Raw genomic sequence first — 72,089 nt, 5'->3', positions numbered from 1 at the left:
TACAGATCAGAAAATGCATTTTTAGCAAACAAATCTCATGATAAAAAAATTCCTTCAGTAGCACCTTAAAGACCAACTAAGTTTATATTTTGGTATGAGCTTTCGTGTGCATGCACACGAAAGCTCATACCAAAATATAAACTTAGTTGGTCTTTAAGGTGCTACTGAAGGAATTTTTTTATTTTGCTTCGACTCAGACCAACACGGCTACCTACCTGTAACTAAATCTCATGATATTTTAGCTCCTGCAGTTGTGAAATAAAAAGATACCTACTGTTGTTTGTTCAGTCTAGTGTTAAGCACTCCAACTTGTAATGAAGGTCCCTAGATTTTTCATTCAACACCTTTGTTTTTCAAAACCTGCTGGGCAAAAATCAGAAAGTCAAGTTAACACTTCACCACCCCCTAGGAAGAAAAGAGCCCGTGTAACAACAAGTAACAACTCATTAGCTGGCCAATACTAGCTGTGTGTGTTTTCCCTTAAAAAAATCTTCCTGGCAAAAAAGAAAAAAGCTTCCAGCAGCGAAAGCGTATCAACTGCACCCTTCTGTCCCACTGGCTGCGAGCACAGTGATAGGCAAACGAAAGGCAGGTAAGTCTATTTACCTGTCACCAGCTGCAGGGCTGTTTATAAACAGTTGCTCAAGGCGTACACGGGCGCGCACTCTTTTACGTCAGAAGCAGATTTTCAGCTCAGGGTGCATTAGGGAGCTTTATGATTTAGGGAGGCTACGGCTTTGCTTCTTCCACGTGCCCCCCTCCCCAGCCACCAAAAGGCGCTTCTTTCTCCCTCCCTCGAGTGTTGCCACCGACTTCCTCACAGGCTTCGTGGCGTTTGCCAGGGGAAGGAAGGCGCAAGGGAGCCCAACGGACGCCCCACCCGCGCACTTCTGGCGGACACCCCACTGCCGCTTTCCGCGCCAACGGGACTCGCGGCGGCTGCTCCTCCCCCGCACCCTAGCTCAGCCGTGCTTCAAACGCTCCCCTCGCAGCAGCCCCGACGCCTCCCAGGCCCTGAAAGTGCGCGCAGCAGTTTCTCCGCCGGGGCCCACCCCCGAAACGGGCCTTGTTGTTGCGTCTGTGGCGCAGGAGCTAATGCCGCGCGCCCCACCCAAGGCGGCCGCCCTGCTCTCCCCTCACCTCAGGATTCCGAAGGCTCGTGCCAGGACGCGAGGAGCGGGCAGGCAGAGGAGGAGGGAGGCAGGGAAAAACAAGTCGGCGGCGCCACCTCGACCCCACAACAAGCCCAGTCACTTCCGCGGCAGCGGACTGGAGGAGCAGGAGGATGAGGAGCTGCCTGGACACCTGACGCGCACCCGCCGTCGCCTTTTTTCCTTCCCCTTTACGCATGCGCCAGCGTGCCCAGGCCAGTTGACCTAGATTCCGGCGCGTGCGCATCTCGATCTCCTTGTCTCTCACTTCCGCACTCTGCCGCTTCGCCGCGTTCTTTTTACGACAGGCAAGCCTTTTCCTACCTTGGAGCCGAAAAGCGGGTTGGGTAGGGTAGGATTGGGTCGGGTGCGGGGTAGTAGTAGCGCGCGCATACGGGGGTGGGCGGGGCTGCGTGCCTCCCGCCACCATTTTGTGCTTGTCAGAGGTTGCCATGGCGACGTTTAAAATGGTAGAAAAGGCCTATGCACTAGCTTTAGGGAACTCCTCTTACACTAAGGAGGGTAGCATAATAAATAACAAGATGAAAAATGAAAAAAATCTTTTTAAATAATTCTAGTGGCACCTTAAAGATTAACTAAATATAAGCTTTCAAGGTATGAGCTTTCATGTGTAATACACACTTCGTCAGATATTCTGAAGCAGAGGTAGTGTAGCAGGCACAGTTATTAATAGGGTTAGAGAATTATTGCCTCTCAGTAGGAGCAGCTGTGACGAAGATGCCATTTGGCCATGCTGATGGGAGGCTAAAAACAGGAGGAAAAGGAAGCTGAGTGAAAAAATCCCAGTAGAGCATCTGCTGCTTTCACTGCAAGAGAATTATTTTGTAGGCTGGGTGCATGTGTTTTAACACTTCATAGGGCTGGAGCCGAAGCACTTTTGCTTGGGTAGATGCTTTGGATGCCTAACTTCTACCAGTCTCAAATGGCATAGCCAATGGCAGGGGCGTTTATTGTGTATATGTTAAATATATGGCCTGCCTTTTGGCCAAGGTGACAAACACGCAAATGATGGAGCATCTGAACACAGTTTCAATACAGAGTAGACTGGGGTTGGGTGGGGACAGTGTGTGGTCCAGCAACATTTGAACCATATCCCTCCCTAGGGAATGAAATCAGTTGAATTAAGTAGTCGCTTCATGTACTGGAAGGATATTAAAATGGGGAGCGTTCCCCAGTTTGGCTGACTGGCTAAAGGAGGCTGTTGGAAATGTAAACGTCAGAAGGCTGCAGGGTGGAGCCAATGTGGTTGGTTGAGTGCAGCTGTAAAGAATAGGTTGATTTGAATGCAGAGAGTCATAATCCATAATTCTGGACTATCACAAACCCCGAATAGTCCGTAGGGACTTTGGAATTTCACCCAAAACATCAGGCTTGCCTTAACAGCCCCCTCCCTTTCCCCTGTCTCGTTTCCTGAGAAATGCATTGCCTTTTCTAGGGGTTAGATAACTTCTGCTTCTTTGGCTGAATTAGGCTCAGCACAGTCCCCCATTTTGACCTGCGAGTCCATTTCCCCCAAACCATACCTACCACCTTCTTTGCTGACATCTGGCATCAGATGTAGGGGAGATAGTGACACAGCTGCAAATAGACGAGCAGGAGGCCTATAGTGCAGTGAAACCCTGACCAAAGTGGACTTCTTGCCAAAACCAATTAGCTCATTGGTGCTTGCAGCAAGCCACAAGTTGCTGTATGCACAAGCATTTATTTATTTAATTTGTATACCACTCTTCCTCCAAAGATCACAGGGCAGTTCATGACATAAAAATACAAAATGAAAACACAAAAGAAAAGACATAACCAAAACCAACAATAACTTGAACAGTGCCCACAAATAATTTTTATTATTATTATGATTTTGAGCCCTTCTGCTGCCATTGTGGAGAGGAGCTCCACCCATTTGTCAAGCCTCGCGAGGAAAGGGTGGGGGAGTTCAGGATTGGGCCTGCTGGCTGGATTTAGTTCTTCACCCAATGCCTTTTTAAATGACTCTGGAAATGTGTTGAAATCCTGCACTGTTGCCTTTAGAAAATATCAGGAGCTTACTACACATCACCAGAGGAAAAATAATCAACAACCCACCCCAGTGCATTCAGTAGCTGTAAAAGGGCAGCACATTTATATGGCACCTAGGGGTAAAGGCAAAGGGACCCCTAACCATTAGGTCCATTCGTGACCGACTCTGGGGTTGCAGCGCTCATCTCATGTTATTGGCCGAGGGCAAACCAGAGCAGCACACAGAAACGTCGTTTACCTTCCCGCTGTAGCAGTACCTATTTATCTACTTGCACTTTGACGTGCTTTTGAACTGCTAGGTTGGCAGGAGCTGGGACCGAGCAACGGGAGTTCAAACCCCCGACCTTCTGATAGGCAAGCCCTAGGCTCTGTGGTTTAACCCACAGCGCCACCCTAGATAGCTGCAAATAGTCATTTCTAGTGGTCTTAGAGGTATGGCTTACTGTGCTTCCAATTTTCCTATAGACCAATGCATTTGCATGGTTTTACACCAAGGCGAGTGAATAGACATAATGTAGCACAAAGCATTTCAGGATTAATTTGGATGTATAGCATATTTAAATTTTGACCTTTCATCACATCCCAATACACTCATCACCAAGCTATTGGATTGGGGTGGGTGACTTCTATTAGCATTTCTCCTATTGTTCTATGTACCAAAGCAAGCAATGATTCATCTTTGTTAAATTATTTATCAAGGAGATGCAATCCATGAATTCCTTTAGTCATTTGGGTATAGACTTGAAATTGCCTCTTTAATTGCTTACTTTTACCCCAATTGAACTAAGTATGTGCACAGAGAAGGAGACCACAAAGGATGAGAATTTGCACTGCAGTTTATTTTGCAGTGTCATGCACTGTGTCTGGTGCAAATATAAATAGTTCAGGGTTAGAAAGGCAATAAAAGCTGCATAAGATTGTTATCACATAAATATACCTATTCAGATGAACTAGTTAACAGGAATAAATTTTAGAACACCATTTTCATTCTTTAAAATTGAAATAATGGTCTTATCATAATTAGATACTGTACTGCAGTTCTAATGAGCTGAAATTGCCAAGAAGACAGAAGTGGTAGCAGCATTTAATACTTTCAAAGTAGGTTAGTATGTCAACATTCATGAAGGCTGGCTAGTAGTTCTGTTAGTCACCAGCAGTGTTCAGGGCTGTGTGCCATGCACTGTTCTTTAGTGGGTCTTGGCAATTTATTTACTTCTTTATTTTTTGAAAAGAGGAATTATATCTCTGGGTTTTTTTAAATATTAAAAAACTGCATCATAAGGAGCGTCACGACATATGCAGTTTGTCTTCAAGGAAATTTGTGTTGCTTTAAAAAATATAGGCAGTTTTAAAGAAAAGGGTCAGCATGATGTGTCAACATGATGTAACATCAGTTCTATAAATAAAATGCTAGTTCATCCATGCCATGGCTTCTTTCACTTGTTTAAAAATAGGTTAGACTGATAAGACAAACAGCATGTACTGTTGTGCATGAAATAAGCCTTTTGAACTTAAAATAGTATAGAAATCTATTGTCACATAATTTAAACAGTGACAGAAATTAGGCTTGCCAAATATTTTCCTGAAATTATTAAAGACACATCCCCATTATTTAGCACAACCCTACTCAATGGTATACCTAGCTTCAGTAAAAAATAAATACTTGTGTCAACTTAGCTGTGAGACAAAACAAGTTTGCCCAAGGAAAACGGATTACAGAAAATTCCAGTACACCAAAAGAACCTACTGAATGGGTTGATTACAAGACAAGAGGTTGAAACAGCAATCCAAGAGTTGAAAAACGACAAGGCCCCAGGACCTGATGGACTTACTTCCAAGTATTACAAAACATTAAAAAACTGGTTGATACAACCATTAATGGAGGTAGCAAATGAGATTCTAGGGGGGGGGGGCAAGGCACCAGAGACTTGGAAAGACGCTTTTATCTCTCTGATACCAAAACCGGATGTGGATAAGACTCAGGTTAAGAATTATAGACCAATCTCCTTATTAAATGTGGATTATAAGATATACGCTAGCATTTTGGCATCAAGATTGAAAAGGGTGTTGAAGGACTTAATACATAAAGACCAGACAGGATTTCTGCCTGGTAGGCATATGAAGGACAATGTAAGAATTATAATAGACATTTTGGAGAGATTGGAAGTGAAAATAAATACCAAAGCAATGTTAATTTTTGTGGATGCCGAAAAAGCTTTTGATAATATTTCTTGGACTTTTATGAAACGAAATTTCGCAAAAATGGAGGTTGGCCAAAATTTTGTTAATGGAATTAACGGTATCTATTCTGAGCAAAGAGCCAAAATCATTGTAAATAATGTGGTCTCAGAAGAGAATAATGTGGTCTCAGAATAATGTGGTCTCAGAATTGAGAAAGGAACAAGACAAGGGTGCCCACTCTCCCCCCTGCTATTCATTTCCGTCCTGGAGGTTTTGCTGAATATGATAAGGAGCGACGAAGGTGTTAAAGGAATTACAGTGGGTACAAAACAATACAAGCTAAAAGCCTTTGCAGATGATTTAGTACTGACTTTGCAGAACCCGGAACAAAGTGCTGTAAGAGTATTGCAGATAATTCAAGAGTTTGGTAGAGTGGCAGGTTTTAAGTTAAATAAAGGGAAAACTAAAGTACTAGAAAAGAATTTGACAATGCAAGAGAGACAAAGAATAGAGGAGTGCACAGGACTGAAGTGTGTGAAAAAGGTGAAATACCTAGGAGTCAATATGACGTCAAAAAATCTGAATCTGTATAAGGATAATTATGAGAAGCTATGGAAGGAAATTAAAAGAGATTTGGAAATGTGGACAAGGTTGAAATTGTCCTTAATGGGTAGAATAGCAACTTAAAATGAATGTATTGCCGAGAATGTTGTTTTTATTTCAGGCCCTTCCGATAGTAGATAAGATGAAATGCTTTCAAGAGTGGCAGAAGACATTGTCTAAATTTGTCTGGCAAGGGAAGAAACCCAGGATTAAATATAAACTTTTGACAGATGTAAAAGAAAGAGGAGGATTCTCTTTGCCAGACTTAAAGATTTACTTTGAAGCCGCAGCTTTTTGTTGGCTGAAGGAATGGTTTTTGTTAGACAATGACGACTTGTTGGATTTGGAGGGCCATGATAATGCATTTGGGTGGCATGCATATTTATGGTATGATAAAGTAAAGTTGCACAAAGGCTTTAAAAATCATATAATTAGGAAATCATTGTTTAATGTTTGGATTAGATATAAAGATTTGATGGAAAGAAAAACTCCTAGGTGGATTTCACCACTCGAGGCAAAGAAACCTAAAAGGACAAATATGGATGAGAATAGGCTGAAATATAAAGATATTTTGATGGAGGTGAGAAACCATTTTAAGTTAAGGCCATATGAACAATTGAAGGATAGGTTGAGCGACTGGTTTCAGTATGTGCAGATAAATGAAGCATTCAAATTAGATAAAAAATAGGATTCCAATCAGAAAAGTCGAAATTAGAAATCGAATTGTTAGAGACAGATAGTAAGAATCTGGCCAGAATGTATAATTTGTTGCTAGAATGGCATTTGAAAGATGAGCAAACAAAATCGGTTATGATTGAATGGGCCAAGGATTTGGGTCATAATGTGATGATGTCGGATTGGGAAAAATTGTGGAAGAAGGGTATGAAGTTTACGACATGTACTGTGTTGAAGGAAAATTTGATGAAAATGATGTATAGATGGTATTTGACGCCGGTTAAGTTAGCTAAAATGTACCACAAAAGTGACAACAAATGTTGGAAATGTAAGGAGGATGTTGGCTCATTCTACCATATGTGGTGGACATGCCCTAAGATAAAAGGCTTCTGGGAAATGATTTATAATGAAATGAAAAAGATTTATAAAAACACATTTTTGAAGAAACCGGAAGCCTTTTTACTTGGAATAGTAGGGGAAGAAATCCCCAAAGACGAGGTTAATTTGTTCATGTATGCCACCACAGCTGCTAGGATTTTAATAGCAAAATATTGGAAAAAAGAGGAATTGCCTTCGTTGCAGGAATGGCAAATGAAAATGTTGGATTATATGGAATTGGCAGAATTGACAGGAAGACTCCGGGACCAAACAAGTGACAAAGTTCTAAAAGATTGGAAGAAGTTTAAAATATATATAGGGAAAGCATTTGACAATTAGATTTTGAATATCCAGGAAAATAAAGAAGTTAAGGCAATAGGGAGACAATATAAGATTAAAAGTAACAAATTTTGGTAGATGGTATAAAGATGAAATTAAGAAGAGTTAAAGGGATTACATGATGGGTAAGAAAGATGATTTAGAAACTGCTATAGAAGTTTATAAAAATGGAAAATCAGATAGTGGGGAACTGGGGAAGCCAGAGGACAATGAATACCAAAATGGATTGGAGATGATATGTTTTTGTTTTATGTTGTTCGATGTTGATGTATGTTTGTATTTTGATATTTTTGTATTTTTATGTTTTTGTATTTTTATTTGTGTTGGATAAAACGATTAATAAAAAATATATTAAAAAAAAACAAGTTTGCCCATTATTTGCTCTAATTATAGAACCACTGGCAATGAGAGTATGTCAAATTCTAGCAGGATATGGTGTAAATATGAATGGAACGGAATGCATCCTGGGACTTTATGCCAACGGCATAGCTGCCAAGTTTTCCCTTTTCTCACGAGGAAGCCTATTCAGCATAAGGGAAAATCCCTTTAAAAAAGGGATAACTTGGCAGCTATGGCCAACGGTCTTGTTTTATCTGCATCAGACTCGCTTAACACTGGAAGGTTATTGAGTATAGAATTGGAAAAGCTTTTTTTTAATATCTCTGGACTTAAGGTCAATTTTCAACAATTGGAAATAATGTTCTTTCATGCTCCCCCACAACTTCAGGAAGCTTCCAAAATATTACAAATCCCAATAGTGAGAAAAAGCTTCAGATACTTAGGCATTCAAGTTACTTATAATTGAATGAATTTATTATTTGGGTCACAGACCAATTCCAGCTCACATACAATATCAGGGAAGTTATAAAACACGATAGGGATACATTTGTGTTACTTATAATGTAAACGAATTATATTAGAAAAAATATATCAAGGGGTGGGAAATGACAAATATGGACATATGATGTTGGAAACAGAACTCAAAACACATCTATTAACCCTTGCAGGAACAACTATTGCCAGGACATGGAAATCATTACAATTATCAACTATGGACCAATGGCATAATGCAATCTGGCAAACAGCATTATTGGGAAAAACTGACACAATGATTTAAAAGTAGCAAAAGAGGCCAGAAGAAACACAAATTTTATGCAGTGATATTGATTTATTGATTACAGATATTTCTGCATAGTACCCATAGTTTACAGAGATACACAACTACCTGACATTTAGAAAACATCTGAAGGCAGCCCTGTTTAGGGAAGTTTTTAATGTGTGACATTTTAATGTATTTTAATATTTATTGGAAGCCGCCCAGAGTGGCTGGGGAAACCCAGCCGGATGGGCGGGGTACAAATAATAAATTATTATTATTATTACAGCAAAGTCTGGCATGCATGAAGTACATCTTTCATTTTATTTCCCCTCCCTCTCCTCTTCCTATAAATTCTAATTGCTATTGATACAAAATGCCTTTTATTTACGACCACCAATCTAAGCAATACACATTACTATACATTGTTTCATATCAGTAATAATTGTAATAAGTTTGATATTTACATTTCGCTACAACTTGTCTAATATATTCAGAAACGTTTGTCTGAGTGTTTCTTGTTCAATTTTTATTTTTATGTAATTGTTGCATCTCAATGCAACCATGTTAAATATTTTAAAGAAGAAAATGGATAGAAACTATGTTACCAAAAAGTAAACACTCATATTTCCCATTTTTTCTAACCTCCTTTATCATTGTATCCACAGTAGCTGTAATAGCAATTGTTTTCCTTCTCCAAAATAATTAATGGCAAAGATAAAATAATTACCTCTCTGAGATCTGTGGATGAAAGGTAGTATACAAATTTAATAAATAAATTCATAAATAAAAAAATTCTGTTGGTATTTTGTTTTGCAGTATAAGGCACAGGAACCATGATCGTGAAAGAACTTCACTGGGTTCTGGTTAATTTCTAGTCACATTTCCCCCCTGACCTTAGGCCTGAGGGCCAGGGCTTTTATATATATATATATATTGTCTTCCATATTGTGGAACTCCATCCTAGAGACATTCATCAGGCCTTCTTGTAGAAAATGTGTGAAGACCATCTCACTCCCACAGCCAAATAAAACTTAATTGCATTCCGGAACTGTTTTTAAACAAATGTTATTGTGAGTTTTTGAATATTTTAGATTGTTGATAATTCAATACAGTTCTGCCAATTTCATTATGTTGAATTGTTTTAATATATTGAATTTTTACAGATTTGCTGTTATTGGCTTTATGTTTTGTTAACAACCTGGAGTATTTTTATTGCCATGTGGCAAAATACAGATTTTAAAAACAAACCACTTGCCCAGGCTATCGCTAAAAGTCATGATAAATAGTGTCAAACTACATGGTTACCTCATTCATGTCTTTAAGTAAGTGTGCTCAATCTGACTGCTTTTACAGTATTTTGAAGAAAGATGTTCCAGACCTGGACTGGGCCCCTGTGCCAGTATTCTGCTGAAATTGACCCCATGAGGGGTATCCAGATGTTTTTCTAGAAATCTGTGAAAAGGTTGCTTTCCATGTGTAATTTTTAATGAGCATTCCTTTATACTAGTGGATACTAATTTATATGGTTTAGATAGTATAAATTGTCCTACTAACTTTCAGTAAAAGCTGCTTTTTCTGTAAGTTTTCAGGAATACCTGCTTTTTCTCTCATTTTAATCCCAGTAAAAGTCTACTAGGCACTTCCAATCTGTACAAAGAGCAGATCCCATCCTTCTATTTTTATTACTCTGGACTAATAAACATCCTTTCAAATCCTACAAGTGGCTTTGACTAGCCAATACATGCTGGAATTGATAAATCCTCAAGCCAGCTAAGATTCTGTGTCCCTATATTTTTGTAATGTAATTGGATTACCATTTACATACAAGTCACATAATCTGAATCCTTTCTCTTCCCATAACTATCAGGCCACCTCAGTGGGAGAGATGGGTAGGAGACTTCATTGCAACTTTCTTGCCTCTGGATTACTCATAAATCGATCAGTCAGAATCCAAACAAATTGGAATGAAATGCTATAGAGTTTCTCTCACAATACGTATTACAGTATATTGCTTCTAGGATACACCATTGCATTCCCACTCCCCTCAGGTTTCTTCCAGATTTTTGCCCTCAACACTCAACGTTCCCTTGCATCTGAGCAAGCAAGCAGGCTCAGTCGACACGTGACCTGGTGCTTTTGCAAACCTTGATGTTCCCTTAAATCTTCTGATACTTCCCTCTTGTGTGTGGTTAGTGATTGGTACCACTTCGGCTGCATGATGATTGGAGCTTGGAATGAACTTGCCATTAGTATATACGATAGAACAGGCATCCACAAACTTCGGCCTTCCAGATGTTTTGGACTACAATTCCCATCTTCCCTGACCACTGGTCCTGTTAGCTAGGCATCATGGGAGTTGTAGGCCAAAACATCTGGAGGGCTGCAGTTTGGGGATGCCTGTGATAGAAGGTGGTCCTGTGACTTTTGGAGGACCAAATATGTAATGATGAAAAGGTTGCTTTCAAACTCCCATTCACATACACCCTGATTGCGGCTGGAAACAATTCATGTTTAAGAAGCAGCAGTGCTGTGGCAGGCCACAAGAGGGTACTACCACATTATGGTTGCAAATGTGCGACCTTCCAGTGCTGGCAGGAGACTATGCACTGTAGCAAGACTTGCCAATATCCTTTATAAATGGTGTTTGCAGTTAGACTGGCATATCCTTCTAAGGCAGAGGGCCTTCTTGGTAGTGGCGCCCGTCCTCTGGAATGCCCTCCTTTCAGAAGTCAAGGAAATAAACAACTATCTGACTTTTAGAAGGCATCTGAAGGCAGCCCTGTTTAGGGAAGTTTTTTATGTTTGATGTTTTATCATTTTTTTAATTATTATCATTAATTCTGTTGGGAGCTGCCCAGAGTAGCTGGGGAAACCTAGCCAGATGGGCAGGGTATTATTATTATTATTATTATTATTATTATTATTATTATTATTATTATTAAGTTTTGTACTGGAGCCAGAAGACCTTGCCTGGATGTCATATTATTTCACCTATAATGTTGAGCTGAATTCTCAGTTATCATAGACACCTCCCACTCCTTTTTTTTTATTTAGCACATTAAGATTGCTAATGCTGTACAGTACAGGAAAAAGTTATGGAATTATAATTACCTTGGCTAAGGAAAGGATGCTGTGACTGGCATTATCCAGCAGATGTCAATGTTGCATGTGTATGGTACACAAGCTGTTGGAACATAACACTGGGACCTGACACGGGGACTCCCTTCTCTTTGCACGTAAAGCACATATCTCGCCAAAGCATTTGAAACCCAGAGTTGATCCTTCCCTTGAGGAATGTCAGGAATCAGGCTGCAGACTGGGACCGGTCACTGAGATGGGAACGCTACTGGGTTGTAAACAACTCTCTTTAAATTATAGTAATATATCTGACCCATGCAAATTAACGATCTGTTTCTAAGACCAAGGAAAATAATGGAAGACTTACGGGGCACACAGTCACCTCTTTTGTAATGGTCTCAGTCTGCTACTTGGCAGATTGCCAGCTGAAGACCAGCCATACATTGCAACTCTCAGGCCTCGGTTTGAAGCATTTGCAAATAGGACTTCCGTTTCTGAAATGGGCTTCACCTTCCACTCCTCCCCACAATTCCGACATCTGCTCCAAAGAGTCTCCCATCCACTCAGAGCAGATTTTGAGGATGTGTGGAGGGCTGCAGGGTGGGAGAGAGAAAGTTGAAGTCTCACTGCACAAAATATGAAGTTTATGCTCCTCGTTCCCATGGGTGCCACTCTCTCTGGACACTTCAGTAAAATTAATCTGAGCCTCGAAAAGTGCATAGAGCTGAAGTAGGAAGTGCTAGCACAAGAGCACTTGCATTTCCTCTCCTTCCCAGCGTGCCCCCCCAAGACCACCCCTCCAGAACTGATTTTGAGGGGGCATGGGGAGCTGCAGAGGACTGACAAAGAATCTCCATTGCATGCTTGGAAGTCTGTTGTCTCGGTGGATCTTCAATTTGGGGTATCTCCTAATATGTGTCAGAATTCGCATTTGCACTGCTTTGTTCAAACGTAATATGAAGAGTTTAATAACTCTTAACATATTAAAATGAACACAAAGGTAGTTGATGCTCTGATGCTTCATCCCTTATACCAACTTTGCCTCTAGGTTACACTTCCAGCTGAATGGTTTATCCTTGCTTCTGTCAACCCTGAACTTTCAGCGGGCACTGCTCCTGTGAAGAGAGACCCACACCCACAGATCCATTTCAAAATGATCCTACAGAAAACTGCCGAGTTACACATATTTTGTGAAAGAGGATATACAATCAGAATGAAGAAAAAGAAAAGAGTTCTGGGGGATTAAGTGATGCAAGTCAAGCCAACCTTTGTTTATACTTGTTTTTTTAAAAAAGAGAGATTAATCTTATCTTGGGAAATGTCAGAATCAGTGGCATGGCAAATACTGAATAATCCATAAAGGCTTGTGACATCAAGATAACAGATGGTTTGTTTTCGCTGAAAATATGTTTTAGCACCGTTTTTCTGTTCACTTAATCTATCTAGCAGATCTTACAAAACTCAGTTTGCCTTGTAGAATCTTAGCAATTTTGTACCCTAAAGAAAACTCCACAATAGTAAGCAGCAGCTGACTGACGATAGGTTTTACTGCTGCAAATAGTCTAGTCTGCCTTGAATTGCAACTTTCTCTTGATCAACTGTAGAGTAAATCCAAGTTATGCAGGCCTGTGAACCTGTTGGAGAACACAAACAGAAATTTGACCCTAGATAGCCGGCAAACAGAGGCAAAACATTCTGCATCATGGACACCACGCACAACCAAACACATACAACCATGCACATGTGCACCACAGTCACATGTGCACATGCATCTCTGGCAGCAATTTGGCTTGAAAAAAGTGTTCTGTTGTAGGTGATAATGAGGACTTCTTTGAGCCTAATTGCAGCGAGAGAAGGGCAATTTTGCTGTCGGTGGGGAAGGAGGAGTCAGTTCTTGCTTTCCTAGTAAGAACCTCCTAAATTGCACACACTAAAACACCTTGATTGCAGTGAGGGTTGAACAAAGTCTTCTATTGGCTGCAATAGAATGCTTCGTTCAAGCCTAATGGTGGCAGAGGGGGATTTTGGTGGAGGGGAATTATAACCCACCCTTCTTGCCCCCTTGTGTCACAATCAGGACTGAAAGAAAACCTCCTATTGGCAGCAGTTACAAGGCTTTTTTTTTGGAAGCCTTTTTTTTTAAAGCACCAGGCAGGACCCTGTAGATGCCCTTGGTGATCCATGCTGTAAAGCAGTGATGGGCAACCTTTTGAGCTTGGTGTGTCAAAATTCGCCAAAAAACCCAAGCTTACCTTGGGTGGTGTGTCACTTCGAGAAAAAACCCATATTTTCACGATATTTATAGTTTAAATAACAAAAATGTATAATTGTTTCCCCTTTAAAAAAAAAGGAAAAAGGGGAGTGCGGCGTGTCACCGAAAATGGCTATGCATGTCAGTGCTGACACACGTGTCATAGGTTCGCCATCACTGCTGTAAAGGCTTCATAGAATGTGTTATGCTAAACTTTATGAGCCGTGTGATCTGGGCGATGAATTCACAAGCATTGGGTTATCAGAGTTTTGATTTGGGACAGATGCCACAGAATAAAAATAGAATTGGGATTAAGGGGTTTTCGCAGGATGGTGGAGGGTGTTTGTGCTGTGTCCCAGTGGTGTAGTGGGGGTAGCACTTCTGATAGGAAATGCTCTGTAGGCAGGGGGTGGAATTTGGGTGTATGAGAAATGTTCCTATTTTCATCTGAGGAATATGGGAGGATACAAAACATGAATAAAATGCTTGGGTCCAGATCCAAGTACCCATTCTACTAGCAGAAAGCAGTTCAAGGTGCTAGTACAACAGGGCTTCCCCCCCCCCCACCTCACCCTCCGTTTCTCCTCCAAATCTGCTCTGGAGAGTTTGGAGAATTCCCAGACCAATGCACTGGGAAGAAGAGGAAGATCATTCTGTTGGGCAATAAGAAATGCTTGTGTTGACAGTATATTCTTAGCGCTATGTTGAATTCTGCCCTGTGTGGAGTTTGGCTTCTTGTATACCTGAAATCCAGGTAAACTCCAGGCATTGTCTGGAAGCATCAGGTTGTGAAACTCTTAGTCAAGAAGTGCCCTTTAAAATAGGGTTGCTCATTAGAAAAGAGTATCATTGTGCAAATTGTAGTTACAGGTAGGTAGCCGTGTTGGTCTGCCGTAGTCAAAACAAAAGAAAAAAATTCCTTCCAGTAGCACCTTAGAGACCAACTAAGTTTGTCATTGGTTTGAGCTTTCGTGTGCATGCACACTTCTTCAGATATTGATTATTTTAAATGAGGTCCTCAAACTTTTGCAAAGAGATCATGATGAAAGCTCAATATGCAAGTTTCCTGGCATATCCTAGGCCTGTTTACTGAGAAAGCTCTTGGCACAATCATTTGGGGGGGGGGGAGACTAAAGAGCTAACATATGAAAATCTTTTTTCTCTGAACATGTTCTGTGGTTTCACAGAAAGTTACTGAAAGGTGCCAAATACAGTAAATACAGTAAATACTAATTTGAGATCAACCTCATGCTCTCCCGTGTTACTGCTTGAAGATGTTCTATAGCCTCACTGAAAATTTTTCCCGTATCTCCGCTAGTGGAATTGTCACACATTGCGTTGCAGATTACAAGCTGTGGAAGGGGAAAAAACCATGATGAATGGTCTAATACATTTTATCAAGCAAGTTTAAAGGACAGGTTTATTGTTGTGTGAAACCAGTCCGGGAATTGCAATGGCGTCCAGCTTCCATGTGCGTGACTATGTGACGCCTCTCCGCTTCTTCCCGGCTTCAGCAGAGCAACTTCAGCAGCGGAGTGCATATGTGTAAGGAGTTATCAGCACGGCAGTAAATCTCTGACACAGAGCATTATGTGGGCCTTCTTTAGGATGCTAGTTATTAAGAGAATAGATTTCTTTTACACTTTTAGCAGTTTTAAAATTAAAAATAGATTTTAAAAAATAGACACCCAGGTTCCGTAAATATGTAAAAGGTCTGGGTGAACAGACAAGTCTTTACCTGGTGCTGAAAATACCACAAATAAGACACTAGGTGAGCCCACCTGAGAAGGCAAACTATGGGAGCCAATTCTGAAGAGGCCATTTCCTGGGTGGCTTTTATTTTTGTACCGTTTACAGTCTGCTACTACGACAAAACCTCTTAAATGTTACTTCTTCAGGAAAAAAAAGCTATTAAAAGAAAAATATCTAGAAAATTAACCCCATTTGAGCAATTAATACAGAGATCCAGATTTCATACGGAAACTGCTGCGGAATTGTTTGAACTGCTAATAAGTGTAGAACCAATTAGAAATTAGAAAGATTTAGAAATACAAATGGCGCATAATAATGTAGCTGTATTTGTTAAGCATTATAAATATATAAACTTGTATGTGTTTTATATTGATAGGAATACACCACCTACTTTGCATGCCTGTTTCCTCTTGATTTGTGTATAGCGTTTATTAAGGTTCTTAATCTTCTCAGCACACCTGGAATTTGGCTTCAGATTCCGAATATCTTCAAATCCTTTATCAAGACATGACCATTTACAACCAGTCTGAGAAACAGAAGTACTATTTTAATATCAAAACCAACTGCACTTATAACAATGACAACTGTGTAAAACGTACTGTTCGGCTAACAGAATATAAAATAGAGTAATAACCCCATCCTTTATATTAGAAAATGGCAGAAAACCAGTGTTTTTTTTCTTTTAAAAAAGTTTAGGGGTACTCTCACCATTTTATAGTTCAAATCGGGGGAAATAAATACAGTAAATGGAAAAAAGTATGAAGATTCACAAAATGTTTAGGGATATGGGTCCCCCTGTGTCCCCCTCCAGAAAAAAAAGCACTGCATAAAACTTTGATTAGGACTTGAAATATGCATATATTGGATTAGAAATTGTGGCATATATCTCATAATATAAAACTACCATTTTATTGCTAACATTGTCATTCATGGTCAAATGTGTTATTAGTGTGCGCTTATATTTCAGCAATGGTATGGAAGCCATCCTTAATGCTTAAGTGAGCGGAGGCGTAACTCACTGTGTAACCATTAGGGATGGCCAGACTCGCTCTGTTGGAGCTCATAATTGTCTCCCCGTTTATTTCTTGCAGCATCATCTTGGTTGAACTTTTAACAGATAACTGTATCTCAGGCATCCCCAAACTCTGCCCTGCAGATGTTTTGGGATTACAACTCCCAGCATCGCTAGCTAACAGGACCAGTGGTCAGGGATGATGGGAGTTGTCCCAAAACATCTGGAGGGCAGAGTTTGGAGATGCCTGCTGTAACTGTTTTTTTCTCTTCCTGTTTCTGGCTCCTGCTTGTGACTACCGCTGGGGTCCAGTCCGTGCATTTGCAATCACTGCTGTGGCTCCTGCTTTATGATGAGTTGCCCCTCTCTAGACAGTACTCAGTGCCAGTACTACTAATCAAGATGGATAGAGTGGTGGCACAGCTAAAACTCAGGGTAGAAAAAGTCCCACAGAACAACAGGTTGTCTTGATGACGTGCTATTGCCCTCTGAGAGGATTCTTCGCATTTTTAATGTGATTTATGTACACCCAGGTGGTGCTGTGGTTAAACCACTGAGCCTAGGGCTTGCTGATCAGAAGGTCGGCAGTTTGAATCCCTGTGACGGGGTGAGCTCCCGTTGCTTGGTCCCAGCTCCTGTCAACCTAGCAGTTCGAAAGCACGTCAAAATGCAAGTAGATAAATAGGAACCGCTACAGCGGGAAGGTAAACGGCGTTTCCATGTGCTGCTCTGGTTTGCCAGAAGCGGCTTTGTCATGCTGGCCACATGACCTGGAAGCTATGCGCCGGCTCCCTTGGCCAATAACTCGAGATGAGCGCCGCAACCCCAGAGTCGGTCACGACTGGACCTAATGGTCAGGGGTCCCTTTACCTTTACCTTTACCTTTACCTATGTACACATTACATACTGTACTTTGTGTTCAATTCCTCCGTAGACCCTGTGCTTCCCTGTGGCAGCCACTTTTAGACCGGTTACTTGAAAAAAACAAAAAAAACCACAACACAAGCATGCTGTGCCCAACCTTGGCATGCACATGTGACATTGCTCTTGCAACCAAGTCAGCCACTCAGTAGTTTTTTGAACCATTCAGATTTGACTTCTGAACTGACCAGTTACGGGTTGGGTTTTGATGTCATAACTAATTATAGCCTTCACCCGGCCTGGCCTGATCTTTATTTCTATAAATTTTAAACGGCAAAGGGAAACCAGATATGTAAGAACATGAAATTATCTGGTCTGAAGTGTAAGGGAGACAGATTGTTACATGCTATTGCAAATATGTCTATATTGGATGTCTAATATACTTAACATAAAAGTGCATACCGTAGGTCACCTAGAGGCCACCTAAGTTTTTTTTCTGAAAATCTCAAATCATGCCAACTTATATGTCTTTAAATTGGGCTCCCAGGTATTTGTTCAGTCAGGCAACAAATTCCCAAAATAAGCTAAGCTATCCCAGTCTTATAAACATCAGAGACAGACTTTCTGTTTCCACGAAGGTAGGTGATCAGCAGACAATGGATCGTTCATGCACTTATCCCTTATAACATTTCCAGTCAGATAAACAGCTCTCTATGGTCCCTTCATGAGAAAATGGTCTTAGAAAAGAGCAGACCATCTGCTTGCCAGAAAAATGTTTTTTAAAAGCCTAGCCTCTAGGGTTGAAACCATCTGCATAATCACTTAGCAATAAACCCCATTGAACCCAATGGATCTTATTTCCAATTAAATACTTGCATAGGATGAGATTGTGCATCTGTTGAATGAAGTTCTCAAGGCATAGCAGGTTCACATCCAAACCTAGTATGTATGTATGTTTGTTTGTTTTTAAAAAACTTAGTTCTGGTGAATTTTTTTTTTAAATTAAGAGTTATGTCATTTTACCTACAAGTCTTTAATGCAGTATTTAAAATGATTTCAAGAGAGCATTTAAAGCTTCTTTACCGAAACCAAAAACAGTTGTATAATTCTGAATCTGAATTAGCCAAACCAAAAAAATAATAATTTAGAAATAACATATACTTTTCAGAATCCATTTGAAAAACCTGGTCTAGTCCTTTGTCACTCAGATATTTATTTATTTTTAAATGTATGACAGGTTGACAAAATCCGACAGTTTTCTTGTAAATGTTAGCATTTTTTTCTCATTTGTAGGGAGCAAGAGGGAATTTTGTTTCATGTTTTATGCATTTTTGGCTGTAGCTTTTTAGATATATTTAAACATATATATATGTTACAAAAATGATGTACAGTATGATCCATCCAGATTAAGCACTGTTAAGTACTATTGATGAGAGGAATTCAGTACTGCTGATTTCTGTGAAACTTAAAAACTGCCACTGTTTCTAGTTTGTTCACTATGATGCATATTTCACATTTCAGAACCATGCACTTTTCATGCTGGTATGATCAACAAAAGCCATTGGGCCACATTTCACTTCTGAGACCCCTTTGTCTTAATCTTTTCGTAACCCAAAACTCCCATGATCCCTAGCTAACAGGACCGGTGGTCAGGGATGATGGGAATTGTAGTCCAAAATATCTGGAGGGCCGAAGTTTGGGGATGCCTGATCAAGAGGCTTCTCAGGATCCTGGTGCCTTGATTTCCCAGGGCTCCAGAATCTGTCAAAATCTCCATGTGAAGAAGTAAACGTACCTAAGCTTCCCCAACTCAGATGACCAAACTAAAGCAAAGGCAGGCCTTGGGGATCGTTGAGTGACACTTCCCCTCTTTATGCATGTAACACATGAAGAGGGGATTGAGCAAGGCATCTTCCGAAGCTCTTAAAAACTGGGTAGGTTTGTGTAGAAGAAGGTGCGCTTTCAGCTAACCTGGTCCCAAGCTTTAAAGCAACACTTTGAATTATGCCTTTCCCTGTGCTTGTAGATGTCACATTTGCAAGCTCTGTAAATAAAGATTGGGAAAATGTAATATGTGAAATAGGCCATGGGTGGTAGTTATACGAGTTCCATTTCTTTTGTAGGTTTTTAGGAGGGGAAGGTTTGTCACCCTGCCATTACTCCTTGGAAGCACCTATCTATCTTTTACTCTGAAATGTAAGTACATAATCGCAAGAAATGTTTGTTAGATGCAACACATTTTCTTTTTATAATTCAAGACAGAATATATCCAAGAACAGCCACCGAAGAACGAGGAGGAAAATGAAAGAGCAGGTAGAAAACCAGAGGCAGAAAAAAAAACCACCCCAAAAGATGTGATTGTCATCGAATAACCGCAAGAGCAAAAACAATATTGCCACAATCTATATAAAAATGTAGACATTGCGTGCGCAGAGGTCACAGCCTTTTTATAATTCAAGACAGAATATATCCAAGAACAGCCACCGAAGAACAAGGAGGGAAATGAAGGAGCAGGTAGAAAACCAGAGGCAGAAAAAAAAAATCCACCCCAAAATGTGATTGTCATCAAATAACCGCAAGAGCAAAAACAATATTGCCACAATCTATATAAAAATGTAGGCATTGTGTGCACAGAGGTCCCAGGGATAACCCGGGGGGGGGGTGTTGGACGGAGGAGAGGAGGGAAATCACAGGGATAAGCTGGGGGGCAAGGGGAGGAGTGGGGGAATCACAGGGATACGTCATGGATCGGCACAGGGTAGGGGAAATCACACAAATAACCCACAGCAACGCGTGGCAGGGCCAACTAGTTTGATTATAAAAAAGCAAATTAAAGAAACAATACATTAGAAGTTCAAAGAACAAAGCACTGAAAATAGGCAGCATATAACTAACAATGTCTACAATTTAGTGCACAGAAGTTTATATATCACTGCAGATAAGAACATTATTTTATGAATAAATTCAAATGGAAGGCCATCTATTAATCAATTCTGGATTATCCTTACTCATGAGAAACGCAGAAGCAGTAAAAACAAAAACATAATTCTTTATTTGTAGGACAATTACAATGACCAATACATACCAAGCCCTAGTAATTTTCTCACAGTGTGTGGTATAAATCTCAATTAGAAACAAAAATTAATAGCAAATTCCCACTCTGTAGATGTGACTAGCAATTGTTTGTAAGAACTGTGAAGCAACATATCAATATAAGTACTGAAATTCTTCTGACAGCAGGCTTGTACTCCAAGATTCTACTCAGAATAAACCCACTGAAATTAATAAACAGACGTTAATTTATCTATTTACTTCCGTGGATCTACTCTGAGTAGGACTAGCACAAAACGCATGAAGATAAGGAGGATATATCTTATATTGTTATATTCGGGAACTCACCACAGTGTCAAGTTGAAATAATTAAAAAGATAGGGTAGGTCTATCTTCACGAATGCCTGCAGTACTCTGAGTAACAGAGCAATCCAGCCCCCACCTTGCACTTGGTGGGTGTGGGTTTGGGCGGAGGTGTCCCTCTGGCCAGCTCTCCTAGCTATATTGGCCTCCTACCACCCACAGAGTGCTGCAAGCATCACACCATCTGAGGGCATCACCAAATGTGTGGCTGGGTGAGAGTGTTCTTGGTTTGCAGCCTGCTTTTGGAAGGCTCTTCAGTGGAGGCATTCATGAGGCAGGGAGCTAATTTCCATAATGGTAAAAACCTGTAATGTTACAACACAATAATACTGTTTTTTGTTTGGTTTTTTACATTTTTGTTATTACAAAAAGTAGTTCCCTGGCATATTTTGGGATATATCCCAGGCATATAAGTATGCATATATGCCATATGGCACCTGGAAGGTATTTGACTTCCACTGATCACTAAAATGGCCTCCCTCTTCCCGTCACTTATTCCTAAAACAGCCATTATATCTGTCAGGGTTGTTGTGACTACTCTTGAGTAACGACCTTCCACATGCTTGTCTTTCAGACGTTTTTATTAGTGCACATTATTTGCAGTGTAACGAACTGCTGGTTTCATGTCTACTCACTCGAGTCAGATTCCTGCACTGCCCCCCTTCGCGTTCTTGACCAACATAAAAGCCTCAGAACTGAGAAGCGCCTCCCTTTCCTCCTCCTCCTCAATTCCGGCATTGGGGGGGCGGGTCTTCGGTCTGACCGATTCCTGTCCTCTCTTTCCGCCTCCCTCTCTCCCTGCCTATGGAGGAGGGGCTCTTGGATGTTGCCAGAGCCCTGGCACTCCCTTTCCGTTTCCTGACTCCCTCCATCAGACCCTTTGCTCTCATGACTGCTGGGAGACGTGCTGCTTCGGATGAGGGGGGGGGTTCTCTATAAACCCTCCCCCTTACAATATCCATGATTTGTAATGGACAACTTGAGGATATACCATGTCTCATGTTCCACACAATATGAATTCCCTCTGTGCATATATACAAGCTACAGGAGAAATATGAAAGGTCAATAACCCCTTGCAAAAGTCATTTGTTCTCCTATTTTCCTCCTCCTCCAAATGACGGATAAAAATAAACATACAACGAGTTAAAGATTTCCCTTTTGGAAGTGTTGTATTCTGAAATTCAGTTTACACTGGCGCTGACCATCAGTTGATGGGTAAGCTTATAGAAGAACAGTTAAAGATTGCATCTTCAGTGAACCAACACTGCTTTCAGTTTTGGATTAATGTTTACACTTTTTTCTTTGAAAAATTGGCAGGCCCGTCTTGGAGAACATCAGATCTTAGGATAACTTGGAAGTCAGTAAAAAGAAAATCTGGCTCTCAGTGCTTGTAGGTGGAGGGTCCCAACTCACCTGGAATCTCATGACAGGGTGGGAGAAAGACATTTGCCTGAATTCTACAGAAACCTATTTGCCATCTATGCACAAGGGTTGCCTCTCTTATCTAACTCTACCAAGAATGCTGATGAGTGGTTTTGAAGTGGGCTTAGGGGGAAATGAAATGGAAGAGGGGAGAGCTGCAGCTCATTGGTGGAACCCATGCAGATGGTCCCATGTTCAATATCTGGCATCACCAGGTAGGGCTAGGAAAAACTGAAACCCTGGAGAACTGCTGCCAACAAGCATAGACAATACTGAGCTAGGTGGGTGAATGGGCCTGAGCCATTGTAAGGCAGGGTTCCTGAGATATGGACCTATCCTTAATGACTCTAAGTACTTATTATCTAGAAATTCAGAAGATGGGTATAAGAAGAGTCCAGATGGATAGGCTCAAAGGCACAACTAATCCAGCTTCTTGTTCTCACAGTGAGCAACCAGAGGCTTATGGGAAGCCCATGAGCATGATGTGAGTGTTGTGTGCTTCCCAGCATCTGGCATTCAGGGATTTGCTGCTTCTGATATTATACTCAATACAGTATAGCCATTATGATGAGTAACCATCAATACTATGAATTTGTCTAATCTCCATTTAAACCCAAAATACCATAAATTAAACTACTTCCTCACACAATGCGTAGTTAATTTCGTATGTCCTGAGCCTTCCAACATTTGGCTGTATTCCTTGAGTTGTATCAAGCTAAATTATACTCTTGAGTCATTGAAATGAAGGAACCTAAGTTTATCTTGCCCATTAATTTCAGTGGGTCTGGTCTTAGTATGATTCACATTGGATACAACCCCTTTTTAATTAAAACACTTTAAAGTCTGGTTCCTAAATGTACAAAGCAGTTCACATCAAACACAAAATGCATCCCACTAAAATTAACCAGCCCAGGTCTGTTAAAATATAATTTAAGAGCTCACTAAAATTATAAATAAACGATTCCTTTGGCAAAACCAGTCAAGCAAAGTCCTCCTCACCTCAGTAGGAAAGTGAATCAAAGGGGTAGGTTAGGGGGAACAGTGGTACGTCCCGTGTTCTTGGGTATCACTGTCCTAATCTGGTGCACTGATCCATGCCAGATTTCCCAACCACAAGTGTAGCATGGGATGATGTAGGAAGACAGGATCCATCAGGTTATGTGAGTCCCAGATTAGATGTTCTTAACCAGTATGTTCATACTAAGTTACATGGTGACAGTGTTAATAATCCACAATAAGCATCCTCTGGGTCCTGCTGGGCAAATAGAACAGAAGTACTGTACTGCCATTCTTGACAGATAAATGGTCCAAGAGAATAGCTATTTTGGTAAAGCAAAAGGATCATGCAGGTTTTATTTCTTCTACTCCTTCACTATCCCTTCCTATTTGTTCAAATTCCCTAGTCTCTGAGATGCACCCATATAACCTTTATCCTCTCCTATATTTTCTCATCAGATACCTGTCACAACTAAACTGATGCATTCATTTATTTCTTACATCCTGAATTGAGAAATAATGTCTAAGACTGGGGTCTGCTAATTGAGAAACTAACTTTTACATGGCTAACAAGTGCTAACTAGGGGAAATTCTGAAAACAGCAGCCTAGCCTTATTCTGCATGCACTACTCCTTTGCCATCCATTTACTAACAGGAGCTAACTAGGAGTCAGATACCCACAGCAGTGCCAAATGGATTGCAGATATACAGTGATTCCACCTGATTTACTTGATCTTACATTTGGAATCTCATTTGGTGCAACGAACCATGCTCCATAAGATAAAATGTCAGAGTGCAACATCACGGGACAGTACAAATAATTTTATCACACTGAATTACATTTGGGATGGGGGGAAAGAATCAAAAGTGTAAATTTGCTACATAAATGCTTAAACTCTTCATGAGGTTAATACATTCTTTCTTGTCTTACAATGGATAGAGTATCTAGTCACGTGGCAACAAATGGGAAGACAGTTTGAGTACACGGGAATATATTTTCTTTGATTCTTCAAAGACCACAATTACCGTAACTACTTACGTATGGTGCTAGAAAGTGACATCTGTGGTCGTTTCCCAGCAGAACACGTTGCACTCTTACTTCACCAATAAATGCTTTTATCATTGCCAGACAACCATGCACACGTTAAAATTGCTTTTGTCTTTAGAACAAAACATTTTAGAAGAGAGAGGATTTGAATGAGAATTCAGCTGATCCATCCTCGAAACTCTTCAGTCCATGTACCATATCAAAAATCACTCATCGTGAACAGAACATTCTCTGATGAAATTTCTTCACTTCGTGTTCCATGTTGGTAAAGTCAAGCTTCTGATCAAGGCTGTGCAGTTGATTTGGCTCAGGAAGTGAAAGCAATGGCCAAGTACAGAAGTTCCCTTAGGAGGATCAAAAGAAACAGTCATCAGAAAAGCAATCCCACAAGCTGCTGACATATAGCAATATTTTGGAGACTTTGATATTGTACCGCAGCTGGTGCCTGTGGTACACACATTCGTTTGGAGTATGTGCATACACATTCCTGCATCATCTCTAGTTGAACTGGTTGTGCATGTTTAAGAGCTTATAAAGCTTCTTGGAAAGTCCATAACCACCTTCCAGAATCATGGCCAATATTCCTGCTAGAGATCTCCTGAATGGGCCCTACTGGATGGGCATAGTTCTGGTCCTCCTGGATGGGCATAGTTCTGGTCCAGAACTATGCTGTGTCAAAAAGTGAATATGATATAATCACTCACCTGGCTCTTTAAAAAGGATAAAAAGGCGCAAGGTTGAGATTTTTAAAAAAGAAATCTTCATGAAAAGTCAATTTTCGTGCAAATTTCTCCTAATTAAAATATTTTTATACACAGTTTTGACCAACGTACCATTTTTTTGTAAGCAATTTCCCTACTGTAATGCATTTTTGGATGTAATTTTCACTAATATTTTCATGTTATGCATACTTTCCCCCAATATATGCATTGCACAAAATTCAGAGTAGTGCAAATGTGTGTCTTGGTTCATTTATTGCTTCAAAACGTACATATTTGGTAGATTTGACTTTACATAAGTACTTAATTGAATTTCTCCTCCATTCCTAGCAGATCTGGTTCATTTAAAGTCTAATCTTATGCACACATGCCTAGAAGTAAACTTAAATGAGTTGAATGAGACTCATTCTCAAAGCAGACCATGTAGGAACACAACCTTAATTGGTTTTACATTGATTTTAATGTGCTGGAGAGCATTCAAGTCTCTGATGGATTTTGACAATTGTGTGAAAGTATTTTTAACTGGTTTAAGTGGAAATTGCCTTCCAATAAATATATGTAAATAAATATATGTAGCATCACTGTCTACCTTGGTGTTGCGACAATTCCCTAGCTGTATAGACAGAAAAGGCATGAAATCTTGAAACAGAAAAGGCATCTCGAAACATTGCCATGCAGCTGACCTGGAATTCAAGGATTTGCTTCTGCTTGTTCTCTTAGAGCTTTGAGTGAAAGTTCATATCCAAGAAACATGGCAGCACTCATTGGGAATCCTCGCACTGCATTCACTGTAAAGCCCCTGCAAAAGACCTGTTTGGAACAAAGAAGGAAAATTTACATCAAAAGAGCTCATCAATTTGTATTTTGTACAGAACATAATTGGCATAGGACCTAACGAATGGGACTCTGGTTTTCTCATTAATGTTCTAAAAGGATTGTGATAACTAATAAATGACCAGGGCCGGATTTAGGTTTGATGTGGCCCTAAGTTACTGAAGGTAATGGGGCACTTTATATGTCCAGCTGTCCTTTGTCAACAACAAATTGTCGCTTTTTTGTGTTGAATATATGCTATATAGTAATTTATGGACCTAATAGCTCCATACACAACAGAAAACACTGTTGCTGTATGTAGGTTTTATTTTATCAGTTTTTTTATCTTATATTTTGGCAATGTACATACAGTTTTCTTTTTCTTTATTTTTTTGGGCCCCCAAGAGAGTGGAGCCCTAAGCTATAGCTTGTTTAGCTTATACGTAAATCCGGCACTGTAAATGACCCCCCCCCCTCTGCAGCATCCTCTTCAGCCTCAGAGTCTGAACTGCACGCCATCTCAGACTCTTCCTTGCTCACTAAACCCTGTCATTTCTGCTACTGCTCCTTCTTCCTTTGACCACTCATTGCTGTTCCACCACCAATCCCCTGGCTCTGAGCCTCCCCCCCCCCCCCGGTGGTTCTGTTGGGGATTCCCTGGCTGGTGCCTCCCACAAATCTTCTGCATCCAGCCAGTCCATAACAATGGATTTCTGGAGAATCTTTCCTCCCATGTCTGTCTTCCTCGCTGATGGTGTTCTCTTTTGTGCTTTTATGTATTTAGGCATAGAGCCAAAATGAACTTGAACAAGGTTTTCATTTTCTAAGGGATTTATTTTTTTTCAAAGATGATAGATATAGATATAGATGATATAGATATATGAGAAATGTATACAGGGACTGGTCAGTGAGCAGTGTTGTGTCCAGGTTACTTTAGGGAAGCTTTTAATATTTGATGAATTATTGTATTTTAATATTTTGCTGGAAGCTGCCCAAAGCGGCTGGGGAAACCCAGCCAGATGGGCGGAGTATAAATAATAAATTATTATTTATTATCTACTATTATTATTTAATCAATATTCCACCCCTCATCATAAGCGATCACAGGGAAAGTCACAACAGTATAAAACGCAATATGAAAATTACATTTAAAAACATATCTGCATCCCAATCTGTCATATGGGTCTCAGATATTTAGAAGGCCTATCCAAAAGACTGGGGAAAGGGAACTGTCTTCACCTGGCACTGGAAAATAAATAAATTAGGTACTAGACAAACTTCAGAAGGAGAGGTTTCCAAAATTGGGATGCCATATAGACAACCTAATGTGTGTTACACAAGGAGTTGTCTGGGATGATCTTTTTCCCACTGATGATATCTGTTTATACAGCTGTGGGTGGCTGCAGGCAATATAAACTGGCACTGGGATTTTCATGGCAGCATCCTAAGGCTGATGAGCTGAGATAAACGGGATGATGATGATTAAGGTAAGTGCTATGAGAGCAGATGGATCTATAAGCAAGTGCTGATTTATTGGTACTGGCATTCCACGTGCCTGCTTCCCACATCACAAAATGAGGATAATTCATATTGACCAGAACAACTAGCTAGCCTTGTTTAGTGGTTGCTTATCAGTTATAAACAGCTCCATGATCAACAATGGTTAATGGGAAAAACTTCAAGCCATAATTCTTTAGTTTGCATGATTTTCAAGTGGCACAAGGCAACATTTTTCACTTGGGAAAGGAATGTCTGTAAAAAAAGAGGATGGTCCATGGGAATGGGGAATGTGCAGTCTGCCACCACAGCTTGGCAAGCAGTATTTTTAATTGCCTACCTTCTACCCTAAGGTCCTAGAGTGAGTTACAACAAATAAAACACCATGTTAAAAACAGCTTACAATCATAGAAATAAGGTGGGCCCTGAAAATAAAAAAGTGCATAGGCCCCATTTACTGGAGGCAGAAGATGGTTATCATGGCTATTCAAAGTCATTTGGTCTTGAATTCCATTTCTTCATTATGCATAACTGTGCTAGTTAAGTTGTAAATATGTAAGGGCTGCAATGGGGACAATAGACCCACATGCAACTTGTTACCAAAACCTCTTTCCTGATATTTTGTATTTTGATAGTGCTTACTTTTAGACCTTCACTGTGGTAACTTTGGGAGATACAGTCAATGACTCCTCTGTATTTGTTCAAATAAACCCCGTCAGCTTGAAGGCGACTCTTGACAACATCCATAGGAGTGGCTGTTCCCCAAGATATTGCTCCTACAAGAAAAGGGGGAAGGATTATATATGAATACAAAAGGCCTTCTGAGCACCTTCATCAAAGAGAATGGTAGTCATCTTTAGGAGTCAAGCTATAAAATATATGCTAGAATATGAAATGTAACTTAAGATAATGTGAATTTTGCTACCTGGTTAAAATAAAGTGAGATTGGTAGCTAATGGTACTTGGCTTGCTTGCCTAAATACAACATGCTCCTTGTTTGTTGAATGGCAAACGGGTGTACTGTACTTAATAACAAATATATCCATCTCTGAAGTGGCCCTAGCTTGTCATTTAAAATTACCTCATCTGCTTCAGACAAGCTTGTCAACGTTTCTTGCTACAGCAGGGAAGTGAGACACTTCAGGAAGTAGATTTTTACCTATTTCATTCAATGACTTATTCCCCCCCTTCTCCTAAGTGTTTCTCTGTTCTAAAAAGAGGTGACATTTAAGAACTGCAGAGTTTTGAATGTGGTATTTGTTGTGAAATGTTAATGCACTACAGTTTCATAAATATGGATTGCTTGCTGTAGTTAAATCTGGGGCTTTTCACATTGGGCTAAACGTGTTTTTACTCGAGATGGTGCCAGTGTTGTGAAATACTAGAAGTCCTCTTCTTGTTAACCAGCAACTACTTTGTTTTCAAGTGGGATGGTGCTAATGTGATGGAATTGTCACTCAACTTACTTTCTTCAGCTGGGCTTCTGCTCTTCAGTAAACAGTGAGTCAACAGTGGGGTAAACTATATTTTCTAAGTAAAATGATGCTCCATCCTTTCTACAGAAATTATCAGGATGGTTTACAATGAAAGATCCATGCTCATAAAAATGCATAGGGAGGAATTCAATACCAGCTTGCCAGATGGAACAATCCTTGCTCTCTGCTGTTCTGGGATTTTCCCTCAAAGCTCCCCCCGCAAATCCACTCTGGCTGATCAGGAGAACCCCACCCCACCCCACATGGTTAGTATTTTTCATTCTCCCATTTCTCTTGGATCCCGTGATCCACACTGTTCACATTCCATACTTCTGGAAGTGTGAGAACGGAAGCTTAGACACCGAACCTCCGTCCTATGTGCTTTTGTTTTTAGGCTCTTTGGTCTGTCTTTCAGACAGACAGGATGTTTGTGTGAGCTGCTCCTTGCACTGTTGTTATTTTCTTTATTATGATTTGCTTACATTTGGTTTGATTTGATGTACAGCAATAAAATAGCGGTGCTACATACTTCTGCAGCCAAGCTTTCGTTTACTCTGCTGTTCGTGTGCTCATATGAGCAGGTATGAGTCGCTGAGACACAGGACTGTTGCCAAATGCTTCATGAGAGTCCTGTTACCAGAGGGAGAGACTCTGATACACATATCTCATGGTGGAGAGGAGAGGAGGGTTGTTCCTTCTGGCAAGCAAAAATGCTTACACTGGCAGAATGATGAGAAGAGCGAAATGTTGAATTCCTCCCACTATATTCCATGTAAACCACTTTTTTATTATTGAGTTTTATAAACAAGAATAATAATATACAAACAAGTATATCAATTTTTCTCATGTCATTTGTATATCACAAAAATAGCATAATAAATGTGGGAAAATATCTAGAATATATGTTTCTTTATTAGTGATCAATTTATAAATTCTTGGTTTATTAATTGGTTTAAACAATTAGGAAGAAGAAGAAAATTAAAGGGGGGGAAGAGGGGAGAATGGCTAGTGGTGGGTGGTGGTGGTTATGTTTCTATTATTCTACTTAGTGTGTGAGGGGTTGTGTCAGCGTTACTTGTAAGGGTTCTCTTCCTATTCACTTGTATTTCTTTGGTGAGAGAGGTTGGGTGTGGCTTAGGGTGTGGCTGGTTGTCTTTGGTTGGCTGTAGTGAGAATTGTTTTTGTGTGCAAGTGGGGTGTGAGTGTGTCCTTTTGTATCAGGTTAGCCATATTGATTCATATGTTGTTGGGGGATTTTTGTCTTTGTCTTGTTGGGCTGTGTATGTGATAAAGGGGAGCCATACCGGGGTGAAGGCGTCTTCTTCTATTTGTCCCCGTGTCAGTTTCTGTTTATGGGTTAGCTTTTCTAATAAGGCTGTTTCCCATACTATTTGATACCAATGGTCCATGTTTACTCCTGACAGGTCTCTCCAGTGTCTGGCTATGATGCTTCTGGCTGCTGAGAGTAGGTGGGTTATGAGCTCTTTATGATGTGAGTGGGCATCTTGGAAGATGTTTAGTAGGGCCAGTTCTGGGGTGACTTCTAATACTTGCTTAGTTATTTTGCATATTTCTTGTATGATTGATGTCCAGATTTTGGGACATTCCCACCACATGGGGAGATATGTGCCTGTGGAGGTGCATCCTCTCCAGCATTTGGGTGAGGTTCCTGGGTGTATTCGTGTTAGTTTCCTTGGTGTTAGGTACCATCTGTAAGTGAGTTTCAGACTCACTTCTGTGTGCCCTGTTCTTGCCTCCTTTCCCCTTCCATTCCACTGTGACTCTACTGCTCAAAAGGCATGTGCCACCAAACTGGAAGGAGGCAGCCACCAGGCACCTCATTGCCTTGTGCAACATCAGCCACAGCACAGAGCTGCTAAATTATGCACACTGGCCAGTGCATTGCACAGTAAAAACAGATTTTTCTGCGCCTCTCCCTGCACAGTCTGCATGTTCGTATAATAGATAAGCACATTAAAACTTTTCAAAATATTGATGGCAACCCTAGGAGCAACTTATGTGACAAACAAACGGCAATAAGTCTTCAATGTAAAACACTACGAGGCTTACCACTAACACTGCCACCACTACAGAAAAAAAGCATGTTAGGAATGAATAAATGAGCTCAAATTTAACCAAGCCTCTAGATAGCACCATTTCTGGTGAAGGAGAACAGAAATGGACATACCTGCAATGCCACCAGCCATCCACACAGAAAAGGGACTCGGAGAAAGGCATCCGTCTGGAGTGATCCAGCCACAAAGTAAGGTGTAAGGGATGAAGTAGAAGCAATATCCTGGAATATCCCTCAGAATCATGGCAGAAGAACCACGGTATAATCCCCCTAAACCTTCCTGCCGAAGGATCATGCCAACACAGTGAACTGGACCTCTGTAGGCAGTCTCTACTGAAAAGCCAGCCGCTCTGTGCTTCAGGTTTAGGTTGGCTGCTGGAGCAAGTAAAGACACTCTTAGTATCAAGTTACCTAGTATTCTTCAGAACATCGCTTTCCATGTCTGTTTCCTTTTTGTTCCTTCTTTCGTTTTGACAATCTCTGTCTTGACTAAAAGCTGCCATGGACGTTTTATAGCAGAGGTTGGCTGGCCACCTGTCATGGATTATTTAGCTGTGATTCCTGCATTGCAGGGGGTTGGACTAGGTTATCCTCGGGGTCCCTTCCAACTCTATGATTCTCTGATAAGGTTACTTTGGGAGCGGGAGGGGCCAGGACATCCAGGTGGTTCTGGGAAGGTGGGGGGGGCATCTTACCTACAAACCCAATGCTGGCTCTGGTGCTTGGCATTGCAATTTAAGGTCCAAACTACCTTTCATATTTAACAAAAGTGTTTGATCCAGCTGCTCTTTTTTTGAATAAAATGTATCTGGACTGCAGAACCTTAATCTGGAACATTCTGGTCCTATTCCAACTTTTGCTGCCAATTACCCTTTCCTGGTCTGCCTTTTGCCCCTGAAACTGCTCTCTAAAATAAAACTGGTCAGATTAAGTGCTTTGTTGTTGTTTAGTCGTTTAGTCGTGTCCGACTCTTCGTGACCCCATGGACCAGAGCACGCCAGGCACTCCTGTTTTGCACTGCCTCCCACAGTTTGGTCAAACTCATGTTCGTAGCTTCGAGATTAAGTGCTAATCACACTAATTAAGTGCTAATCACACTAATTTAATCATGTGACTAACGTGATGTGGTTTGCCTGTAAGACAAACAGTTTTGGGAACATCCCTCTGTAATATTACACTGGGAGAAAACTGACAGCAATGTCAAGCTAGTGTGGGGAAAAGAGGAGGAAGGAAAATTGCCTGCAGCTTTGATGGTAATCTTTTCATTTCAACAACAACTCACTTTTCAAAATGAGCTGTACATACATTCAGATTTTCTTTGTCATACTCATGCTTTGGCCTTGTTAAAAAAAAAACTTATTGTTTTCTATTTGTTTTCTGCTTCAATATATAAAACAATACTGTGGCAGATACTGTTTTTTTGTGTGTGTAGTTCTCTGTAGCTCAAAGCTCGGAAATTAAATAGCAAGAGAAATTCTCCACTCATATCAGATGAATGAGTCTCACAATATTGCTTCTATTTACTGTATGTTTTCCATCACATAATTTGAAGTCAGGACTCTGATTAATCTTTGCACCTTCATGTGACTAAATATTTATCCATCTGCAATTAGAAGCATTTTAAACTTTTTTTGGTCCATAAATGCTAAATGAGAGTTGTATTAGGTATACTTCATTCTACACATATGAAAACACATGGTAGAGTAAAAAAATATTATATACAAGAATAAGCCATATCATATCTGCCAAGTCCCGGACTGCAGAATCCGGGACCGGCAGTCGCATGACACCGGCAGTTGCTTTGCCCATCTATGGGCACCAAAAATGGCAACCGCTGGCTTCGAAAGTCGCGTCTACGCATGTCCGGAAGTGAGTAGACGCAACTTCCGGTGTCACTCTGCCCATCTATGGGCTCAAAAAATGGCCACCACCAACACCGGAAGTCGCGTCTATGCACTTCCGGACATGCGTAGACGCGACTTTCGAAGCCGGCGCTGGCCATTTTCGGCGCCCATAGATGGGCAAATCACAAAAAATGGCCGCCGGCAGGAGAATATAAGGGAGAATAACGGGAGACGAAGTGATACGGGGGACCGCCGGGAAAAGGTAAGTAAAAACGGGGGCTTCCCAGGGAAAACGGGGTACTTGGCAGCTATGAGCCATATACGTTGGTCATATAACACCACCGACATATCATTATAAGGTGGGATTAAGTATAAGCTAGAAACAAACACAGAAGATTAAAAAGAAATAAAAAAACGGATTTTCTTTTACCTGCAATAAATGTTTGTGTCTGCATCTGCAGCCTTATCTTTATCAGATCAACTGGACCACCAATTCCAACTGAAACAGCCCCTGCTGCCATGCTTGCTAAAGCCAAGTCCGCAAGTGATGGAGCATGGTTAGGATTCCCATAGCGCTGTTGGCTAATGAGCCTTTGAGTATTGCTAAAGACACCAAATACCACCGAGTTGTAGACAGCAATGCTAACTAGTGGGAAAGACATTCCCTTGAAGAACCCAGCCACCTGCAGAGGAAAGAAAGTTGGATGTGAATGAGAATGTGATGTATGATTGTTCCTTCCAGAAAGCTTTAAAATGACAGTTTTACATGGATAAGACAAGAGTGATGGCTTAATAAATAAATAAATAAATAAATAAACCCTTCCTTCCTCTTGACACTGAGCAACACAATACAGTGGAACCTCGGTTTACAACACCTCGGTTTACGAATTTTCGGTTTACGAACGCCACGGACCCATCTGGAACAGATTAATCCACTTTCCATTACTTTCAATAGGAAAGTTCGCTTCAGTTTATGAACACTTCAGTTTATGAACAGACTTCCGGAACCAATTACACCCATGCTTTGGGTTAAGTACGCTTCAGGTTGAGTACTCTGAGGACCTGTCTGGAACAGATTAATCCACTTTCCATTACTTTCAATGGGAAAGTTCGCTTCAGTTTATGTACGCTTCAGTTTATGAACAGACTTCCGGAACCAATTGTGTTCATAAACCGAGGTACCACTGTAACAAGTGCAGCAATTGTACACAGTAACTCTATACATTTAAGAACAGCACAACTAAAATAATGACATCATATAGCAGCAGACCCTCCAAGTGTCCCTATTTTCCAGGGACATCCCTGATTTATAGAGGCTTTCCTGGTTTTTTATTTGATACCGGAATGTCCCTCAGGTGGATGTCCCTATTTTCATTGGAGAAGTGTTGGAGGGTATGTTAGGATATCTCTATTTTTGTTGGAGAAATGTTGGAGGGTTTGGAGTTCTCCGACCCCTGAGCTGTCTGAAGGCAATCCTGTATAGGGAAGCTTTTTAAAAATGTGTAATGTTTTATTGCATTTTTATATATGTTGGAAGCTGCCCAGAGTGGTTGGGGCAACCCAGTAAGATTTGTGGGGTATAAATAGTAAAATGATCATTATGGAATGGGACAGCCCTGTTTTCATTGGAGAAATGTTGGAGGGTATGCAGCAGTGGTGCTATAACACTGTTAAGACCCAGGATGAAAAGCATATCCCCAAAGCCCAGGTGAACCAAAATCTTTTCCCCTGATATCTCAAACTTGACAGTGTGTGGGACAATCACAATTTCTCAGGGAAGCAATTGTCCGATCTGGGTGCTGCCACCAAGAAGGCCCTGTGTCAAGTAACCACAGAATGGGCCATGTCAGTTAGCAGAATCATGAGCTAGTTGCCTTACATGAAATTAGACCATTGATCCATTTAGTGTTGCATATTCCAAATACAGTATCAGCACCTGGCATGTCCTGCTTGGGCCAAACTCTGCTAGGCACCCTTTTTTGGCAATCTGATTACCAACACTGCTGCCTGCCACTAACGCCCACCAGCAGCTAAGGCTGCCACGGTGAGCAGGTGGGTGGGGGAGGCACTAGCAGAATAGCATCAGAGGCTGCTACACTGAGGGTCTCTTCAAATCTAGAGCTGTCATGGTGTATTCTGACAAAATTATATACTTACAGCTTCATTCCTGTAGACAGTGAGAACACATTTAAATGTGTTTCCATAGCCTTGTCCAGCTTGTAAGCGAGTCTGCAGAAGAACACAATTATGAAATTAAACAGAAAGAAATATGTTTCCAATTAATTGAGAGCACATGCTTTACAAACAATGTCCACTGTTATTTGACTATAATTCTTGCTTTGTTCCAAAGAAAAATCATGCTCTCTGTCCAGTCTATGCGTTGCCAGAAGCAGTTCTAAACACACTGTGATATCTAAAACTCTCTACTGTCAACATATTTTGAATGTAGGAGTTTATTATTATTATTATTACTACGACGACGACGACGACAACTACTACTTCTTTAGAGCCCTTCCTTTGAGGAACACAGGACAGTTTACACTATAAAAGATTTGTATACTGCTACATTGTAGGGTAAAATTATTTAATTTTGGGGGAAAGGAATACAAAAATGGGGGGGGGTCCTATATTATTTATGAGAGTGAATCTTATACAGATCCATCAGTATGGGAAGTAGCATTTAAATTCTTTATAGAATACCAGGCTAACTACTGAATTACCAAAAAGTAAAAGAGAAAGAGAGAGGGAGAGAGCACATGTGGGATTGATCACAGTTTTTTACTTTTTCACTTCTTTATTATCTGCTTGGTTAATTAGAACATATAGATTTGTTCCTCAAGGACTCATCAAAAACTAGAGTGCTGGGCTGCACTTAAGTGTCTCTGTCTGGCTTTAAGCGAAAGCTGAATCCCATACTTACCCATACACAGACAAAAACCATTAAGAGCAATCTGGTTTAGCTACATTAAAATCCAGGTCATGCTTGCTTAAGCTACCTTCCAAATTCCTTCTATTCACTGACCATCACATTCATTTCTTGTTCACTGAAATCAGCCCTCTGGCTGGCAGATCTCTCAGGGGGGTTTAAAGTTTTGTCAAAGTACTCACTCTGAGCACGGCCTACATGGCTTACTTGTTAGTTTAAAGAGACCTGATGTACTGGAACATAATCCACGTTCAATGCACCAAGCTATTCCGCACGGCTCCCCATTCTCACCCCCCTATTCTTCAGGATGCGCCTTTGCTATGTTCATCAGTAAATACTGAATTACTCTATGACTCCACTTCTCCATTCACCATTTAAGACCTTCCCCTTCCCCCCACTGATTTGGAAATGCAACAAAGCTGCCTAGTTGCTATTCCCCTGCTGCATCCAGATCCGAGGGCAAGGAAGGTGCCAGCTTGCCAGTTGTCTTTTAAGCCCTGAAAGATGTGTTGCTTGTTTCTTGGCTGTGCTCAAGCAAATGGAGGAAACGTAGCAAAAATGTTCCCACCAGACCTATTGTCGGCTTGCGGCACGCACTACCAGCAGCGACAGTATGAAACAATTCATTTGCCAGAACTGGAAGGCACATACTCCTTCGACGCTTACTTCATGGACGGCACAACAAATTGTAAACACACAAATGCGATTAGTGCTCTGGCACAGCGATGACAGGAAGGGGGGCGGAGGGAGAGCATTCAGCCAAGCACTGTACTTTGACGCCTCTCGCTTTCAAACTCTCCAAGCATGCACAGCCACAACCCTGTTCATGGGAAGACAGCACTTGCTACACGTTGGAACAGTCTCCTGCAATATCCTGCCCCTGACAACAGGCAGCATCTTCTGCATCGTAAAATGGACAAGGCTATAAACCAAGGTTGGAACAGACTCCCTTTGCAGTCTCGGGGCCGAGTCTCACATGGACGATCAGGGCTTCTTTGTAATCTACAGCATCATCCATGTGCCTCCAAGTGCTCCTTGATTTGCATGGCAAATCCATGGTAAAATGTTTGCAGTGGCATGCTAAATCAGGAGCTGAATTCTGGTGGTGCTTTCTGCAGTCACAGTGGCTTCTCTTTAGATATTTCCGGTGCTTTTTTCTGGGGGGATGCAGGAGTACACATACCCCTAAACATTTTGTGAATCTTTGTACTTTTGTCCATTTACTGTATTTATTTTTCCCGAATTGAACTATAAAATTGGTGGTTTTATTGAGTCAAAATAAGAGTACCGCTAAACATTTTTCAAGGGAAAAAAAGCACTGCATATTTTCAAGCCATGGAAACAAACACAGAACTGTAGGGCATCTCTAGAAGAATCCCCCAAATGGAACAGCTACCAGTTTCCTATAACATGGACCTTCATTTGTGACTCCCATTGCAGAAACCATTTTGCCCTTTTTATTAGAAGAAGAAGAGAAGAAGAGTTTGGATTTGATATTCTGCTTTATCACTACCCTAAGGAGTCTCAAAGCGGCTAACAATCTCCTTTCCCTTCCTCCCCAACAAACACTCTGTGAGGTGAGTGGGGCTGAGAGACTTCAGAGAAGTGTGACTAGCCCAAGGTCAACCAGCAGCTGCATGTGGAGGAGCGGAGACACAAACCCGGCTCCCCAGATTACGAGTCTACCACTCTTAACCACTACACCACACTGGCTCTATTATGCCTTTAGAAACAATTGCATCCACTCATTGTTAAGATTGCAGAAGGGAAGGATGTCTTTTGCAAAGATCTGGTTTTTGTTGTCTGATGTAGAGAGGTATATTTATCCTTTAGCTTAGAACATTCAAATTTCTACCGAGGCTTTATAGATTCGAGTAATGGAACTTAAAGGGGGAATGGGAAATGATTTATCCTGTAGAGGTTGGGGAGTAGAAATGTATACCGCTACTACTAGCAGTATTCTTGTTGTTATTAATTTTATGTGTATAATGACTGCTCGCTAAACACAATAAATTGAACTGAGCATTGCAGAAACAGGTCAAAAAGAGGCATATGGGCTTATTTTCCAGGCATAAAGCGTACAGACACCTGCAACTTGCTTCTTTACTGCATGATACTAAACTTCCTGCCAATTATAGCTAGGATTTGCCATTTTAAAAATTAGTCCTACTTAATTAACAGCAGGGAAAAATAAGCAGGTAAAATATGGTGAAAACTTCACTGATATTTCTGTGGTTTCTCTGAAGTTAAGACATAAGAGCAGGGTCAGTGACAAGGTGGCAACCCTAAAACACACCCATGGGAGTGTTTCATGCATTTGTGAAATGTTGCCCCAGGCTTTCCACATGACCCAGAAAGCTATCTGTGGACAAATGCCAGCTCCCTCAGCCTGAAGCAAGATGAGCGCCACACCCCATAGTCGCCTTTGACTGGACTTAACCATTCAGGGGTCCCTTACCTTTTACATTTATACACACACACACACATTGTTGCACACCACCTCAATCTCTGAACGGTGTGCAAGATTCTCACTACATATCTTACTACAAAGAGTACCCATGTTCTCTGAAACATGATCTCTTTCCCTTTTGTATATACCGGTACTAAACTGATTTCAGAACAACCACAACACTATTTACCTTTACTGTATCCAGAGGATGTCCCACAATTACAGCAGCAGCTCCTGGAGATTAAAATAAAACAACTGAATAAAAAACAAATCATTTTTTTAATGTATCTTGTTGTTTACCTCAAAGAATGGTGGGATTTGCCATCTGAACAAACGACAACCCTCCCTGTTTTGTAAATTCCTAGTCAGCTCCCACCAGCAGAATTATGCAAGCTGAGAAAACAATGTGAACCATAGATGGTTGCTGTATAAGCACCCCAGAGGAATTGCTTGTCAGTACAAATCTGTACTTTCTCTGGACCAGGCTGGGGGGTGGATTGGACTGGGCAAAAGGGTTCCTCTGCCCAGCTCGGCCAGCTTCTGTCTGCAGGGTGATGCCACATCTCTAGCACAGAGCCACCCTTCTGCCCACCAAACAGGTGGATGAAAGTGCTGCTGGTAGGTTCCCCATTGACAGAAGGCAACAGAAAGCTCTGGAATAGATCTCAGGCCAGCCCCACTGCTGCCACATGATAGCATAGGGTCCAGTCTGGGTCCATTCACTGTGTCATCTCCAGGTTGGTGCAACAATCAGCCTTCCCTTTCACCCTTGACATCAAGCTCAGTGGGGCTGTGGATGCAGCAATGGCCCCACCACTCTGTTGAGCCTAGCCAGGATTAGGGTTGCACCCCGAACTGGCAATTCCCAAGCTGGGTGTCAGAATGTAGTCAGGGCTTTTTTTCAGGGAGAACTCACAGGAACTCAGTTCTGGCACCTCTCAGGAGAATGAGGAAGGTGTTCATGGCGAGGTCTGGCACCTCTTTTTCTAGAAAAATAGCACTGAGCACAATGGTTTGGATGCCATAAAAATGCATGAATGAAATAACTACAGACCAGGCACCCCCAAACTTTGGCCCTCCAGATGTTTTGGACTACAATTCCCATCATCCCTGACCACTGGTCCTGTTAGCTAGGGATCATGGGAGTTGTAGGCCAAAATATCTGGAGGACCACAGTTTGGGGGTGCCTGCTACAGACCATCAATTGGCATTAAATATTGCCTATTTTCAATTCACCTATCGAGGCGGTACTTTCTCTGTGAGGAATTATGTAGCCCATAACCCTCCATAACCCTCCACAGCTTGTGCTAAAAGTGATCTACAGAATATATTTGGAAAGATTCTCTGCAGCTTTCTTTCATGAGTCAGGATGTGTTGAAAGCTTTACCCTTAACATTGATTTTTGCATCCAGTTGATTGTTCACCTGATTTGAGATCAAGATGACTCAAAATTGCCAGGAGGCACTGAGAATACAGACAAATAATTAAACATACTATGGATAAGACGTGCATAAGATGCATACAGATTTCTCTTATGGAGATAATAAATGACAGTTTTGCGTAGATTTCTTTCTTTCTTTCTTTTTACTTACTTACTTAAGAACATTTCTGAGAGTTTTCCAACAAGACAGTAGTTGTGCAAGAGGAGGAGGCTGCCAGATCTGAGCTAACACTCTCAACTCTTACCCACCTGTTTCTCATTCAGCCGGAAAACATCTCATGCATCACCATCATCTGTGAAGTAAGTTTCCTGGAGAGGATTTTGCTCCTGGGGAGGTTTTGAAGTACAATATTGACGAGGATCCCAATTGTTACCATGCTATTCAGTGTGGTTAACATTGAAACCAATGTAATTGGTAAACCAATGTAAATAAATGGGGTAGGAATTTGCCTACCAATTTGAAACCAATTAGTTTGATCAACTTTATAAAGTATACAGTATATAAGTATACAGATGAGGAAATGAACATTCTTGTCTTTGGTCATTAGCCAGGTAAGTCACAGATGATGTGCTGACAAGCAATCTATAGAACAAGTTTAAACCCATCAGTATCTGCAGTTGTAATTCTCAAGCTGAGATATCTGGCAACTACAGTTTAGCTGTTAGCTGAAAAGCCGAGCAATTAGTAGCAGCACCTTGGCATTTTGGCTTGCCTTCCACCAGGGATCTAAATATTGCCAATGTTTCTAAACTGTTAGGCTTGTATCCAGTACAGCACTGCATAACCATCCTGTCAGCACAAGGATTTCCACTTGCGCAATGGTGCTTTCCCTTTTCTCCTCCCCCTACATGCCCCCTAAATCTGTTCTGGGATTCCCCCCAATGCTCCAGAGCAGATTTTTGGAGGAGGGCACAGGGCACACATGGAAGATGTGGGAAGAGAGAGGAGGGAAGTCCCATTGTGCAAGAATAAATCTGTGCACTGATTTATTGCAGGGGGTTATGTCCCTTTCAATTCTACAATTCTATGACAGCTACCAAATACTACATAGGATACATGCCTTAGGTTCCAAACTTAATCAATAGTTGCTCTCTTGATGCAAGAATTGTGTTCTGTCTATCTATTAGAAACATAGGGAAGTTGCCTTATAATGAATCTGACCCATGGCCCATCTAGCTCAATATTGTCTACTCTGACTGGCAATGGCATTCCAGGGTGTCAGGCAGAAGCCTTTCCCATCCCTACCTAGAGACACCAGGGATTGGACCTGGCGTTTCCTGCGTGCAGGACAGATGCTCTACCATTGAGATATTGGGTTGTATCAGAAGGCATTATTAAGATCAGTTCTTGGAATTCTATTATAAGATCACTAGCAGCACTTTTTAGATCTGATCAGGCCAGTGGCGGAGCTTCATGCTCCACCACTGGGGGCAGAGAGCAGGTGCGCTGCCCCCAGGGACGTGGCACGCGTTTTGGGGATGAGACGTGTTTTGGGGGCGGGGCGCGCTGCCTGCGGGGGCATGGCACACAGCGCGGGTGGGGGCAGCTGCGATGGCGCCCCTGGGATCATGCTTCCCGGGGTGGCACGCCCTCACCGCCCCCATCTTCCTACGCTACTGGATCAGGCCACGTGTTAGCACCCAGCATGGTAAGGCAAATACCCCCCCTTTAGTTTTTTTTAAACTGTGAAGAGATGGGCTACCTTCCCAGGTTGAGGAGCCCCATCTACCCCTCATTTCCCTCTACAGCACTTGCAGAAATCACCTTCTTGACCATTGGACCAACTATCAGTCTTGTCTGCTTATAAAACTATACTTGTATCATTTGCCCAAATTTGAACAGTTACTGTTCCTTGTTATATTGTTTAAGCAAAGTCTGAGAAAATGAGTAGTTCACATATAGTAACAATCTTCTTTCCCCTTTTTTTTCTTTTTAAAAATTGATGTAAAATCGGAGGTGGAATAGAAGAGAGAATTTTGGATCCAGAATTCCTCTTCCATTCTTGGAGAGCCTTTGATCCAGCAGAGACTCTCACTGATGGAGGTGGTTTTTTGTTTTATTTTTTGGCAAATTCCCCACCTTTCTGCTTCAAGCTTCTATACCACCTTCCATGAAGGATTGAAGGAACCCCCAAATCATCTAGAGTAGACTTTCAGGGGCTGAAAGTGTTTATAAAGTACCCAGTGAATATGCACTAATGAGTGGAGATAGAAATATATACACTGCAGTGCCATTCAATGGAAATTGCCTCCCCCTGCATCTATAAGAGGGAGCATTGCAAGAGTGGAACTCCATTCACAGAATTTCATGATCCAACCCATTTGTCATTTATGTCTCTTTATTGTCATACCTGTTTCAGAATATCTGTAAATGATCCTGCAAGATTTTATGATGTTTTAAACAGATAAATTGAACAGAGAATGTTTACATTACTTTGCTTAGATTTTCTTCCACATAGAGGACAGAACCTGAATTACGTCAGCCATCAACTCAGTGGTCCCAAGAGCTTCTTCATACCGTACACTATCTTTTTAGTGTGGTAAACATGCTGTGCATTTACTAGAAAGATAGCGTGCAAGGCAGACCCTCCCTCTCTTATCATGTGTACACATAGTGCAATTGGAGCTTATTTTTGGTAATGTGAGTAAACAACATTTGCCGCTAGTAAATCTTCACTAGAACTGATCCTTCGTCTACTGTAAAGGTGTCGGGTCATTTACATTTTCCTTACCTTGTCATTTTACAGCTTTACAGTATAAACAACCACTACAATGTCTGGGACTGCTACCAGACAGAATCAGCTGGCAAGGCTGGTGGCCATGAAATGTGCTCCCTTAGGAGATAATAGCTAGACATATAAGAATATAAGAATTTTACACTTGTTACAAAAGCTATGCATCATAGGGTAAGAAGCAATGAGAAAAATAGCCTAGACTAATAACCACTTCCCTTACTCCAAGGATTATGCAAAGTAAGTAACAGTCTCTCTTATAAGAGTTAATTAGCAAAACAAGAGCCCTGTGATAACTGGATTTTCTATTTGCCACTCATTCATGTATGTATGTATGTATGCATGCATTTACATGCTTTAGCTGAGATTCCTGCATTGCAGGGTGTTGGACTAGATGACCCTTGGGGGTAACTTCCAACTCTACAATTTTATGATTCTATGATTTATATATACCACATTTTCTCCCAAGGAGCTCAAGGTGGTGCAAATGATTCTCCTGCTTAAGAAATTCAACAGGGTTACCAGGAACATCCCCAGTCCATCTTCCACCCCAACCTCCTTCTATGCTCACTTCTGGTAAACTAAAGGACATTGTTGCAGCCTCTTCAGGAGATCTCATACATTTTCCCGGGACACCTGCATGCCTGAACTCTTACTCTGCAAATAACAATAAGAGGCTGTCATCTTAGGTTCTCCTGAAAGGGGTAGGATTACAACTTGGTACTATACATCTTTGCACCTCTTAAAAGGAGGAAGGCACAAACAGTCAATATCAAGAGAGCCCAAGCATTCACATCATTATGAGGGACAAGCTGTTGGACCTGAGATCTAAGGCCAGAGAAGGAGGGCCAAACACTGAATGTGGCAACCCAATTTTAGGAATAGGTAAAGGTAAAGGTAAAGGGACCCCTGACCATTAGGTCCAGCCGTGACCGACTCTGGGGTTGCGCGCTCATCTCACATTATTGGCCGAGGGAGCCGGCGTATAGCTTCCAGGTCATGTGGCCAGCATGACAAAGCCGCTTCTGGCAAACCAGAGCAGCACATGGAAACGCCGTTTACCTTCCCGCTGTGTACCTTCCCTATTTATCTACTTGCATTTTGACGTGCTTTCAAACTGCTAGGTTGGCAGGAGCTGGGACCAAGCAACGGGAGCTCACCCCGTCACAGAGATTCGAACCGCCAACCTTCTGATCAGCAAGCCCTAGGCTCAGTGGTTTAACCACAGCGCCACCTGGGTCCCTTAGGAATAGGGGAATTCCTCAAAAGAAGTAAACAAGGAAGAGTGTACTCCTGTTCTTCTCTATAACTCATCTCTTCAGTGACTTAGAATCTTACGACTTGGTCAAGAGCGCCAAAGGAAGTACAAGCCACTCGCACTTCCTGTTCTCCGCTTCATTGTAAAATGTGAAGCAGAATCCCTTCATCACCCACCAGTAGTATGACCCTTGGGCTCCCTTCCAGCTCTACAATTCTAAGATTCAATGTTCTTCCTAATGAACATATGAGGGCCTGATGAAGAGAGGAAGCTCTCATACAGTACAGTGGGAAAAGATGTGCATATTCTGCCTCAGACAGTACAAAGAATCATGGGATGAGACAGACCAACCCCCTTTTTGGCTAAAGGATCAGGTTCAATGAAACTTTGCAAAGCTATCACAGACATTTCATATGCTCTCCTTTCTGGAGAAAGCCACAAATCCCTGATACATTCCAGGAGGGTCTTACTTTGTGTCATACTTGGAAAATACAGTAAACGCATGAACAAAGGTTCGAGAATACATTAGTCATATCTAATTCTGCTTCTTGCTACAGGGAAGCTCTTTAATCCATCAGAGGCTCCTGTCAATAGAACAAGGAGGAGAATGTTGATCCCAATTTGCCCTCCCCTCTTCACCCCCCATGCCACCTCTCACATGGTTCAAAGAGTCCCCCAATCCACCAGGCAGATTTGGAGGGGTGGGTGGTAGATACTGCAGGGAGAAGAGGGGATATGCAAAAATTGCTTTCCTCCCTCCATTCTGCTTACATAAGCCTTCACTGAATCAACTGTCCATTACTGGAGGGACAAAAGCCCATACAGTACTACCCAATATGACCTTTCTACTAAAAACACACACCAGTGTTTCCGATTCCTCTTAGGAACATAAGCTGCTGGTTTGTCTAGCTCAGTATTGTCTACTGGCAACAGCTCCCTAGGGTCTCAGGCAGGGGACAATCCCAGCCCGAACTGGAGATGCAAGGGATTGAACCTAGAAGCTTCTGCATGCAAAGGAGATGCTCTGCTACCACTGAGCTCCTTTCTTCAGCTTAATCTCAAGGGCTGCAATGCATTAAGAGCTCATTAAATTGAAGCAACTTTTTGCATGACTATTCCTCCAGTGAGAAAAGCACAGAAAGTAATTTTTCCTGTCTGGAATGTTTCCTTTGGACAGTTTTATCACAAGAATCTGGCAAATTGTCTATCTGATCTCTCAGTAGCCGTGGATGTATGGCAAATGTCACCATCGTAAACCACAAGGTGATCGATCTTCTGGGGTGCACGTGGCTCCTGTAGTCCACGTTTTCAGAAAACAGACAAGGTTTTCCCAAATGCTTGCTCAGAGAGCTGGTAAATTCTGAGCAAAAAGGGAGCTGATGAGAGATTTTACCCATCAATGTACAGTGCAGTGCTTGTCACCACGGGATCCACTTTTGAATGCTTTGTGTGTGTGTGTGTGTTTACTCGTGGACTGTTAGTAGCTCATTGTGGCAAGCCTTTTGGTTCCCAACAGGAATCCGGAAAAAGACCCATTTGCAAAAGGGGTTTTTTCCATTCATGGAAGGGCTCATTCTCCTTGCAGATCTGGCTTCAGTCCAGCAGGAGCTCTCTCGGTTAGAGGAGGGAAAGGTGATTGTCACTGAGTTTCCCCTATTAATGCCCTAGGGATGCAGGTGGCGCTGTGGTCTAAACCACTGAGCCTCTTGGGCTTGCCAATCGGAAGATTGGGGGTTCGAATTACCTGCATTACCTCTCATGGTGTTCTTGGGGGAAGGGAGTCTTCTGAGCCTCTGATGCAGTTTTTTGTGGTGTAGGCTGCTGGCAGATAAATTTGGGGAATTCGCTTCACCCTTCCCATCAAATGAAACATTCAATGAGCAGTAATCCACTGGATCTATGAATCCAGCCCATTGGTATGTATGTTTTCCCCACATCTCCAGAGCAAATTTTGATGGAGGATAGGGAGCTACATGGGAAGAGGAAATCCAAGGAAATGATCTCTTTTTTTGCAGGGCCTTACACTACCTCTGGATCCAACTGAAGAAGAAGAGTGAGGGCAGGCAATCAGCCTTTCTGTCCACACACAGAAAACAGGCAGCAAAGTGGACTGGAAATGCTGGCAATTGCCCATATTTTCTTATCAGGATTTCTAGAAAGAACTGGAGTTCATGAAGGGCAAGGGAGTGGATGAATGGTGCATTTTGACTGGCCAACATAAGGTCCCAGCTGTCCAAACATCAGGCTCTGTCTCCATAGCTAATTGACTTAGGAAATGCTAATAATGGTATTTCACCCAGAAGTATACCTTTTTTTTTATCTGAACCATTACCTGTGGGTGTGAGTATGCTACCTTTGACACCCACACACAAACACACAGGTCTTTATATTAATAACAAGTAGATAAAACTTCAGGAGGCACAAGGAATACTGCTTAATTCAGAACTTTTCTTCCAAAATTGGACATATTAACATACATGGAACACTTACACAGAATGTCATGTGTACCATCAGCCAAGCTCAGAGTTAACTAGTATTCAGCTAAATAAGTGCCCCTTTCACAGCACCCCACAAGGGTCACTTACCTCCTACCCATCCAGCTACAAAATCATCCAACTGAAGGCTGCCCATAATATTATTATTATTATTTTTTAAAAAAGCAGTCCTGTTCAGTTTTATTCTTGGTCAGTTTGCAGTTCACATTCAGCTCCTTCAGCCCCAAGCAAGCAACAGAAGAGCATCTGAATCTGCCTCCTTCAGCCTGTTTTTTTCCACATCCCACAGTGTCCCAGAGTGACTGCAGCAGTTTGTTTCTTTGACAACTTTCAGCAGCCTCAGAACTGAAACAACTCTTATTCCAACCTCTCACACTGCGTGTCTCCCAAAGTGCCTTCAAAGCCCACAGTGACATCACACTCATCCAGTTTAAAGGGACAGCGCCACAAGAGTCAAAGGCTACAGAAACCGTCTGGATATGTTACCAATTAAATGCAAATAACTAAGTTTCTTTGTTCACATATATGTTTTTTGCTTTTGAAAAAAGGAAGTTCTCTCTCTCTCTCTCTCTCTCTCTCTCTCTCTCTCTGTGTGTGTGTGTGTGTGTGTGTGTGCTGGTTTGCAACCCAGAAGTACAATTGTATGGGTGGGCATCAGGGCCAGATTTAGGTTTGATGAGTTCCTAAGCTACTGAAGGTAATAAAGGTAAAGGTAAAGGGACCCCTGACCATTAGGTCCAGTTGTGACCGACTCTGGGGTTGCGCGCTCATCTCGCGTTATTGGCTGAGGGAGCCGGTGTACAGCTTCCAGGTCATGTGGCCAGCATGACAAAGCCGCTTTTGGCAAACCAGAGCAGCACACGGAAACACCGTTTACCTTCCCGCTGTAGCGGTTCCTATTTATCTACTTGCATTTTGACGTGCTTTCGAACTGCTAGGTTGGCAGGAGCTGGGACTGAGCAACGGGAACTCACCCCGTCACAGGGATTCGAACCGCCGACCTTCTGATCAGCAAGCCCTAGGCTCAGTGGTTTAACCCACAGCGCCACCTGGGTCCCTACTGAAGGTAATGGGGCCCTTTAAATGTCCAGCTGTCCTTTGTCAACAACAAATTGTCACTGTTTTTTGTATTGAATATATGCTATATGGTAATTTATGGACCTAATAGGTCCCTAAAGCCATTTGCACATAACAAACGTGCAAATAACAATTTACGGGGGGCATTACTTACATCATAGGAGCCTACACAACACAAAACACTGTTATTGTATGTAGGTTTTATTTTATTTGTTTTTTATCTTATATTTTGGAAATGTACATCCAGTTTTTTTCTTTAAATCCCCCCCCCCCCGAGAGTGGGGCCATAAGCTATAGCTTGTTTAGCTTATACGTAAATCCGGCACTGGTGGACATATAGCTGGAATTACATAATCTGACAGAATATAAGAAACCCAAAGTAGCCAGCGATATTTGCGGGGATGAAATGAAAGTCATCGCAGTTCCTCATCCATATGGTGAACATTACTAAGCAGTTACAAAAACCTGAGAGCACCCTGCTTCTAAAAGATCTTGACAATCTTTAACTTAAGTGTCCTCCTGAAAACAGAAGAACTCAAGAAGATCGTCCTGAATTCCCTGGATAAATATGAAGGACAATTAAGCCAAAAGAAAATTTATGCTAAATAGCAGAAGGAGTTGCTGCTCCTTCATTTTGAGCTACAGAGCAATCCTCACAGGGTCCTGGGGAGGGTCTGGCACCCACCACTTCAGCTGCAGCTCTGCCAACTCCTGCTGGCCAAGGCAGAAAGTGCGAGTGGGTGACAGTTCCCACCCACCCCACCTTTTTTGCTGCACTAGCTCTAGGCTTGCCCAGCTGAGGAGTCTGAGGATCAGGGCTGTGGAGGGATTACAAGGATTTGGATCCAGCAGGTGCAAAGCTGCCAGTGCCATGAAACTCCCTGGGTTGCTGCTAGTGGTACATTCCCACCTGGCAGGTAAAGCTTGCTTAGTGAGCCCCCTACTCCCCAGCAGCAATGCTCTTCTCTACTGGCAGAGGCTGGTGAAGAGGCAAGTAGGCTAGGATGGGGCAAACATGCTCCTCTGTAATACCCACCCGCCCGCAGCCATCAACACTAGGAGGATTGTTGTTGATAATCAGAAATATAAAAAAGGGACCCCTGACCATTAGGTCCAGTCGTGACCGACTCTGGGGTTGCAGCACTCATCTCACGTTATTGGCCGAGGGAGCCAGCGTACAGCTTCCAGGTGAACCAGAGCAGCACACGGAAACGCCGTTTACCTTCCCACACTTTGACGTGCTTTCGAACTGCTAGGTTGGCAGGAGCTGGGACCGAGCAACAGGAGCTCACCCCGTCGCGGGGATTCGAACCGCCAACCTTCAGATCGGCAAGCCCTAAGCTCTGCGCCACCTGCGTCCCTAATCAGAAATATACCTATGCTCTTAATTGTTTTTCCAGCAAAATGTAACAATGTACAGGAAGGTGTTTCTAATAGATACTCGGATGTGGAAGTTTGTGCCATAATCAATTCACCTTTACATTGTCTCTTTCCCCCTTTTGCTGCAACAAAATGACCTACATATTTCCAGAAGGATTTCTCAGCTAATGATTTAATATTGTTATTTCCCCAGGTCTATTTTAGATAGCAATCCCTTTGGGATATGGACTTGTCATACTTGCTGCGCCCTCTTTTTGTTTGCCCAAATGCCTGGACAGATCTCGCACCCATACATCTTGTATGTGCTTTGGGTCTGTACACATATCCTGAAACCTTTGTTTGCACCAGTGATCCCTGAATTGCACGTAGACTCCTTTCTTAGGTTCAAGTGAACGTGTGAAAGCCAGTGGTAGGAATAGCAGTTGCACTACAATTGGCCACCCTCACATGTTTATTCCACATGGGGCTTTTGTTACTGCCGAATTTGTTCCTATGTACATTTCACTATATGCCCACGCTGCTTAGATCTGCTGGCTTACTTTTCACATTATTGGGACAGTGGTGCAAATGTCACGCAAAGGAGGAGACTGGACCAGCAACAAGCAAATTAATGGGTTGAATTCTTTGGAAACAGATTGCTAAACTGAGGCATATTTTAGGAGTAACATCACCTGCTGCCAGGTTACCGAAAACTAGAAAAACAGGTTTCCTAATCTCAGAATTATGAAATGCAAAGTAACTGTCCAGAGTGGACAATGTATCACAGAGGTTGCAAAATGGCCAAGCCAGCATACACAGAGAGAGTGTACTGTGCTGCCCCTTCACTGTATACACCGTGTATGTGTTTTGTGCCAAAAAGCAAATCCAAAGAAATTGGATATTGTATTCTACACATTCATCGGGGTGGGGGTGGGGTGGGGGGAGATTTGCCCCTCTTTGTAAGAAAATGTCTATGTACCCAGTTCAATCATGGGTAGGCATACATTTGAATCTGAGCCTCCCACTCCCAAACTTAGCACTGCATCCCCTACCCTGGCCTGTGCAGTTAAGAAAATTTCCATGATGGAAATGACATTTTGCTACTCAGAATCCACAGACCCCAGTGCTAATACTCTGAAGGAGGGTTGGGAATCACTAGTACAGTAGTAACCAAACTCTCAGGATTTTTCACTCTTGACCTAAAGTTATACATTACCAGATAAAACCAGTGGCACATTAACTAAGATCACATAATTTCATAATGTGATGACCTCGGTTCTTTACTTTTTACCCCAAAGGTAAAAGATTTCCAACTGAGAATTGTGCAGACCCAGAATGAACTCTTATTTCCTCACGTCTGTGACGATTGTTAAGAAAACAACCGCCTATCATTTAAGTGCCTTCACATTTAAGTTAAGCTTTTCGAGAAATAATCTCTAGAGGTGTAAAGAAGCAGGCCAGGCAACAGAGCCACAATCATGAAAGCAAATGATCCCACTGGGATTTTCTAAAACAATACAGTTTGGACATGAACAAGTTGCTAAAACAAAGTCAACTATGGAAAATGTGTGAGACACCACTGTGTGACATCTTCTGAATGTCATTATCATGATCATGATTGTAAAAAAGTACAGTACCAGTGAAGGAAGATATATTTATATACTGCATGTGCAAAAAGAAGAAGAAAAGAGAATTTTAAAATGAAGGAGAAAGGTTACCTTTTCCATTAATAATCATACTATCATATACATGGCCATATAGTCTAAGAATAATTGTACATTTGATAATCATGGATCACAGCTAACACAGTACAGGGGAACCTCGGCTTATGAATTTAATCCGTTCCGGAAGTCCGTTCTTAAACTGAAACCATTCTTAAACTGAGGCGTGCTTTCCCTAATGAGGCCTCCTGCCACTCGTGCCCTTCCACCATTCGGATTCCGTTCTTAGACCGAGGTAAAGTTTGCAAACCGGGACACTACTTCCGGTTTTGCAGAGTTCGTAAACTGAATCGTTCGTAAACAGGGCTGTTCTTAAACCGAGGTGCCGCTGTATGTGTGAGTTGCATTTTATTGTACCTTAGTCATCCAATGCATTATGAACCTACTTCATTCTTCTACAAAGCATTCTAAAACTGCCTTCCCCCTCTTGCCCTATCATATTGGTCACTTTTAGCATATTCACTATACCCCAAAATTTGGTTAACCAGTCTTCTGAATTTCTGTTTGAGAATATGCTCCAAACTTCCACTGCGACCGTCTGAGTTCTTACTCAATCCAAACGCCTGTTGCGCCCAACTCTTCAAGTCATGCCAGAACGAATTTGGTGACTATTCTTAGCTCTTCTGCAACATGAAGTTGAATTACATACAGTGAGAGAAAACAGTAACTGGAAATATTGTACAGCTCTAAAATTATATGAGGGGGTTTGGTTTTTGCTGTCCAATAGCAGCTCAGAGCAAAGATGACCTGTCAGAAATGTCTGTGAGAGAAAAAGTGCCAAGGGATAATACTCTGCAATGGGCTTACTTTATTACATCAGCAGATTAACAGCTTCTCTAATATCTTCTCAGCCATCTCAAAAATAATTGACACAGCAAATCTAATAAGGCTCATCTTTCCAGCTCTTTAGACATATTGCCAGTCACAAATACTGGAAGGTAAGACTGGTTGAATTCTGTTGTCTCTTAGTTCTGAGCAGGCAGGGAAGAGAAATTGAATTCAGTTCTCATTTAAAGGCAAACCTAACTATTTCGCACTTGTTGAGACATTGTGCAAACTGAAAGACAGCCATCCTGTGAAATTCAGGCTTCTCCGAACATTGCAATGCAGTTCTCCAGCCAGGAAATGTGTGCAAAAAGTCATACACTGGGATAAAAGGCATATTCAAAAGGCATATATCTGTGAAAAGTAAAAAAAAAAAAGCTTTGTAAAAACTAGTCTAACAAGCAAAATTTCATACAAATGTTATATGAGGACAAATTCACACTGAAATGCTGTTGATTTTGCACGAGGAGTTAAAAATTCACAAACTGATGTGCTAATGTAAAGAACGGAACATAAGATTGGACAAATGAGAAACTGAGGGAAACCAAAATCATTGCACATCTTTGCTCAAAAATATGTGTTACGGTAAATTACTTTATGGTTCCTTAAGCTGCCTAGATAAAACTTTCAAAACACATATGTGCCATATTTTTGCAACTTTTCAAAAAACTGATTGATGTTCACTGTACTTCGTTTAATAAGATAATCACAACACACACACTCCACCTTGAAATGCTGCTTTTCCCAGGAAAGGGGTGCATGTGCAACTGTTTGTATGTGCCTGTAAACTTAGCTCAAAGTTCACCTAAAAAGAGAGAAATCCTGGCTCTGATGACCCCACAAACCTAAAGCTCTAACTACGTGTGATATTAAATGGCTCACTGCCCATCCACATCAGTGGCTTTTGTTTATTTAATAGTGAACACCCACTTTTTATCAAGGCTATGATGCAAGGGTGATTTCACATCTCCAAATCTCCGCTGCGACATCCTTGAAAATCCCTCCCCTGCCCTGCTATTGGTAGTGATGTGTTTAGCATCATTGTAGTTAGGCTCCAAGTCATGACTTGCGAGGAATTCGTTTGCCTTTTGCGTTTGGGCCATCAGCGACAAGCCACAAACTGCTTCCGACTCAAGCAGCAGGTGAAATTAAAAAGAAACAAAGCAAGGAAAACTGTTAGCACACTGCCACCTGCTGGCAGTAAGAGTTGATTTTCCCTGAGCCTCTCTTATCCCATTTAGTGAACACCAAGTCTGTCCAATACAACGGAGGGCTGGTAAATAAGACGTGATGAGCAATTAAATATGTGACTGGCGCTCTGAAATTATGCAAAAAACAAAACAGGCATGGGATGTACTCTCCACTTCCCCCAAACTAGTGTAATTCCAAAGGCGGTGGAATATAGGTAGAATACTGTATCTTCATTTTTTCACCCCTCCTGTGGATATAACAGCAGGTAAGGAAGGACAATTTAATTAGCAGGCCAATTTAATCAGGAAACTGGTGTCGATAAAAGAATTAAGCATCTTTGCCAGCTCTGCCTTTGCAGCCAAACCCAGAGGGCCCTGCGGCTGCTGTAAAGTTAAAAAAAAGAGAGGGGAGATCAGATCAGAGATCTACTTCTGTTGTCATATCTGTCTCAGCCCTGAAGTGCTAAATTTTCTTTTTAAAAAAGACAAATGAGACACATGAGAATATTCAGCAGAAGATATATTCATCAACGTGTCAGTTAATGCCAGAGCCTAGCTATTACTCTAGTACCGACTTGCTCAAATATCTTGAAGCAAAGGAAAGATACAACAACACTTCGTCTCCAACCCCTCCTCTTTTTTTTGCCTTCAGTACTTCAATACATGCTGGGTATGGACTCTTGAAGAACTTGCCTTAATGTAGGAGTTTGGACTAGCGTGAGAGCTTGAACCAGTACAGGATATTTGGACTTTTGGCAGACAGGCTCTATCCCCAGTTGTCCAGTTCCACCCTTCTCCTGTCTTCGCTTGCATTGCCAACAACTTGTGCTAATGGAGATGTTTTAAGCTCTCAATCCAATTGGCTGCTGAGGATACGAAACTCTCTGGGTGGGGAAATGAAGCCACCTGGATGCCATCAAGGCCCTCGGGTTATAATTCATGTCTCTGCACCTGCTTTACTGCAACACATTCCGCTCCCATATTCATAACATTCATCAGTTAAAAGTCCCGGATTTCTTTCATGTTCCAGCATCTGGGCAGAGCTCTCTTCCCTGTTTATGTTGACTTCATACACAGAGGGAAAATATTCCTTTGTCCCAAGTGGAACTCTCAAAGCCATCTTTTCTTTCTAATAAGAAGCCTGGAGATTACCAAAGAGATATGGGATTAGCATAGCCTCATCGCTGAGTCTTGAAGATGCACTAATATAGCCATAAACGGAACAACAGGAAACTCTCCATTCCAAACTGGGTGCAAAATTCTGTGCTTTTATGTCCAGAGATAGTGTGTTTTGTTCTGAATCCCAAATACCTTCCATAAAAAAAGTGTAGCTGTCAAGCAGACTTTTGTCTATTGTGCGCAGACTTCGCAGAGCTACAGTATGATCAAGAGAATAAGTCTAACATAATTTGCACATACAAAGTGGGTCTGTCTCCTGTGTGTGCTGCTATTCCTTCTGCAGATGTGTCTGGAAGTGAGCTTTCTTGAGCCAAAGCCTCTAAGCCTGGAATCCATCATGAAGGAAAACTTGAGAGGGGTAGAAATAAAACAGCTAGTTTTTGGCTTTAGGCATGAGTCCACTGTATGCTCCCTCTCAGGCATCTCTTACCTCTGTATGAGGGGAGAGAGAAAACTGGAAACTCCTCTCTACGCCAACCCTTTGCTTATCCTTATTCAGGTTGTTGCCGGCTTGGTTCTTTGACATCATTCAGTTATCATGGGGGAGATTGGTGTTTGTTGTTGGGAGCAAACCAGAAGGATCCCAATCACTTCCTGCCTTACAGGAAATATTATATCGCTGATTTACTGTTGAGGCAGGACTAAGGGCAATTACAAATAGTGCTTTGTTTGCACACAAATAATCCCTACATAGAGGTCGTGGTGACATTCCCACTAAAGAAGAAAAAGAAGAAGAAAAAGAGTTTGGATTTGATATCCTGCTTTATCACTACCCGAAGGAGTCTCAAAGCGGCTAACATTCTCCTTTCCCTTCCTCCCCCACAACAAACACTCTGTGAGGTGAGTGGGGCTGAGAGACTTCAGAGAAGTGCGACTAGCCCAAGGTCACCCAGCAGCTGCATGTGGAGGAGCGGAGACGCGATCCCGGTTCCCCAGATTACGAGTCCACCGCTCTTAACCACTACACCACACTGGCTCTCAACTAAAGATGTTGGTATGAAATGCTCACTCCTAGGGACAGTCAAACCTGTCAATTTCTCATTTTCCCCAATCTTAAATTCAGTTCTCCACATTTCCACAGAATTTTCCAATTTTGTTTATTTTTAATCCACATGAAAATTCATGTGTGAATTTCTCCTGATGATCACATTTCTGTATGTAGCTTTGACTAACGTGCACATTTTGTTTTTGCAAGCCCCTTTACCCAATAAATGGCTCAGGACTGCAATACCTCAAGGACCACTTCTGCCCATATGAACCAACCCAGACCATGCACTTATCATCTGAGGCCCTTCTATGTCTGCCCTCTCCACAGAAGGTCCAGAGGGCAGCAACACAGGAATGGGCCTTTCCTGTAATGACTCCCTATTTATAGACTTCTCTCTTCTGGGCGGCCTGCCTGGCACCTTCATTACATATCCTTAGCGCCCGGCAAAAACTTTCCTCTACAACCAGACCTTTGGTCTTTAGCTATCGTTGGCTTTTTAGAAGTGGGTAGGATGTTTTTTTATTGTATTTCTCTTTCCTCTTGGTTTTAATGTATCTATGAGGTGTTCATTGTCCATCTGCCTGCCTGTTTGTTTATGAGTTCCTTTGATTTGCCCTGGGCAAGATAAAGCAACCAACAAATTTAAATAATAACAGTATAATGCCTTTTTGCATGTTACTTTCACTAACATGTTTACTTGCTAGCTAAGTACCTTGATATGCACAGCATTGGGGAGCAGGGCTTTCAAATGCCAAAGCAAATCCAATTTTTAAGTTGTTGAAATATTGAATTCAGGAATAGTATAGGTTTGTGGGAATTTGTTGAAGCTAAATATAGCTCCATCCATGTTTGCCTCTCCAAGCGTTCTTCCCCCTTTCTCACTCTGTTGTTTGCTTTCCATGGATGGGATTGTGTTGGTGCCAACAAGGGGCTCAATGGCAGCCTGAGGTCATCGTTTAGGAAGGAGAGGCTGGCTTGTCTTGAAGGCAAATGTTTCTGTTTACCCACAGACGTATTGGCAAACAAAAATGGGGGGAAATACAGTGCTACAGTGAAATCACAAGGCAGTTTTTTGAAAGGAGAGTTCCTAGAGACTTATGAAAAGCCCTGAATAGCACTGAGAATTTTTATGGAAGAAAGGAAATACCAGAACAGACAGAGCATGGCCATTTCTGTTTAGGAGAAAACACACATTCTCTGATTCCTATTTAGTCTCAGACGTGACTCTGTCCCTGTATCCAATGTCCATTTCAGCCCCACAAATTCCCTGGTTTCTCACAGATTTATATTTCTCCCCCACCCCTCATTGTTGCTATTTTATTTGAGGAATGAAGGAAAGATTGCAAGATCCCCAAGGCAGATAACTGCGAGCAAAATTATCTTTAAAACTGTTTAAATTCTCTGCTTTCAATTCCTAAACATGCCTGCTCCAAAATAAGTTCTGTTGAGTTCATTTGGACTTACCCCTAGGTAAGTATGCTTTGGAGTGCAGCCTCAAAGCAAATGGCCATTGCTGTCTGTAGGATTATGAGTATGGTTCACATCTGAATTCCCGGATTCAGGATCAAGAGCAACCATTTGCTAGTGAGGAGTAGCAGTTGAGATTTTTAAAAGGGCAGCGCAATGGATGCAACTCTTACCTTTGCACAGTAGGCTGCATTTCAGTTATGCAAAAGCTAGAGCTTTTAAAATATATTGTTGTTGTTTAGTCGTTTAGTCGTGTCCGACTCTTCGTGACCCCATGGACCAGAGCACGCCAGGCACTCCTGTCTTCCACTGCCTCCCGCAGTTTGGTCAAACTCATGTTCGTAGCTTCGAGAACATTTAAATATATACCCCCCCCCTTTTCATATATACCGTATTTTTCACTCCATAGGACGCACACGACCATAGGACGCACCTTGTTTTTAGTGGAGGAAAAGAAGAATTATTATTTTTTGCTTTCTTGAATTGTCCTAGGCATAGCAGCCAACTCCTAGAGGCCTAGGTGCCTTTGCCTCCCCCCCCCATTAAATGTTTGAGGAAGCTTCTTTTGCAAAGGGGGAAAGCTCCATTTTTTAAAGGATCAGCTCAAAGTTGTGCAGCTTTTTTTTGCAAATGGGAAAAGCCCCGTTTTTGGATGACCTGGCGTCATCCAATTAAGCTGAATGGCAAGAGAGTCAGAACACACAAAAGGAAGTACCTCTTCACATGGTTAAAACGATGCCGTTTAAGACACAGCGAGGGCTACAAAGTTAGAGGGTTTAAAAGGGGATTAGACAAATTCATTGAGAATGCCACAGCATCTCCTGAGGTGGTTTGAATACACATTGCACTCTATTGATCCTGCATAAGAAGCCCTCCATGTTTGGTGCAGTGACGCTGAACAGGGTGGGATTCTGCCCAATCCCAAGCATGTTACTAGCGGGACTGGTTTGAGAGAATGAAGGCTACAGATCAAGCTCACAGGGAATCATGCTGGAAATACTACTTTTCTATATTTCAAAGCATTGTTGACAAAGCATTGTCTAAAATCATTGTTTCTCTAGGTTTTGATGGGTTTTGGGGTTGTTGTTGTTTTAAAAAATTGTAACTGAGACATAAGTTGAACACACCGGTGGACCTTTTAAAATTCAAGGCTATTTGCTTAGATTGGTGATGTATATTTGCAAATATCATACGTACGTGTATATCCAAAGCACCAGTACTTTCCCCTGCCTTGCTTTGAGTCATTCCTCGGATATCCTTTAGGCAGCAGTGTGAGCTTATAATTTGATCATTTTTTAAAATAAATAAATAAACAGAAACCAGCACCTGTTCACCTGCTTTCTTCAACCGATTATAACAAATAAAAAGCAAAGACAGGAACAAACTGATTCAAGAGGACTTCTGTGCTATTCAAGTTCTCTTTACAACAAATAGAATAAAACTGTTCTTCCCCCATGACAAAAACAACGACAACAACACAATTTTGTAGTGAAACAGAGAGTGAGCTCCTACATGTGAATATGGAACCACCACCATGTGGATTGATTCATTTCTATTTATTACATTTCTACACTGCCTTTCTTCCGTAACGGAGCTTTGTCAACTGGGGCTCGCCTTGCACTCATGGAGTCGGGCTCTTCCCCTTACTTATAAACTACTGCCTAGCTTCCTGCAAATTCTGCTACAGCCAGTTAAATTTGGAGACCCTGTTTGTTTTTTCCTTTCTTTTTTTTTAAGGGGCACATGAATCAATAGCTGAGCTTCACCAGACTCCAGTGGGTGGAAATTTAAAGAGCAAGATTTAGGTCAGCTGTATAGGATGGGTTTTAATGGGTAGGGGAGGATATCTTAATTCCCTTTTATGCCTCCAGGCATCCACATGTGTGAGTTAAGCAGAGTTTTAAAATCCCCCTCTTGACAGCCAACTGAAAACATAGGAATGAGGCTGTAAAGCCTCCTTTGGAGCAAGTCCTGCTAACAAAGTAAGCTGGCTTCCACTTTTCTTATCCTGTTTAACAAAGAAATAGGTTGTTCTCGTATGCCTTCAGCTTGATAGTGTGTACATCCATTCAAGGAGTGACAGGAGTCTCTTCAACCTGACACATCTCAGTGCCAAGAAAAATGTGTGGCAGGTCGTTATCTGAGACATGTTTTCTGTAGATGATACAGCCTTGACCACACACTCCGAGGAAGCTCTGCAGAGACTCATCAACCATTTTGCCCAAGCCAGCAGGGGGTTTGGCTTTATTGCCAGCCTGACAAAGACCAGCATCCTAGGTCAAGACATTGCCAGCACTCCACACATCAGCATTGGTGACCACACACTTGTGGTGGTAGACAACTTTGTCTACCTGGGTTTCACCATAACCAGTAATCTCTCCATTACCGCTGAGCTGGACAAACGTGTTGGCAAGACAGCTACGGCAATGGCTCACCTCTCCAAAAAGGTATGGGAGAATGCGATGCTAATGTCCAATACCAAGATGAAGGTATACCAGCCCTGCGTGCTGAGCATGCTACTTTATAGTAGTGCGTCGTGGGCAATTTACAACCATCAGGAGCGATGCCTCAACACCTTCCACATGTAGTGCATCAGGAAGATTTTGGGCATTACATGTCTGAATACGCCTGGGGTGTGTGTGTCCCACTGCCCCGGTATGAGACAATCCTCTCTGGGCGTCCTCCGGTGTTGTGCTCCCCTGGAATGGACTTCAATCTTCATTCCAGTGCACACAGCGACACAGGTAATCAGCAGAGTTAGCAGTGACGACTGGAAGCGTGAATGTGAGCATCCTGAGGATTTATGAAGCAATATTTACAGGACAAATCATAATGGCGTCTGCTCTCTTCTTCAGCAGCAGACACAGAGAGAAAGAAACAGTGCAACAGCACAACATAACGGAAGAGATAAGACATAACTCTTCTGTCCTCAGACTTTCCCAGCTCAGGAAAGTAAACAGTGACATGTGACTATCCAGCCACATATCAGCAATGGGAGGAATGAATTGCTAACATCACATGGCAGGACAGAGTCTCAAAGATGCACTGTCCCAAGCCCACATATCCAGCATGTGCACACTCCTGTCTCAGCGACGTCTACACTGGCTTGGTCATGGTAAGATCCCCAATGACATGCTCTATGGGGAGCTGGGTTCAGGCACCAGGACCTTTGGCAGACTAACTCTGCATTACAAAGACATCTGCAAATGTGACATGAAGGCTGGAAACATCAGCCCCGCCATGCGGGAATCCCCTGCAGACAACCACAGTGCCTGGAGACAGACAGGTCATGTATCCATAGAAGTGATCTGAAATATACTCGGAGTCGAGAGTGAATTTCATGCTCTTTATTCAGCTCATATTCATCAAGGAGAAGAAGAGAAGACGAATGGCTCTTTTCCCAAAACCATCTGCTTATATACATTATTTACACAATGGGCCTTGCGTGATTGGCTACTTCAGGGCTACACCTGTGGGCCAATTATATTGTGGATTGACTTCTGCCTGCAGCCTGATTGGCTGCTCCTACAGGCCAATCAGGTAGCAGATTCACTTCTGCCAGCCGCCTGATTGGCTGCTCCAGCAGGCCAATCAGGTTGCGGATTCACTTCCACCTGGAGTTGGATTGGGTAGCTCCCGCTGATTCTGAATCCTATTGTTCTAGGATTCAGCTCAGTACATAACACCCCTCCCCTCTAAGTTCCAGTCCTGCCCGGGAAGTTGCATTCGTAGTCCCCAAGGTCTGCTGGCCGCCTCCGTGTGCGTTGTGGCCTGGGGTGTTCCTTGGTCAGGGGTTCTGGTTCTGGCTCGTGTTCCGAGGCTGCTGGCTGTGCCGGGGCTGTCTGGTCTGGCGCCACTGAACCACTAGGTTGTGACTCTGGTTCCGGTGTCCTTCCAGCCTCGGGGCGCCCCTCTGTGCCTACTGCTTCTGCTTCCCCTGCCCACCCCTCTCGCTTTACAGGCCTCACTGCCCTGCTGTCCCCTTGGGACCCCTCTGTCCCGCTCTCCTCCCAGGTTCCTCCTGGGAATCGTCGCCGTAGCTGGTCGCAGTGGCGGCGCCAACATTGCCCCCCTTCCGTTAGTACCTCGTACGACACGGGACCGGTCACCTTGGTGACTGTGGCGGGTACCCATGCTGGGCCTGCCCCAAAATTCTTTGCATACACTGGGTCCTGGGCCACAAATGTCCGGGGGTTCCTGCCTTTCCCCACCACTACCTCATCCTGAGCTCTGTCGGGGTGAAGTCGGTCCAGTCTAGTTGCAAGGCGCCGGCCCATGAGTAGTTCAGCTGGGCTCCGGCCCGTCGTTGTGCTTGGGGTGCTGTGCTGTGCTAGAAGAAATGCGGCAAGGCGGTATTCCCAGTCCCCTTGTGTTATGCGGCGGAGGCTGTCTTTGGTGGTCCGCACCATGCGCTCCGCTTGGCCATTGGTGGCAGGGTGGAATGGTGCTGAGCGGATGTGGCGGATGGCGTTCTGCGCTGTGAAGGTCTGGAACTCCTCTGACGTGAATGCGGTTCCATTGTCCGAGACGAGGGTGTCAGGGAGCCCGTGGGTTGCAAACAGCTTACGTAGTACCCGGATGGCTGCCGCCGTAGAAGTGGACGGTACCAGTGCGACCTCCAGCCATTTGGTGTAGGAATCCACCACTATGAAGAATGTTTTTCCCTGGAAGGGGCCAGCGAAGTCCACGTGCAAGCGTGACCATGGATGTCGGACGGACTCCCAGGGCTGGACTGGGGCCCTTGGGGGATCCGGGCGGGATTCTTGGCAGGTCTGGCAGTGTTGGACCCAGGCCTCTATCTCTCTGTCAATCCCCGGCCACCACACATAACTCCTGGCAAGGGCCTTCATCCTCACTACCCCTGGGTGTGTCTCGTGTAGGGCTGTGAGGACCCTTTTGCGGAGGGGCTGGGGAACAACAACCCTGCTTCCCCATAACAGGCACCCCTTGTGGGCCGACAGTTCATGTTTGCGGTTTGTGTAGCCAGCGAATTCTGGCCCGGGGCTGCTGCTGGGCCATCCTCGCCACACCCAGTCCAGGACCCGGGAGATGACCCTATCTTTTGTGGAATGGTGCGCAACTTCTTGTGCCTGAATGGGTCGGTCGGGAAGCAGCTCCAGGGTCATAACCTCTTGCGCAGGCGCTGGGTCGGGGCCTGTTTCTGGTAGTGGTAGCCTGCTGAGTGCGTCTGCGTGGCCCATCGCCTTCCCAGGGCGGTGGATTAGTGCATACTGGTAGCCGGCAAGGAAAATTGACCACCTGAGGACACGTGGAGACAACACTTGGGGGGTCTGCTTCTCGGGGGCAAACAGGCCAAGCAACGGCTTGTGGTCAGTCACTATGGTAAAGGGCCGCCCGTACAAGAAATCATGGAATTTTTTTACGCCCTTCATGATTGCCAGACCCTCCTTGTCAATCTGTGAGTAGTTTCGTTCGGCTGCAGCAAGCGTCTGGGAGAAGTATGCCACCGGCACCTCTCTTCCATCCGGGAGTTGGTGTCCCAGGACAGCGCCGATGCCATAGGGAGAGGCGTCGCATGCCAGCACCACTGGCAGCCTCTCGTCGAAGTGTGCCAAGACCGAGTTTGAGACGAGCAAGTCCTTGACTGCCTGGAATGCGGCCCTTTGTCGCTGGCCCCACACCCAAGGGGCCCTTTTATCTAGGAGTCTGTGTAGGGGCTCCGCTACCGCTGCCTTATGGGGAAGGAAGGCATGGTAAAAGTTCAATAGTCCCAAGAATGACTGAAGTTCTGGCTTGCTCTTGGGCGCTGGGGCCTCACAAATGGCCCGTACCTTGTCACGGGTTGGATGGACCCCTTCTGCGTCCACCTTAAATCCCAGAAAGTCCACCTGCGGCACTCCCAGTAAACACTTTTCCCGCTTCACCTTGAGGCCCGCCGTCTGGAAACGGTGCAGGACAGAGCGGAGGCGGTCCTCAAATTCCTCTGGTGTGGGCCCGGCGATCAGTACATCATCGAAGAAGGGGGTGACGCCAGGAATCCCTTTAAGGAGAGAGTCCATTAGATTCTGGAATATGCCTGGTGCCACGCTAACGCCAAATTGCAGCCGCTTTACTCTGAATGCCCCTCTGTGCGTCACAATCGTCTGAGCCTCTGCTGTGGCTTCGTCCACAGGCAACTGTTGATACGCTTGGGCCAAGTCCAGTTTGCCAAAGATTTTTGACCCAGCCAGGGTGGCGAGGACATGGCTGACCACTGGCACTGGGTATGCATGGGCCGTGAGAGCCTTGTTTATGGTGCATTTGTAGTCTGCACAGATGCGGACCGAACCGTTGGGCTTGACGGGTGTGACAATTGGAGTTTCCCAGGGGGCGTTGGGCACCGGCTCCAGCACTCCTTGCTCCACGAGCCGGTCCAATTCCTCGTCTATGCGGGGTTTCAGGGCGAACGGGACCCGGCGGGCCTTGTGCCTGATGGGTCGTACAGCGGGGTCTAGCTGTAGGGCAATGGGGGGTCCTGTATATCGTCCCAATGCCCCATCGAAAACCCCTGGAAACTCTTTGCATATGGCGTCCACGTCCACTTGTAAGCTAGTGCGGTTCACCCCGGTAACGGCTAGCCCCAGAGGTCCAAACCATGCCAGTCCCAGTAAGCTAACGTAGGGGCCCTTAACTACCAGCAAGTCCAATTGTTGCTTTCGCCCTCGATATTGCACCCTGAAGGTCCCCACCCCCATTGTAGGGACCTTACGTTTCTGGAAGTCCCGGAGGGTGAATGGGGCCGGCCTTAGTTTGGGACCCCCATTAGGGCACAGTTCCCTTAATGTTCGGGCCGAGATTATGGATAGAGTTGAACCCGTGTCCAGCTCCATGCGGCATGGGGCTCCCTCTATCTGTACCTCTATATAAATTTTCTCTGTGCTGGGATGGGGCAACTGGAATACCTGGTAATCCGTGATCTCCGTCGAGTTGCCTTGGTGCATGGTGCCGTGTGACCTGGGGCTCCTGGGTCGGTCATCTGATGCTTGTCGACGGGTGAGTCGAGCCCGACACACCCGGGCGATGTGTCCCAATTTTCTGCACTGCCTGCACTCTGCGTTGCGGAAACGACAGGTCCTCCTCTCGTGGTTCTCCCCGCAGCTTGCACAGTTCCCTCCTTCTCGTCGAGGCTGCTGTGGTGTGTGTGCTGCTTGAGTGCGCCGCTGTACTCGGTGTACTTCCTCCCTGTCAGATTCGGATTCGTCGGTGAGGTCTTCGTGGTAGACCCTCGGTTGGGATGGCGGGGCCGGTCGTGCCTCTTGCGTTGACCTCTCGGCGGCTTCGGTTGCCAGGGCTTCCTCCAGAGCAATCTGGAACGTGAGGTCTTTTTTGGCGTAGAGGCGTCGTTGCAACATCTCGTCCCTCAGGCCACCGACGAGGCGGTCACGAAGCATGTTCTCCAACTCTGAGAAGTTGCATAACCGGGCGGCTTGGCGGAGGGAGGTCACAAACCCAGTTATGGTTTCCCCCGGGGCTTGCCGCTTTGCGTAGAAGGCATTTCGGCAAGCTACCACCGAGGGCTGTGGTGAAAAGTGCTCCTTCAGCCGTTCCATTATTGTTTTGTAAGAGACGGTAGCGACATCTCTAGGTGCAAGGAGAGCCCGGGCGATTTCAAACGTCTCCTCTCCACAGACGCTGAAGAATGTCGCCCTCTTCATGGCATCGTTGGTGACTTCTTTCGCTTGCAGGAGGAAGTTGAAACGGGCGGCGTACCCTTCCCAGTCTCCTGATGCTGGTTTGAATGGCAAGAAGCTGCTGTCGGTTGCCATTCTGGGTTCCTTGGGTCCTGGAGCTGAAGCCTGGATGCACGGTGCGATGCAGCGGTGCAGCAGGTGGCGGTGCTGCGGTGCAGTGCGTGGTGGCGGTCAGCTCAGCAGGATCCCATCCTCGTCGCCAGTGAAATATACTCGGAGTCGAGAGTGAATTTCATGCTCTTTATTCAGCTCATATTCATCAAGGAGAAGAAGAGAAGACGAATGGCTCTTTTCCCAAAACCATCTGCTTATATACATTATTTACACAATGGGCCTTGCGTGATTGGCTACTTCAGGGCTACACCTGTGGGCCAATTATATTGTGGATTGACTTCTGCCTGCAGCCTGATTGGCTGCTCCTACAGGCCAATCAGGTAGCAGATTCACTTCTGCCAGCCGCCTGATTGGCTGCTCCAGCAGGCCAATCAGGTTGCGGATTCACTTCCACCTGGAGTTGGATTGGGTAGCTCCCGCTGATTCTGAATCCTATTGTTCTAGGATTCAGCTCAGTACATAACATGATCAGAGGAGGAATGGCTGCTGGGAGGAGCACAGAGAGTATGAACGCCATGGTGCATATGCAGCAGCACAACTGGATTCCTTCATCTGCCCCAGCTGCAACAAAACATCTCTCTCCTGTATCAATCTCTACACCACAGTAGGCTCTGTAACTCTCCAACAGTTTGACTCAAAGGCCCACTTCATCATTGTCTCCTGAAATAGATGGATTCCAACCAGGACTGCAGTACTATCCCACAACCCTGGAAATTAATGGCCACAAACTCAGTGAGGTTTACTTCTTAGTAAACATGGATAGGATTATGTTGCAACTACAGGGTGTGTGTGTGTGTTTTTCACCCTTCACATTCCATGGCTTGACACATCTTGACACAATGGCATAGAAAATTTATTTCCATCATCAAATGACTGGGTCTCAGAGGTTTCAGTAGAAATAAATTCTGCCAATAGGAAACAAGACAGGAACTATTTGCCATTTTGTCTGGAGGATCATGCTTTTCAAAGCACCATATGTTTTTTCAAATTAATTTCTGATTAATTTATGAGACAGTCATATAAATTACCTAGGAACAGGCATTAACTTGGTTAACAGGAGATCTCCGCATCTTAAGCAGATCATGCAAAAGAGCAGCTAAGCTTCTCTTAACGCAAGCTCCCCACCCCCACCCCACCCCAAAGAAATTGGAGCGATATTTCCATAATAAGTAGGAAAGCTGTCATCTTTAAAGGTTCTTTAAATTATATTCTGTGGCTTTGACTGTGTGTGGTGATGTAACTAGCTCTGAATAGCTTATTTAAGCATTTAATGTCAACTTTTTAGTTCTCACTCTTTATATATTTTTATTTCATTGTTCATTGTATGCGAACGAAACATTCTTGTCTAACAGTGTCATAAAAATGATGTAAAGATACAATTGCACATAACATGTGGCGCTTTTTGAAAAGCATCCTCCAGGTTGCTGCGTAATATTTCAGCTGTGCGTTGATGACTAAGACCTAATAGTTGAAGCAGTCCGGTGGGGATACATCTGCCAGATATAAATATTTATGAAAGGGAAACGGGGAAGAAAGAAGAAGAACCATTAATCATCTCTCATCATAAACCATTAGATGCTAGCGAGGCTCATTTGGAACCAGACACTGTCACACAACCCCACAACCAAGAGTGTCATCTTATGTATGTCTACTCCAAAGTAAGTCCATTAAGTTCAATGATGCTTTCTCCCAGGGAAGGAAAACTAGGACTGGTCTTAAAAAAAAAAGAGTAAGAAAATATTGTCCTCCAAGGACCAAGTTACAGAGTAATCCCATCCAATGCTATTGAATATCTGCCTCAAATAAGCAGGAGGTAAATCACTTTAAAAATTCCTATTTTTCTTTGCTAGCCGAGCTCTGGGATGAAAAGGAAGCGTCTATGTAATACACAATTAAGTAAACCCTTAACACATAATGATAAAAGCTTGGATACTATACCTCATGCTTATAACTGTTATCATAGAGTTGGAAGAGACCACAAGGGCCATCCAGTCCAAACCCTGCCAAGCAGGAAACACCATCAAAGCATTCTTGACGTATGCCTGCCAAGCCTCTGCTTAAAGACCCCCAAAGAAGAAGACTCCACCCCACTCCTTGGTAGCAAATTCCACTGCCGAACAGCTCTTACTGTCAGGAAGTTCTTCCTAATGTTTAGGTGGAATCTTCTTTTTTGTAGTTTGAATCCATTGCTCCGTGTCCACTTCTCTGGAGCAGCAGAAAACAACCTTTCTCCCTCCTCTATATGGCAAATATGTTAAAAATATATTTAAAATGAAATATGTTAAAAATGAATAATACCCAGAGCCATTTGAAGAAGAGAAAAATGATTAATTAAGGCTATATTCAGATGTCACAATAAACTATGATTTTAGCATGATAGAAATGAGACTTGGTGAGCCTCAAGCCACACTGCCTGCTCACATCTTCCTCTGGCAGTGCCATGACGAAGCATCTGAAATCGTTTGCATCTGTTTTTGAATAACCACAGTTTGTTGTGTCATCTGAACTGTAGCTAATCTTAACTCTGGTTTCTTTGAAAGAAGCCAGCTTCAAACCATAGTTTATGAAGCTGGCTTGTTTCAAGAAACCATAGTTCAAATTAACCATCGTTTAGGGTTCGGACAAAATGTTTAACTGTGGTTAATCAAACACACACAAAAAAGGCTGTTTATAGCTGCTCTCACAGTATGTACCTAGGGGAACATTTCTCTCCGTTGCAGTGAGAGCTAAGGTCCTTCACAGCAATGCAGTATTGACAGCATGGCTCATTAAAACAACCGTTTCTTTGGTGAAGACTGATGACCATGCGTGTGATATGTTAGGCCAAGTTGGTATTAGTCAAACGAGCTGCCGCCTAAAGGGTGCACATGTGTTTGTTTGTTTTTAAAGCCAGCCCCTCTTCACAAAAATATTCAGCATGAACTTTCCTTTCCTTTCTGTGTGTGTGTGTGAGAGACAAAGATCTCTGTCAGCTTCTGCTGACGACTTTTCTCCCCTCAACTGGGGATGTTGCTGCTCTGCCAGACGCAACACAACATCTTCCAACATTCCTGATAATGTGAGGCCCTTCTCCTGCCCACAGTTACGTGCAGTTATCCTGCAGCCCAGCCTCTCTCCGGCGTACAAGCTTGAAGATGAATACTATTTGTGTTGCAAGCCTGGAAAGCAAGAGGCTCGCTAGTTATCAGGACACCTTCACATGCATCACTGAGAACAGCTTGCATTGCATGCGGCACCATAGGAGGAGAGACAAGAGACCTTATGGGGATCATATCAGTGTGTACAGAATGGTATGGGAGGGATAAGGATCATAGCTGGCTGGGCTGGGTGTGCTTCTATTCTTCTCCTTTTCAACCTGAGATAATAATGTTATATGACCAGGCACCATAAATACTGCATAGAATAAGAATTAGCTCCACATCTCCCAGATGTTTCTACTCATAGTCGCCCAGCAAGTGTCCACTTACAATGATCATTTTTTAATAAAGTATTTTAAAAAGCACAAAACTCCAAATTGAGGGCAACTCTTTTCTTTGGACTGAGCTTTAAAGGCAGAATATATAAAAGGAGTCTGAACCAATATGATCAAGAGGAGAACATGATGCAGAAGCTACCCCTCTTTTGACTCTGACTGCAATTTTCGTCATCTGCAGGTCTGGTGCAAGTCAAAGGATTCCAGGTGGTGAGGGAATTCCAGGAGCTGTTAATCAGAGGTCTCAGCAATGCCTTTAGAGACTGCTATATTTATGGAGGGAGATTCATTCCAGTCATCCTGTATTTTTATATTCTCCTGGTTTTTCAACTCTGGCTCACTGTGAGCTGTGAATTAGGAAGTCCTTTGTTCAAACCTCTCTTATATTATAAAGTCACTAGGTGACTTTCGGCAAGCCACTTGCTTTCCCTTTGAAGCAGTAAGCGAAGCAAAAGTGAGAAAGGATAAGGGCGATGATCTCGTATCTTGCCAAACTTGTCATAAAAGCAGAGAGAGATGTAGGGGAAGTTGATTGAGTCCAAATGGCCTGCTGCATACCTGTCACATATGGGGGTTGTATCCAGGGTTAGCACAGCTTGGAGTAGACCCATTCAAATTAATGGGTATGACTTACTTAAAGTCATTAATTTCAGTGGACAGGGGGAGACTTACCCAATTTGAAACTCCATTCAGCTTGGTCATGTGACTAAAGACTATATAAAGATATAATGACAAAAGGGTGGTACAAGTATACCCCTATTTTAAAGGCTTATTTTCCCTCTGCCAGGCTTGGGTTGGCCCGCTGCTGAACTGAGTTTGGAATAGGGGTAAATTTCGCTGGTTTGATTTAGTGTGGCATAAATTACACTGGCTTCCTAAAGTTTGGATTGCTCTACCCAATAACTTCAAAGATCTCTCTCTCTCTCTCTCTCTCTCTCTCTCTCTCTCTCTCTCTCTCTCACACACACACACACACACACCCCACACACCAGAGATTACTGTTTTATCTCTTATTCAGAATTATTGGCAATCAAGCCAGAGTTCCAAGACAGATGTGTTTGTGGAATGGTTCAGCCATAAAAAAAAGTGCACCCCTGAAATTGAACCACAACAACTGCCACAGCTGTTCCCTTTGGAGGAACCAAACAAATCATGTGAATCAGGATCTAAAATGCAAACCTAGTTCCAAATTGACATTTTGCAGAGCATTCATTCAGATCTGTGCAAAATTCAAAGGTACTTTCAACATGCTGTTAGTGAAAATAGTGCAGAAATGCATTGGAGGTAGCTCATTTAGTGCTCAACGGACAAAGCAATCCCAGGTCAAGGTGCTGCTCTTAAAACCATCCCAATAACAAGGGAATCTCTGAATGGAAGCAAGGCAGCTAAAAAAAAAAATCCTTTTCATTTTTATATGAACCAGAAAGGAGAAAACTCTATAAGCCTCTTTTGTTGAATGCCAAGTTCTGCAGCTCTGTGATATGTGTGACATTCCAAAGCTTAGTTTCTAACCAGAGTTCAAAGCTAAGTTATTAAGTCAGATTCACAGGGAGAGGCAAGAGCTTAGATGTACTGGCGCTGCGTTTCAGTGTAACCATTTAGTCCGTTAAACAACCTTAAAACAGACCCTGTTAGCTCTTTATGTAGTTTTCTGCAGCTTGCTTTGCACTTTCATTTTCAAAACTCTGGGGTTTGAGAAAACCTCACTGGGGCAATGGACACTGGCACCAACGCTTCCCAGAGCACAACTGGTTATGACATTAAATATGTCCTTATGGGATATGGATTCAAAAACTGCTTGTATCAGCAAGAATCTTGCCATTATCTCAGGGAGGCAAAATGGGAACATACTGCCCCAGTGAGGGCCACAAAGTGCCAGCTTGCTGAAATATTGTGAGACCTCATGTGCTCTGTGAGATCTCAGCGAGATCTCTCCAGAAACCAGTTCCACTGCTGTTTCCCCACGGGACTTTTTGGACTTTAGCCACTTGAGGTGGCTGCCTCACCTTGCCTCCTGGATGGGTTGTCCCTGCGTTAACTTTTTATTCATCAGTCATGAGGACCATGATTCCACTGCAGTTGACATGCTCTGTTGTTTCTCGGAGGCATTACACTGGTCAAATAAGAGGAGGGGGGGGAAGATTCTTTTGGATCAGCTGTTGGAAGCTATGATGCATCATGCCACTTGAGTTTTAAGCTGACACCTCTGTGTTGTGACTGGCTATGCTTGCAACCAAGAAGACATCAGTGGCAGCCAGTGAGGTGACCTGGGTGGGGCTCAGTTCATCTTCCAGCTTCTCCACAGAGTAGGAGTCACATCAGCACATGTGGAGGACCTACTAAACTAAAAATATCAAGGGGAACGAAACAGAGACACTGTCAAGTTTCCAAGTTCCCTGCTTGATAACACAGTAAGCATAGATAAAGGAGGATTTATTGCAGCAACAACAGATGGCTCCGGACAGCTCTAACGAAGCTTATTCAAGATTACACTTCTGAAGACTTCTTTTGATTTCTACAGAATATATTGAACCGTCATCCTTTGCGCCTCTTGTTTTGCTTCCTATCTAGAAGCCCACCCATTCAACGACTCCTTGGACATATTGGGTTAGCTCCAACCTCTTCCTGCTCTGACGTACTATCTCTGTGTCTGTTCGCTCCTGATTGCGCTTCTTGAGAGCTTTGGCTGTGTTCCAGCCTGCTCTCAGTCATTCCCTCTGCAACTGGCATTGTGGGAAAGTTTCACTGAGCCCTGGTAGACCAACACGGCTACCTACCTGTAACTAGTCCAATGGAACCTGATTTGCATGACTATTCTGGACCAAGATAAGCAGGAGGTCCAGGATCTAATCTTTGGCTTCTAGGAACGGGTGAGAAATTCAATTCAGTTCGCACTGAAAAATGAACCGACCTAATCCACACTTTCTGAAACATCATATGAACTGAAACCCAGCCATTCTTTGAAATTTATACTTTTCTGAATTTTGCTACACAGTTTTTCAGTCAAGTAACGTTCCAGTCAGGTAAAAACTTATTGGGAAAATAGAAACTTATTGGGAAAATGAGCAACTGAGCAAAACCAAAACTGACAGATCTACCTGTCATTTCTACCTGGCAACTCTGGACAGGGCAAATCTCCTGCTTGAAACCTTGCAGAGATGCTGCTCTCAGATAGTATATATAACAAATATATGGTTATTGGTGGGATACAAGGCATGTATGAGATTAAAAGCACTCCATCATGTTATAACAGAGAGCTTGAGACGAGTCTCTTGGGTAATAATACCTGGACAATGTCAAAACCATTTAAATAAACACTGGACATGTAGCAGTGGCAATTTAGATTCAGCCACATTCCCTGCATTTATTTTCAGATATAGAAACAGGGAAGAATGGTTTATTTATTTTGATTCCCCTCCCATTTTGCCTAAGGGATTCAAGGTATCCTCTGAAAACTCTTTGAGGTCAGAGGCTTGGCTAAGAGATAGTGACTAGGCCACAAAACAAAACAAACGCAGCCCCTCTAGCTAAATACTTTTGGTGGAAGTCAAACTCCTAACAGGGAAACAAAAAGGTGATGGTGATGATGATGGGTACTTTTTCATTTTGATTCAAAATGGAGGCCCATCCAGTTTTTTGTGAGATGTCCCTGAAGATCCACCAATATAACCCAGTTCATTATTAAAAGAAAGCATTTTGTTGAGGCTTGTTTTTCAAAAATTAACTTTGTGGATTTATGAGATTAAAGGATTATGAGATCAATGGAAACTACATGGTGTGTTTCTAAGTAATTGTGGATTGTTTTGGAAACTTGAAAGAACCACTAATAATATTGAAATATTGAGGTCTCAGAGCAATAATTATGGATTTTTTCAAGTAGAAAGATAAAAGTAAACATGCTCCAGTCTGCCAAGACTTTACTGACATATTTGTCATTCCCCAATGAGGCGTTTTCCTTGGTGGAGGCTATATCGTGCCCTTTTCTAATTCAATGCTGACATATGGAGAAAGTTTTGAGAATTTCATCCTGTGCTCTGTTAACTCTGTTACATAGAACAACACAAATGGAAATTCGTTTAGAGGGTATTCTTTACACAAGGAAACTGCAATTAGCCTTCTTGTTAATGATCTCTATTATGCCATTGCATGGTTGCATGAGAAAAATATTTTAAAAAATAACTTTCCATGTGATAATGTGAAGTGCTTAATGATTTTGCTTCAGATTTACTTTCATAATCCAGAAAGCCTATAATGCACTTATCTCCAAAATCCTTGATTTCTTAGATTCATTGTTCACATAAATCATACAGAAAAGCCAGTACAGTATAGAGGAGCTAATTTTAGATATATCCTGTAGCTAGAAATGAGGGCTTTATTTGATCCTCTGAATGTTTAGAAATGCAAAAATTAAGCTTCATGATAATCTTCTAGGTTTTTTTTTGTACAACTCTTCAGCATCATTCCCTCTAACAGAAAATTTAGGAGGTTGAGCGTTGACAAGATTAGGGCCACAGTGGGACCACTGAGAATCTTAGAGCAAGGCAGTGCTTTTTTCTAAAAAAATGTTTAGGAGTACTCTCATTTTCCTACTCATATTGAAATACTGCCCCTCAATGTGGCAAAACTTTGATTCACAAAATGTTTAGGGGTCTGCGTACCCCCAGAAAAAAGCACTGGAGCAAGTGATTGAGTGGCAAAATCAAAACAGATTCCATTATACTTTCCCAATTTTGGCTGCAGTTCTATTTACCACAGGATTTTTTGCCATTCCTAAAACCAGTTGGGCTTATTGCTTATGCCTAAGGAATTGCATGATGCAGTTTTAAACAGGTCTGATCCTGTACCGTGTTTGCGTGGAAGACTGCCCGAGGCCATTTTTAAGCTGCTCTGGGCTTCTTGGAAGTAACATTTGTTTAATTATATGTGGTTGCTTGTACATATTGGGTTACTTATGAACAGTCTCAAAGAGGACTATACAGAGCACACGTT

General features: G+C 42.7%; 2 protein-coding genes across 10 annotated transcripts in view; both read right to left on the bottom strand.

The window, feature by feature from the left end:
• LOC118080373 (F-box/LRR-repeat protein 21) overlaps positions 1-1,350 on the bottom strand; it is a 12,035-nt gene extending 10,685 nt beyond the window's left edge. For 2 of the 6 annotated variants that reach the window (XM_035105491.3, XM_088661928.1), the window contains exons 1-2: positions 1,141-1,350; positions 275-360 (exon numbers count right to left, since the gene is read on the bottom strand). The gene's annotated coding sequence lies outside the window, so the exon portion shown is untranslated. Of the gene's footprint in view, positions 1-274; positions 364-606 lie in introns of all 6 variants that reach the window. The other 4 variants (XM_088661929.1, XM_088661926.1, XM_035105493.3 and 1 more) reach the window with 4 other exon arrangements.
• A 19,093-nt stretch (positions 1,351-20,443) lies between these two features.
• SLC25A48 (solute carrier family 25 member 48) lies at positions 20,444-46,405 on the bottom strand. Of its 4 annotated transcripts, XM_088661930.1 has the most exons (9): positions 46,108-46,405; positions 39,782-39,859; positions 38,282-38,325; positions 34,874-34,945; positions 33,147-33,399; positions 30,987-31,247; positions 27,966-28,099; positions 25,697-25,823; positions 20,444-24,638 (listed from the first exon to the last, which is right to left on the bottom strand). In XM_088661930.1, the coding sequence occupies exons 5-8, from the start codon at positions 33,376-33,378 to the stop codon at positions 25,704-25,706; spliced, it is 747 nt and encodes a 248-aa protein (XP_088518056.1). In that variant the 5' UTR covers positions 33,379-33,399; positions 34,874-34,945; positions 38,282-38,325; positions 39,782-39,859; positions 46,108-46,405; the 3' UTR covers positions 20,444-24,638; positions 25,697-25,703. The 4 variants fall into 4 exon arrangements, with proteins under 4 accessions (XP_088518056.1, XP_034961377.1, XP_034961378.1 ...); XM_035105486.3 differs by lacking the exon at positions 39,782-39,859 and having other exon boundaries at positions 46,108-46,403; XM_035105487.3 differs by lacking the exon at positions 39,782-39,859 and having other exon boundaries at positions 24,501-24,638; positions 30,987-31,244; positions 46,108-46,403.
• Positions 46,406-72,089: the final 25,684 nt, after the last annotated feature.

Source organism: Zootoca vivipara, chromosome 2 (assembly GCF_965207765.1).
Source record: "Zootoca vivipara chromosome 2, rZooViv2.hap1.1, whole genome shotgun sequence".
NCBI classification, from domain to species: domain Eukaryota; kingdom Metazoa; phylum Chordata; class Lepidosauria; order Squamata; family Lacertidae; genus Zootoca; species Zootoca vivipara.
Note: the sequence above shows the minus strand (reverse complement) of the source record. Positions and strands in the feature narration are given on the sequence as shown.

Bases quoted from the DNA above. Each gene is read 5' to 3' on its own strand.
- SLC25A48 (XM_035105486.3), bottom strand. From the start codon at position 46,153: ATGGGCAGCCTTCAGTTGGATGATTTTGTAGCTGGATGGGTAGGAG. The intron at 33,400-34,873 runs GTAAGTATATAA...TTTCCTCTGCAG, and splicing joins CTGTCTACAGGAATGAAGCT to GTGGCTGGGTTCTTCAAGGG. The intron at 28,100-30,986 runs GTATGTCCATTT...CTTTTCTTGTAG, and splicing joins GATGGCTGGTGGCATTGCAG to GAGCAATATCTTGGGGAACA.